Source organism: Gymnoscopelus microlampas (assembly GCF_963454915.1).
Source record: "Gymnoscopelus microlampas genome assembly, chromosome: 20".
Taxonomy (NCBI): Eukaryota; Metazoa; Chordata; class Actinopteri; order Myctophiformes; family Myctophidae; genus Gymnoscopelus; species Gymnoscopelus microlampas.
Window position 1 is genome coordinate 44,524,738 of NC_139957.1, and position 65,017 is coordinate 44,589,754.

The window sequence follows — 65,017 nt, forward strand, 5'->3', positions numbered from 1 at the left end:
GTCTCAGAGCGGAGCGGAGCGGAGCAGAGCGGAGCAGAGCGGAGCAGAGCGTCTCAGAGCGGAGCGGAGCAGAGCGTCTCAGAGCGGAGCGGAGCAGAGCGTCTCAGAGCGGAGCGGAGCAGAGCGTCTCAGAGCAGAGCGGAGCGTCTCAGAGCGGAGCGTCTCAGAGCAGAGCGGAGCATCTCAGAGCGGAGCGGAGCAGAGCGTCTCAGAGCGGAGCGGAGCAGAGCGTCTCAGAGCAGAGCGGAGCATCTCAGAGCGGAGCGGAGCAGAGCGTCTCAGAGCGGAGCGTCTCAGCGGAGCGGAGCAGAGCGTCTCAGAGCAGAGCGGAGCATCTCAGAGCGGAGCGGAGCAGAGCGTCTCAGAGCGGAGCGTCTCAGAGCGGAGCGGAGCAGAGCGTCTCAGAGTGGAGCATCTCAGAGCGGAGCGGAGCAGAGCGTCTCAGAGCGGAGCGTCTCAGAGCGGAGCGTCTCAGAGCAGAGCGTCTCAGAGCGGAGCGGAGCAGAGCGTCTCAGAGCGGAGCATCTCAGAGCGGAGCGGAGCAGAGCGTCTCAGAGCGGAGCGGAGCATCTCAGAGCGGAGCGGAGCAGAGCGTCTCAGAGCGGAGCGGAGCAGAGCGTCTCAGAGCAGAGCGGAGCGTCTCAGAGCGGAGCGTCTCAGAGCGGAGCGTCTCAGAGCGGAGCGGAGCAGAGCGTCTCAGAGCGGAGCGGAGCAGAGCGGAGCAGAGCGGAGCAGAGCGTCTCAGAGCGGAGCGGAGCAGAGCGTCTCAGAGCGGAGCATCTCAGAGCAGAGCGTCTCAGAGCAGAGCGTCTCAGAGCGGAGCGGAGCAGAGCGTCTCAGAGCGGAGCATCTCAGAGCGGAGCGGAGCAGAGCGTCTCAGAGCGGAGCGGAGCATCTCAGAGCGGAGCGGAGCAGAGCGTCTCAGAGCGGAGCGGAGCAGAGCGTCTCAGAGCAGAGCGGAGCGTCTCAGAGCGGAGCGTCTCAGAGCGGAGCGTCTCAGAGCGGAGCGGAGCAGAGCGTCTCAGAGCGGAGCGGAGCAGAGCGGAGCAGAGCGGAGCAGAGCGTCTCAGAGCGGAGCGGAGCAGAGCGTCTCAGAGCGGAGCATCTCAGAGCAGAGCGTCTCAGAGCAGAGCGTCTCAGAGCGGAGCGGAGCAGAGCGGAGCGTCTCAGAGCGGAGCGGAGCAGAGCGGAGCGGAGCAGAGCGTCTCAGAGCAGAGCGTCTCAGAGCGGAGCGGAGCAGAGCGTCTCAGAGCGGAGCATCTCAGAGCGGAGCGGAGCAGAGCGGAGCATCTCAGAGCGGAGCGGAGCGTCTCAGAGCGGAGCGTCTCAGAGCGGAGCGGAGCAGAGCGGAGCAGAGCGTCTCAGAGCGGAGCGGAGCAGAGCGTCTCAGAGCGGAGCATCTCAGAGCAGAGCGTCTCAGAGCAGAGCGTCTCAGAGCGGAGCGGAGCAGAGCGGAGCGTCTCAGAGCGGAGCGGAGCAGAGCGGAGCGGAGCAGAGCGTCTCAGAGCAGAGCGTCTCAGAGCGGAGCGGAGCAGAGCGTCTCAGAGCGGAGCATCTCAGAGCGGAGCGGAGCAGAGCGGAGCATCTCAGAGCGGAGCGGAGCAGAGCGGAGCGGAGCAGAGCGTCTCAGAGCAGAGCGGAGCGTCTCAGAGCGGAGCGTCTCAGAGCGGAGCGGAGCAGAGTGTCTCAGAGCGGAGCGGAGCGTCTCAGAGCGGAGTGGAGCAGAGCGTCTCAGAGCGGAGCAGAGCGTCTCAGAGCGGAGCGGAGCAGAGCGTCTCAGAGCGGAGCGGAGCAGAGCAGAGCGGAGCAGAGCGGAGTGGAGCAGAGCATCTCAGAGCGGAGCGGAGCAGAGCGTCTCAGAGCGGAGCGGAGCAGAGCGTCTCAGAGCGTCTCAGAGCGGAGCGGAGCAGAGCGTCTCAGAGCAGAGCGGAGCATCTCAGAGCGGAGCGGAGCAGAGCGTCTCAGAGCGGAGCGGAGCAGAGCGTCTCAGAGCGGAGCGGAGCAGAGCGTCTCAGAGCGGAGCGGAGCAGAGCGTCTCAGAGCGGAGTGGAGCAGAGCATCTCAGAGCGGAGCGGAGCAGAGCGTCTCAGAGCTTCTCAGAGCGGAGCGGAGCAGAGCGTCTCAGAGCGTCTCAGAGCGGAGCGGAGCAGAGCGTCTCAGAGCAGAGCGGAGCGGAGCGGAGCGTCTCAGAGCAGAGCGGAGCATCTCAGAGCGGAGCGGAGCAGAGCGTTTCAGAGCGGAGCGGAGCAGAGCGTCTCAGAGCGGAGCGGAGCAGAGCGTCTCAGACCAGAGCGGAGCATCTCAGAGCGGAGCGGAGCAGAGCGTCTCAGAGCGGAGCGTCTCAGAGCGGAGCGGAGCAGAGCGTCTCAGAGCAGAGCGGAGCATCTCAGAGCGGAGCGGAGCAGAGCGTCTCAGAGCGGAGCGGAGCAGAGCGTCTCAGAGCGGAGCGGAGCAGAGCGTCTCAGAGCAGAGCGGAGCATCTCAGAGCGGAGCGGAGCAGAGCGTCTCAGAGCAGAGCGTCTCAGAGCGGAGCGGAGCAGAGCGTCTCAGAGTGGAGCATCTCAGAGCGGAGCGGAGCAGAGCGTCTCAGAGCGGAGCGTCTCAGAGCAGAGCGTCTCAGAGCGGAGCATCTCAGAGCGGAGCGGAGCAGAGCGTCTCAGAGCGGAGCGGAGCATCTCAGAGCGGAACGGAGCAGAGCGTCTCAGAGCAGAGCGGAGCGGAGCGTCTCAGAGCGGAGCGTCTCAGAGCGGAGCGGAGCGGAGCAGAGCGGAGCAGAGCGTCTCAGAGCGGAGCGGAGCAGAGCGTCTCAGAGCGGAGCGGAGCAGAGCGTCTCAGAGCGGAGCGGAGCAGAGCGTCTCAGAGCAGAGCGGAGCGTCTCAGAGCGGAGCGTCTCAGAGCAGAGCGGAGCATCTCAGAGCGGAGCGGAGCAGAGCGTCTCAGAGCGGAGCGGAGCAGAGCGTCTCAGAGCGGAGCGGAGCAGAGCGTCTCAGAGCGGAGCGGAGCAGAGCGTCTAAGAGCAGAGCGGAGCATCTCAGAGCGGAGCGGAGCAGAGCGTCTCAGAGCGGAGCGTCTCAGAGCGGAGCGGAGCAGAGCGTCTCAGAGCAGAGCGTCTCAGAGCGGAGCGGAGCAGAGCGTCTCAGAGTGGAGCATCTCAGAGCGTCTCAGAACATCTCAGAGCGGAGCGGATCTCAGAGCGGAGCGGAGCAGAGCGGAGCGGAGCGTCTCAGAGCGGAGCGTCTCAGAGCGGAGCATCTCAGAGCGGAGCGGAGCAGAGCGTCTCAGAGCGGAGCGGAGCAGAGCGTCTCAGAGCAGAGCGGAGCGTCTCAGAGCGGAGCATCTCAGAGCGGAGTGGAGCAGAGCGTCTCAGAGCGGAGCGGAGCGTCTCAGAGCGGAGCGGAGCAGAGCGTCTCAGAGCAGAGCGGAGCATCTCAGAGCGTCTCAGAGCAGAGCGTCTCAGAGCAGAGCGTCTCAGAGCGGAGCGGAGCGTCTCAGAGCGGAGCGGAGCAGAGCGTCTCAGAGCAGAGCGGAGCGGAGCGTCTCAGAGCGGAGCGGAGCATCTCAGAGCAGAGCGGAGCATCTCAGAGCGGAGCGGAGCGGAGCAGAGCGTCTCAGAGCGTCTCAGAGCGGAGCATCTCAGAGCGGAGCGGAGCAGAGCGTCTCAGAGCGGAGCGGAGCAGAGCGTCTCAGAGCGGAGCATCTCAGAGCGGAGCGGAGCAGAGCGTCTCAGAGCAGAGCGTCTCAGAGCAGAGCATCTCAGAGCGGAGTGGAGCAGAGCGTCTCAGATCGGAGCGGAGCAGAGCGTCTCAGAGCGGAGCGGAGCAGAGCGTCTCAGAGAGCGGAGCGTCTCAGAGCGGAGCGGAGCAGAGCGTCTCAGAGCAGAGCGGAGCATCTCAGAGCGGAGCGGAGCAGAGCATCTCAGAGCGGAGCGGAGCAGAGCGTCTCAGAGCAGAGCGGAGCATCTCAGAGCGGAGCGGAGCGTCTCAGAGCGGAGCGTCTCAGAGCGGAGCTGAGCAGCTCTCAGAGCGGAGCAGAGTGTGTCAGCGCGGAGCGTCTCAGAGCGGAGCGTCTCAGAGCGGAGCATCTCAGAGCGGAGCAGAGCGGAGCGGAGCAGAGCGTCTCAGAGCGGAGCGGAGCAGAGCGTCTCAGAGCAGAGCGTCTCAGAGCAGAGCGGAGCGTCTCAGAGCGGAGCGGAGCAGAGCGTCTCAGAGCAGAGCGGAGCATCTCAGAGCGGAGCGGAGCATCTCAGAGCGGAGCGGAGCGTCTCAGAGCGGAGCGTCTCAGAGCGGAGCTGAGCAGAGCGGACCAGAGCGGAGCATCTCAGAGCGGAGCGGAGCAGAGCGGAGCGGAGCAGAGCAGAGCGGAGCGGAGCAGAGCGTCTCAGAGCAGAGCGGAGCGTCTCAGAGCGGAGCGTCTCAGAGCGGAGCGGAGCAGAGCGTCTCAGAGCAGAGCGGAGCATCTCAGAGCGGAGCGGAGCAGAGCGTCTCAGAGCGGAGCGTCTCAGAGCGGAGCGGAGCAGAGCGTCTCAGAGTGGAGCGTCTCAGAGCAGAGCGTCTCAGAGCGGAGCGGAGCAGAGCGTCTCAGAGCGGAGCGGAGCAGAGCATCTCAGAGCGGAGCGGAGCAGAGCGTCTCAGAGCGGAGCGGAGCATCTCAGAGCGGAGCGGAGCAGAGCGTCTCAGAGCAGAGCGGAGCGGAGCGTCTCAGAGCGGAGCGTCTCAGAGCGGAGCGGAGCAGAGCGGAGCAGAGCGTCTCAGAGCGGAGCGGAGCAGAGCGTCTCAGAGCGGAGCGGAGCAGAGCGTCTTAGAGCGGAGCGGAGCAGAGCGTCTCAGAGCAGAGCGGAGCGTCTCAGAGCGGAGCATCTCAGAGCGGAGCGGAGCAGAGCGTCTCAGAGCGGAGCGGAGCAGAGCGTCTCAGAGCGGAGCGGAGCAGAGCGTCTCAGAGCGGAGCATCTCAGAGCAGAGCGTCTCAGAGCAGAGCGTCTCAGAGCGGAGCGGAGCAGAGCGGAGCGGAGCAGAGCGTCTCAGAGCAGAGCGTCTCAGAGCGGAGCGGAGCAGAGCGTCTCAGAGCGGAGCATCTCAGAGCGGAGCGGAGCAGAGCGGAGCGGAGCAGAGCGGAGCGGAGCAGAGCGGAGCGGAGCAGAGCGTCTCAGAGCGTCTCAGAGCGGAGCGTCTCAGAGCGTCTCAGAGCGGAGCGGAGCAGAGCATCTCAGAGCGGAGCGGAGCAGAGCGTCTCAGAGCGGAGCGGAGCATCTCAGAGCGGAGCGGAGCAGAGCGTCTCAGAGCAGAGCGGAGCGGAGCGTCTCAGAGCGGAGCGTCTCAGAGCGGAGCGGAGCAGAGCGGAGCAGAGCGTCTCAGAGCGGAGCGGAGCAGAGCGTCTCAGAGCGGAGCGGAGCAGAGCGTCTCAGAGCGGAGCATCTCAGAGCGTCTCAGAGTGGAGCGGAGCAGAGCGTCTCAGAGCGGAGCATCTCAGAGCGTCTCAGAGTAGAGCGGAGCGTCTCCGTTCTGAGACGCTCTGCTCCGCTCCGCTCTGAGACGCTCTGCTCTGAGACGCTCTGCTCTGAGACGCTCTGCTCAGCTCCGCTCTGCTCAGCTCCGCTCTGAGCGTCTCAGAGCAGAGCGGAGCGTCTCAGAGCGGAGCGGAGCAGAGCGTCTCAGAGCAGAGCGGAGCATCTCAGAGCGGAGCGGAGCAGAGCATCTCAGAGCGGAGCGGAGCAGAGCGTCTCAGAGCAGAGCGGAGCATCTCAGAGCGGAGCGGAGCGTCTCAGAGCGGAGCGTCTCAGAGCGGAGCTGAGCAGAGCGGAGCGTCTCAGAGCGGAGCTGAGCAGAGCGTCTCAGAGCAGAGCGTCTCAGAGCAGAGCGTCTCAGAGCGGAGCGGAGCAGAGCGTCTCAGAGCGGAGCGTCTCAGAGCGTCTCAGAGAAGAGCGGAGAAGAGCGGAGCAGAGCGTCTCAGAGCGGAGCACTCTCAGAGCGGAGCAGAGTGTCTCAGAGCGGAGCGTCTCAGAGCGGAGCGTCTCAGAGCGGAGCATCTCAGAGCGGAGCAGAGCGGAGCGGAGCAGAGCGTCTCAGAGCGGAGCGGAGCAGAGCGTCTCAGAGCAGAGCGGAGCGTCTCAGAGCGGAGCATCTCAGAGCGGAGCTGAGCAGAGCGTCTCAGAGCGGAGCTGAGCAGAGCGTCTCAGAGCAGAGCGTCTCAGAGCAGAGCGTCTCAGAGCAGAGCGTCTCAGAGCAGAGCGGCGCGGAGCGTCTCAGAGCGGAGCGGAGCAGAGCGTCTCAGAGCGGAGCGGAGCGGAGCAGAGCGGAGCAGAGCGTCTCAGAGCGTCTCAGAGGAGCAGAGCGTCTCAGAGCGGAGCATCTCAGAGCGGAGCGGAGCAGAGCGTCTCAGAGCAGAGCGGAGCGTCTCAGAGCGGAGCGGAGCAGAGCGTCTCAGAGCAGAGCGGAGCATCTCAGAGCGGAGCGGAGCATCTCAGAGCGGAGCGGAGCGTCTCAGAGCGGAGCGTCTCAGAGCGGAGCTGAGCAGAGCGGAGCAGAGCGGAGCATCTCAGAGCGGAGCGGAGCGGAGCAGAGCAGAGCGGAGCGGAGCAGAGCGTCTCAGAGCAGAGCGGAGCGTCTCAGAGCGGAGCGGAGCAGAGCGTCTCAGAGCAGAGCGGAGCATCTCAGAGCGGAGCGGAGCAGAGCGTCTCAGAGCGGAGCGTCTCAGAGCGGAGCGGAGCAGAGCGTCTCAGAGTGGAGCGTCTCAGAGCAGAGCGTCTCAGAGCGGAGCGGAGCAGAGCGTCTCAGAGCGGAGCGGAGCAGAGCATCTCAGAGCGGAGCGGAGCAGAGCGTCTCAGAGCGGAGCGGAGCATCTCAGAGCGGAGCGGAGCAGAGCGTCTCAGAGCGGAGCGGAGCAGAGCATCTCAGAGCGGAGCGGAGCAGAGCGTCTCAGAGCGGAGCGGAGCATCTCAGAGCGGAGCGGAGCAGAGCGTCTCAGAGAAGAGCGGAGAAGAGCGGAGCAGAGCGTCTCAGAGCGGAGCACTCTCAGAGCGGAGCAGAGTGTCTCAGAGCGGAGCGTCTCAGAGCGGAGCGTCTCAGAGCGGAGCATCTCAGAGCGGAGCAGAGCGGAGCGGAGCAGAGCGTCTCAGAGCGGAGCGGAGCAGAGCGTCTCAGAGCAGAGCGGAGCGTCTCAGAGCGGAGCATCTCAGAGCGGAGCTGAGCAGAGCGTCTCAGAGCGGAGCTGAGCAGAGCGTCTCAGAGCAGAGCGTCTCAGAGCAGAGCGTCTCAGAGCAGAGCGTCTCAGAGCAGAGCGGCGCGGAGCGTCTCAGAGCGGAGCGGAGCAGAGCGTCTCAGAGCGGAGCGGAGCGGAGCAGAGCGGAGCAGAGCGGAGCAGAGCGTCTCAGAGCGTCTCAGAGGAGCAGAGCGTCTCAGAGCGGAGCATCTCAGAGCGGAGCGGAGCAGAGCGTCTCAGAGCAGAGCGGAGCGTCTCAGAGCGGAGCGGAGCAGAGCGTCTCAGAGCAGAGCGGAGCATCTCAGAGCGGAGCGGAGCATCTCAGAGCGGAGCGGAGCGTCTCAGAGCGGAGCGTCTCAGAGCGGAGCTGAGCAGAGCGGAGCAGAGCGGAGCATCTCAGAGCGGAGCGGAGCGGAGCAGAGCAGAGCGGAGCGGAGCAGAGCGTCTCAGAGCAGAGCGGAGCGTCTCAGAGCGGAGCGGAGCAGAGCGTCTCAGAGCAGAGCGGAGCATCTCAGAGCGGAGCGGAGCAGAGCGTCTCAGAGCGGAGCGTCTCAGAGCGGAGCGGAGCAGAGCGTCTCAGAGTGGAGCGTCTCAGAGCAGAGCGTCTCAGAGCGGAGCGGAGCAGAGCGTCTCAGAGCGGAGCGGAGCAGAGCATCTCAGAGCGGAGCGGAGCAGAGCGTCTCAGAGCGGAGCGGAGCATCTCAGAGCGGAGCGGAGCAGAGCGTCTCAGAGCAGAGCGGAGCGTCTCAGAGCGGAGCGTCTCAGAGCGGAGCGGAGCAGAGCGGAGCAGAGCGTCTCAGAGCGGAGCGGAGCAGAGCGTCTCAGAGCGGAGCGGAGCAGAGCGTCTTAGAGCGGAGCGGAGCAGAGCGTCTCAGAGCAGAGCGGAGCGTCTCAGAGCGGAGCATCTCAGAGCGGAGCGGAGCAGAGCGTCTCAGAGCGGAGCGGAGCAGAGCGTCTCAGAGCGGAGCGGAGCAGAGCGTCTCAGAGCGGAGCATCTCAGAGCAGAGCGTCTCAGAGCAGAGCGTCTCAGAGCGGAGCGGAGCAGAGCGGAGCGGAGCAGAGCGTCTCAGAGCAGAGCGTCTCAGAGCGGAGCGGAGCAGAGCGTCTCAGAGCGGAGCATCTCAGAGCGGAGCAGAGCGGAGCATCTCAGAGCGGAGCGGAGCAGAGCGGAGCGGAGCAGAGCGGAGCGGAGCAGAGCGTCTCAGAGCGTCTCAGAGCGTCTCAGAGCGGAGCATCTCAGAGCGGAGCATCTCAGAGCGGAGCGGAGCAGAGCGTCTCAGAGCGGAGCGGAGCAGAGTGTCTCAGAGCGGAGCGTCTCAGAGCGGAGCGGAGCAGAGCGTCTCAGAGCAGAGCGGAGCGTCTCAGAGCGGAGCGGAGCAGAGCGTCTCAGAGCGTCTCAGAGCGGAGCGGAGCAGAGCGTCTCAGAGCGGAGCGGAGCAGAGCGTCTTAGAGCGGAGCGGAGCAGAGCGTCTCAGAGCAGAGCGGAGCGTCTCAGAGCGGAGCATCTCAGAGCGGAGCGGAGCAGAGCGTCTCAGAGCGGAGCGGAGCAGAGCGTCTCAGAGCGGAGCGGAGCAGAGCGTCTCAGAGCGGAGCATCTCAGAGCAGAGCGTCTCAGAGCAGAGCGTCTCAGAGCGGAGCAGAGCGGAGCGGAGCGTCTCAGAGCGGAGCGTCTCAGAGCGGAGCTGAGCAGAGCGGAGCGTCTCAGAGCGGAGCTGAGCAGAGCGTCTCAGAGCAGAGCGTCTCAGAGCAGAGCGTCTCAGAGCGGAGCGGAGCAGAGCGTCTCAGAGCGGAGCGTCTCAGAGCGTCTCAGAGAAGAGCGGAGAAGAGCGGAGCAGAGCGTCTCAGAGCGGAGCACTCTCAGAGCGGAGCAGAGTGTCTCAGAGCGGAGCGTCTCAGAGCGGAGCGTCTCAGAGCGGAGCATCTCAGAGCGGAGCAGAGCGGAGCGGAGCAGAGCGTCTCAGAGCGGAGCGGAGCAGAGCGTCTCAGAGCAGAGCGGAGCGTCTCAGAGCGGAGCATCTCAGAGCGGAGCATCTCAGAGCGTCTCAGAGCGGAGCTGAGCAGAGCGTCTCAGAGCAGAGCGTCTCAGAGCAGAGCGTCTCAGAGCAGAGCGTCTCAGAGCAGAGCGGCGCGGAGCGTCTCAGAGCGGAGCGGAGCAGAGCGTCTCAGAGCGGAGCGGAGCGGAGCAGAGCGGAGCAGAGCGGAGCAGAGCGTCTCAGAGCGTCTCAGAGGAGCAGAGCGTCTCAGAGCGGAGCATCTCAGAGCGGAGCGGAGCAGAGCGTCTCAGAGCAGAGCGGAGCGTCTCAGAGCGGAGCGGAGCAGAGCGTCTCAGAGCAGAGCGGAGCATCTCAGAGCGGAGCGGAGCATCTCAGAGCGGAGCGGAGCGTCTCAGAGCGGAGCGTCTCAGAGCGGAGCTGAGCAGAGCGGAGCAGAGCGGAGCATCTCAGAGCGGAGCGGAGCAGAGCGGAGCGGAGCAGAGCAGAGCGGAGCGGAGCAGAGCGTCTCAGAGCAGAGCGGAGCGTCTCAGAGCGGAGCGGAGCAGAGCGTCTCAGAGCAGAGCGGAGCATCTCAGAGCGGAGCGGAGCAGAGCGTCTCAGAGCGGAGCGTCTCAGAGCGGAGCGGAGCAGAGCGTCTCAGAGTGGAGCGTCTCAGAGCAGAGCGTCTCAGAGCGGAGCGGAGCAGAGCGTCTCAGAGCGGAGCGGAGCAGAGCATCTCAGAGCGGAGCGGAGCAGAGCGTCTCAGAGCGGAGCAGAGCGGAGCGGAGCAGAGCGGAGCGGAGCAGAGCGTCTCAGAGCATCTCAGAGCGTCTCAGAGCGGAGCATCTCAGAGCGGAGCATCTCAGAGCGGAGCGGAGCAGAGCGTCTCAGAGCGGAGCGGAGCAGAGTGTCTCAGAGCGGAGCGTCTCAGAGGGGAGCGGAGCAGAGCGTCTCAGAGCAGAGCGGAGCGTCTCAGAGCGGAGCGGAGCAGAGCGTCTCAGAGCGGAGCATCTCAGAGCGTCTCAGAGCGGAGCGGAGCAGAGCGTCTCAGAGCGGAGCATCTCAGAGCAGAGCGGAGCGGAGCGTCTCAGAGCGGAGCGTCTCAGAGCGGAGCGGAGCAGAGCGTCTCAGAGCGGAGCGTCTCAGAAGGGAGCGGAGCAGAGCGTCTCAGAGCGGAGCGTCTCAGAGCGGAGCGGAGCAGAGCGTCTCAGAGCGGAGTGGAGCAGAGCGTCTCAGAGCGGAGCGGAGCGTCTCAGAGCGCTTCAGAGCGTCTCAGAGAGGAGCACTCTCAGAGCGGAGCGTCTCAGAGCGGAGCGTCTCAGAGCAGAGCGTCTCAGAGCGGAGCGGAGCAGAGCGTCTCAGAGCAGAGCGTCTCAGAGCAGAGCGTCTCAGAGCGGAGCGGAGCAGAGTGTCTCAGAGCGGAGCGTCTCAGAGCGGAGCGTCTCAGAGCGGAGCATCTCAGAGCGGAGCGGAGCAGAGCGGAGCGTCTCAGAGCGGAGCGTCTCAGAGCGGAGCTGAGCAGAGCGGAGCTGAGCGGAGCGGAGCAGAGCGGAGCGGAGCAGAGCGTCTCAGAGCAGAGCGTCCCAGAGCGGAGCGGAGCAGAGCGTCTCAGAGCGGAGCATCTCAGAGCGGAGCAGAGCGGAGCATCTCAGAGCGGAGCGGAGCAGAGCGGAGCGGAGCAGAGCGGAGCGGAGCAGAGCGTCTCAGAGCGTCTCAGAGCGTCTCAGAGCGGAGCATCTCAGAGCGGAGCGGAGCAGAGCGTCTCAGAGCGGAGCGGAGCAGAGCGTCTCAGAGCGGAGCATCTCAGAGCGGAGCGGAGCAGAGCGTCTCAGAGCAGAGCGGAGCGTCTCAGAGCGGAGCGGAGCAGAGCGTCTCAGAGCGTCTCAGAGCGGAGCGTCTCAGAGCGTCTCAGAGCAGAGCGGAGCGTCTCAGAGCGGAGCGGAGCAGAGCGTCTCAGAGCGTCTCAGAGCAGAGCGGAGCGTCTCAGAGCGGAGCGGAGCAGAGCGTCTCAGAGCGTCTCAGAGCAGAGCGGAGCGGAGCGTCTCAGAGCGGAGCGGAGCATCTCAGAGCAGAGCGGAGCATCTCAGAGCGGAGCGGAGCAGAGCGTCTCAGAGCGTCTCAGAGCGTCTCAGAGCGGAGCATCTCAGAGCGGAGCGGAGCGGAGCAGAGCGGAGCAGAGCGTCTCAGAGCGGAGCGGAGCAGAGCGTCTCAGAGCGGAGCATCTCAGAGCGGAGCAGAGCGGAGCAGAGCGGAGCATCTCAGAGCGGAGCGGAGCGTCTCAGAGCGGAGCGGAGCAGAGCGTCTCAGAGCAGAGCGGAGCATCTCAGAGCGGAGCGGAGCAGAGCGTCTCAGAGCGGAGCGTCTCAGAGCGGAGCGGAGCGGAGCGTCTCAGAGCGGAGCGGAGCAGAGCGTCTCAGAGCAGAGCGTCTCAGAGCGGAGCGGAGCAGAGCGTCTCAGAGTGGAGCATCTCAGAGCGGAGCGGAGCAGAGCGTCTCAGAGCGGAGCGTCTCAGAGCGGAGCGTCTCAGAGCAGAGCGTCTCAGAGCGGAGCGGAGCAGAGCGTCTCAGAGCGGAGTGGAGCAGATCGTCTCAGAGCGGAGCATCTCAGAGCGTCTCAGAGCGGAGCGGAGCAGAGCGTCTCAGAGCGGAGCATCTCAGAGCGTCTCAGAGCAGAGCGTCTCAGAGCGGAGCGTCTCAGAGCGGAGCGGAGCAGAGCGTCTCAGAGCGGAGCGTCTCAGAAGGGAGCGGAGCAGAGCGTCTCAGAGCGGAGCGTCTCAGAGCGGAGCGGAGCAGAGCGTCTCAGAGCGGAGTGGAGCAGAGCGTCTCAGAGCGGAGCGGAGCGTCTCAGAGCGCTTCAGAGCGTCTCAGAGCGGAGCACTCTCAGAGCGGAGCGTCTTAGAGCAGAGCGTCTCAGAGCGGAGCGGAGCAGAGCGTCTCAGAGCAGAGCGTCTCAGAGCAGAGCGTCTCAGAGTGGAGCGGAGCAGAGTGTCTCAGAGCGGAGCGTCTCAGAGCGGAGCGTCTCAGAGCGGAGCATCTCAGAGCGGAGCGGAGCAGAGCGGAGCGTCTCAGAGCGGAGCGTCTCAGAGCGGAGCTGAGCAGAGCGGAGCTGAGCAGAGCGTCTCAGAGCAGAGCGTCTCAGAGCGGAGCGTCTCAGAGCGGAGCGGAGCAGAGCGTCTCAGAGCGGAGCTGAGCAGAGCGGAGCTGAGCAGAGCGTCTCAGAGCAGAGCGTCTCAGAGCAGAGCGTCTCAGAGCGGAGCGGAGCAGAGCGTCTCAGAGCGGAGCGTCTCAGAGCGTCTCAGAGCGGAGCGGAGCAGAGCGTCTCAGAGCAGAGCGGAGCGGAGCGTCTCAGAGCGGAGCGGAGCAGAGCGTCGCAGAGCGGAGCGGAGCAGAGCGGAGCAGAGCGGAGCAGAGCGGAGCAGAGCTTCTCAGAGGAGCAGAGCGTGTCAGAGCGGAGCATCTCAGAGCGGAGCGGAGCAGAGCGTCTCAGAGCAGAGCGGAGCGTCTCAGAGCGGAGCGGAGCAGAGCGTCTCAGAGCAGAGCGGAGCATCTCAGAGCGGAGCGGAGCAGAGCATCTCAGAGCGGAGCGGAGCAGAACGTCTCAGAGCAGAGCGGAGCATCTCAGAGCGGAGCGGAGCGTCTCAGAGCGGAGCGTCTCAGAGCGGAGCTGAGCAGAGCGGAGCGTCTCAGAGCGGAGCTGAGCAGAGTGTCTCAGAGCAGAGCGTCTCAGAGCAGAGCGTCTCAGAGCGGAGCGGAGCAGAGCGTCTCAGAGCGGAGCGTCTCAGAGCGTCTCAGAGCGGAGCGGAGCAGAGCGTCTCAGAGCAGAGCGGAGCGGAGCGTCTCAGAGCGGAGCGGAGCATCTCAGAGCAGAGCGGAGCATCTCAGAGCGGAGCGGAGCGGAGCAGAGCGTCTCAGAGCGTCTCAGAGCGTCTCAGAGCGGAGCATCTCAGAGTGGAGCGGAGCAGAGCGTCTCAGAGCGGAGCGGAGCAGAGCGTCTCAGAGCGGAGCATCTCAGAGCGGAGCGGAGCAGAGCGTCTCAGAGCAGAGCGGAGCGTCTCAGAGCGGAGCGGAGCAGAGCGTCTCAGAGCAGAGCGGAGCATCTCAGAGCGGAGTGGAGCAGAGCATCTCAGAGCGGAGCGGAGCAGAGCGTCTCAGAGCAGAGCGGAGCGGAGCGTCTCAGAGCGGAGCGTCTCAGAGCGGAGCGGAGCAGAGCGTCTCAGAGCGGAGCGTCTCAGAAGGGAGCGGAGCAGAGCGTCTCAGAGCGGAGCGTCTCAGAGCGGAGCGGAGCAGAGCGTCTCAGAGCGGAGTGGAGCAGAGCGTCTCAGAGCGGAGCGGAGCGTCTCAGAGCGCTTCAGAGCGTCTCAGAGCGGAGCACTCTCAGAGCGGAGCGTCTCAGAGCAGAGCGTCTCAGAGCGGAGCGGAGCAGAGCGTCTCAGAGCAGAGCGTCTCAGAGCAGAGCGTCTCAGAGCGGAGCGGAGCAGAGTGTCTCAGAGCGGAGCGTCTCAGAGCGGAGCGTCTCAGAGCGGAGCGGAGCGGAGCGTCTCAGAGCGGAGCGGAGCAGAGCGTCTCAGAGCAGAGCGGAGCGTCTCAGAGCGGAGCATCTCAGAGCGGAGCGGAGCAGAGCGTCTCAGAGCGGAGCCGAGCATCTCAGAGCGTTTCAGAGCGTTTCAGAGCGGAGCGGAGCAGAGCGTCTCAGAGCGGAGCGTCTCAGAGCGGAGCGGAGCAGAGCGTCTCAGAGCGGAGCGTCTCAGAGCGGAGCTGAGCAGAGCGGAGCTGAGCAGAGCGTCTCAGAGCAGAGCGTCTCAGAGCAGAGCGTCTCAGAGCGGAGCGGAGCAGAGCGTCTCAGAGCGGAGCGGAGCAGAGCGTCTCAGAGCAGAGCGGAGCGTCTCAGAGCGGAGCATCTCAGAGCGGAGCTGAGCAGAGCGTCTCAGAGCGGAGCTGAGCAGAGCGTCTCAGAGCAGAGCGTCTCAGAGCAGAGCGTCTCAGAGCAGAGCGTCTCAGAGCAGAGCGGCGCGGAGCGTCTCAGAGCGGAGCGGAGCAGAGCGTCTCAGAGCGGAGCGGAGCGGAGCAGAGCGGAGCAGAGCGTCTCAGAGCGTCTCAGAGGAGCAGAGCGTCTCAGAGCGGAGCATCTCAGAGCGGAGCGGAGCAGAGCGTCTCAGAGCAGAGCGGAGCGTCTCAGAGCGGAGCGTCTCAGAGCGTCTCAGAGCAGAGCGGAGCATCTCAGAGCGGAGCGGAGCATCTCAGAGCGGAGCGGAGCGTCTCAGAGCGGAGCGTCTCAGAGCGGAGCTGAGCAGAGCGGAGCAGAGCGGAGCATCTCAGAGCGGAGCGGAGCAGAGCGGAGCGGAGCAGAGCAGAGCGGAGCGGAGCAGAGCGTCTCAGAGCAGAGCGGAGCGTCTCAGAGCGGAGCGTCTCAGAGCGGAGCGGAGCAGAGCGTCTCAGAGCAGAGCGGAGCATCTCAGAGCGGAGCGGAGCAGAGCGTCTCAGAGCGGAGCGTCTCAGAGCGGAGCGGAGCAGAGCGTCTCAGAGTGGAGCGTCTCAGAGCAGAGCGTCTCAGAGCGGAGCGGAGCAGAGCGTCTCAGAGCGGAGCGGAGCAGAGCATCTCAGAGCGGAGCGGAGCAGAGCGTCTCAGAGCGGAGCGGAGCATCTCAGAGCGGAGCGGAGCAGAGCGTCTCAGAGCAGAGCGGAGCGGAGCGTCTCAGAGCGGAGCGTCTCAGAGCGGAGCAGAGCGGAGCAGAGCGTCTCAGAGCGGAGCGGAGCAGAGCGTCTCAGAGCGGAGCGGAGCAGAGCGTCTTAGAGCGGAGCGGAGCAGAGCGTCTCAGAGCAGAGCGGAGCGTCTCAGAGCGGAGCATCTCAGAGCGGAGCGGAGCAGAGCGTCTCAGAGCGGAGCGGAGCAGAGCGTCTCAGAGCGGAGCGGAGCAGAGCGTCTCAGAGCGGAGCATCTCAGAGCAGAGCGTCTCAGAGCAGAGCGTCTCAGAGCGGAGCGGAGCAGAGCGGAGCGGAGCAGAGCGTCTCAGAGCAGAGCGTCTCAGAGCAGAGCGTCTCAGAGCGGAGCGGAGCAGAGCGTCTCAGAGCGGAGCATCTCAGAGCGGAGCAGAGCGGAGCATCTCAGAGCGGAGCGGAGCAGAGCGTCTCAGAGCGTCTCAGAGCGGAGCATCTCAGAGCGGAGCGGAGCAGAGCGTCTCAGAGCGGAGCGGAGCAGAGTGTCTCAGAGCGGAGCGTCTCAGAGCGGAGCGGAGCAGAGCGTCTCAGAGCAGAGCGGAGCGTCTCAGAGCGGAGCGGAGCAGAGCGTCTCAGAGCGGAGCATCTCAGAGCGTCTCAGAGCGGAGCGGAGCAGACCGTCTCAGAGCGGAGCATCTCAGAGCAGAGCGGAGCGGAGCGTCTCAGAGCGGAGCGTCTCAGAGCGGAGCGGAGCAGAGCGTCTCAGAGCGGAGCGTCTCAGAAGGGAGCGGAGCAGAGCGTCTCAGAGTGGAGCGTCTCAGAGCGGAGCGGAGCAGAGCGTCTCAGAGCGGAGCAGAGCGTCTCAGAGCGGAGCGGAGCGTCTCAGAGCGCTTCAGAGCGTCTCAGAGCGGAGCACTCTCAGAGCGGAGCGTCTCAGAGCGGAGCTTCTCAGAGCAGAGCGTCTCAGAGCGGAGCGGAGCAGAGCGTCTCAGAGCAGAGCGTCTCAGAGCAGAGCGTCTCAGAGCGGAGCGGAGCAGAGTGTCTCAGAGCGGAGCGTCTCAGAGCGGAGCGTCTCAGAGCGGAGCATCTCAGAGCGGAGCGGAGCAGAGCGGAGCGTCTCAGAGCGGAGCGTCTCAGAGCGGAGCTGAGCAGAGCGGAGCTGAGCAGAGCGTCTCAGAGCGGAGCGTCTCAGAGCGGAGCGTCTCAGAGCGGAGCGGAGCAGAGCGTCTCAGAGCGGAGCTGAGCAGAGCGGAGCTGAGCAGAGCGTCTCAGAGCAGAGCGTCTCAGAGCGGAGCGTCTCAGAGCGGAGCGTCTCAGAGCGTCTCAGAGCGGAGCGGAGCAGAGCGTCGCAGAGCGGAGCAGAGCGTCTCAGAGCGTCTCAGAGGAGCAGAGCGTGTCAGAGCGGAGCATCTCAGAGCGGAGCGGAGCAGAGCGTCTCAGAGCAGAGCGGAGCGTCTCAGAGCGGAGCAGAGCGTCTCAGAGCGGAGCGTCTCAGAGCGGAGCGGAGCAGAGCGTCTCAGAGCGGAGCGGAGCAGAGCGGAGCGGAGCAGAGCGTCTCAGAGCAGAGCGTCCCAGAGCGGAGCGGAGCAGAGCGTCTCAGAGCGGAGCATCTCAGAGCGGAGCAGAGCGGAGCATCTCAGAGCGGAGCGGAGCAGAGCGGAGCGGAGCAGAGCGGAGCGGAGCGGAGCAGAGCGTCTCAGAGCGTCTCAGAGCGTCTCAGAGCGGAGCATCTCAGAGCGGAGCGGAGCAGAGCGTCTCAGAGCGGAGCGGAGCAGAGCGTCTCAGAGCGGAGCATCTCAGAGCGGAGCGGAGCAGAGCGTCTCAGAGCAGAGCGGAGCGTCTCAGAGCGGAGCGGAGCAGAGCGTCTCAGAGCGTCTCAGAGCGGAGCGTCTCAGAGCGTCTCAGAGCAGAGCGGAGCGTCTCAGAGCGGAGCGGAGCAGAGCGTCTCAGAGCGTCTCAGAGCAGAGCGGAGCGTCTCAGAGCGGAGCGGAGCAGAGCGTCTCAGAGCGTCTCAGAGCAGAGCGGAGCGGAGCGTCTCAGAGCGGAGCGGAGCATCTCAGAGCAGAGCGGAGCATCTCAGAGCGGAGCGGAGCAGAGCGTCTCAGAGCGTCTCAGAGCGTCTCAGAGCGGAGCATCTCAGAGCGGAGCGGAGCAGAGCGTCTCAGAGCGGAGTGGAGCAGATCGTCTCAGAGCGGAGCATCTCAGAGCGTCTCAGAGCGGAGCGGAGCAGAGCGTCTCAGAGCGGAGCATCTCAGAGCGTCTCAGAGCAGAGCGTCTCAGAGCGGAGCGTCTCAGAGCGGAGCGGAGCAGAGCGTCTCAGAGCGGAGCGTCTCAGAAGGGAGCGGAGCAGAGCGTCTCAGAGCGGAGCGTCTCAGAGCGGAGCGGAGCAGAGCGTCTCAGAGCGGAGTGGAGCAGAGCGTCTCAGAGCGGAGCGGAGCGTCTCAGAGCGCTTCAGAGCGTCTCAGAGCGGAGCACTCTCAGAGCGGAGCGTCTTAGAGCAGAGCGTCTCAGAGCGGAGCGGAGCAGAGCGTCTCAGAGCAGAGCGTCTCAGAGCAGAGCGTCTCAGAGTGGAGCGGAGCAGAGTGTCTCAGAGCGGAGCGTCTCAGAGCGGAGCGTCTCAGAGCGGAGCATCTCAGAGCGGAGCGGAGCAGAGCGGAGCGTCTCAGAGCGGAGCATCTCAGAGCGGAGCTGAGCAGAGCGGAGCTGAGCAGAGCGTCTCAGAGCAGAGCGTCTCAGAGCGGAGCGTCTCAGAGCGGAGCGGAGCAGAGCGTCTCAGAGCGGAGCGGAGCAGAGCGTCTCAGAGCGTCTCAGAGCAGAGCGGAGCGGAGCGTCTCAGAGCGGAGCGGAGCATCTCAGAGCAGAGCGGAGCATCTCAGAGCGGAGCGGAGCAGAGCGTCTCAGAGCGTCTCAGAGCGTCTCAGAGCGGAGCATCTCAGAGCGGAGCGGAGCGGAGCAGAGCGGAGCAGAGCGTCTCAGAGCGGAGCGGAGCAGAGCGTCTCAGAGCGGAGCATCTCAGAGCGGAGCAGAGCGGAGCAGAGCGGAGCATCTCAGAGCGGAGCGGAGCGTCTCAGAGCGGAGCGGAGCAGAGCGTCTCAGAGCAGAGCGGAGCATCTCAGAGCGGAGCGGAGCAGAGCGTCTCAGAGCGGAGCGTCTCAGAGCGGAGCGGAGCGGAGCGTCTCAGAGCGGAGCGGAGCAGAGCGTCTCAGAGCAGAGCGTCTCAGAGCGGAGCGGAGCAGAGCGTCTCAGAGTGGAGCATCTCAGAGCGGAGCGGAGCAGAGCGTCTCAGAGCGGAGCGTCTCAGAGCGGAGCGTCTCAGAGCAGAGCGTCTCAGAGCGGAGCGGAGCAGAGCGTCTCAGAGCGGAGTGGAGCAGATCGTCTCAGAGCGGAGCATCTCAGAGCGTCTCAGAGCGGAGCGGAGCAGAGCGTCTCAGAGCGGAGCATCTCAGAGCGTCTCAGAGCAGAGCGTCTCAGAGCGGAGCGTCTCAGAGCGGAGCGGAGCAGAGCGTCTCAGAGCGGAGCGTCTCAGAAGGGAGCGGAGCAGAGCGTCTCAGAGCGGAGCGTCTCAGAGCGGAGCGGAGCAGAGCGTCTCAGAGCGGAGTGGAGCAGAGCGTCTCAGAGCGGAGCGGAGCGTCTCAGAGCGCTTCAGAGCGTCTCAGAGCGGAGCACTCTCAGAGCGGAGCGTCTTAGAGCAGAGCGTCTCAGAGCGGAGCGGAGCAGAGCGTCTCAGAGCAGAGCGTCTCAGAGCAGAGCGTCTCAGAGTGGAGCGGAGCAGAGTGTCTCAGAGCGGAGCGTCTCAGAGCGGAGCGTCTCAGAGCGGAGCATCTCAGAGCGGAGCGGAGCAGAGCGGAGCGTCTCAGAGCGGAGCGTCTCAGAGCGGAGCTGAGCAGAGCGGAGCTGAGCAGAGCGTCTCAGAGCAGAGCGTCTCAGAGCGGAGCGTCTCAGAGCGGAGCGGAGCAGAGCGTCTCAGAGCGGAGCTGAGCAGAGCGGAGCTGAGCAGAGCGTCTCAGAGCAGAGCGTCTCAGAGCAGAGCGTCTCAGAGCGGAGCGGAGCAGAGCGTCTCAGAGCGGAGCGTCTCAGAGCGTCTCAGAGCGGAGCGGAGCAGAGCGTCTCAGAGCAGAGCGGAGCGGAGCGTCTCAGAGCGGAGCGGAGCAGAGCGTCGCAGAGCGGAGCGGAGCAGAGCGGAGCAGAGCGGAGCAGAGCGGAGCAGAGCTTCTCAGAGGAGCAGAGCGTGTCAGAGCGGAGCATCTCAGAGCGGAGCGGAGCAGAGCGTCTCAGAGCAGAGCGGAGCGTCTCAGAGCGGAGCGGAGCAGAGCGTCTCAGAGCAGAGCGGAGCATCTCAGAGCGGAGCGGAGCAGAGCATCTCAGAGCGGAGCGGAGCAGAACGTCTCAGAGCAGAGCGGAGCATCTCAGAGCGGAGCGGAGCGTCTCAGAGCGGAGCGTCTCAGAGCGGAGCTGAGCAGAGCGGAGCGTCTCAGAGCGGAGCTGAGCAGAGTGTCTCAGAGCAGAGCGTCTCAGAGCAGAGCGTCTCAGAGCGGAGCGGAGCAGAGCGTCTCAGAGCGGAGCGTCTCAGAGCGTCTCAGAGCGGAGCGGAGCAGAGCGTCTCAGAGCAGAGCGGAGCGGAGCGTCTCAGAGCGGAGCGGAGCATCTCAGAGCAGAGCGGAGCATCTCAGAGCGGAGCGGAGCGGAGCAGAGCGTCTCAGAGCGTCTCAGAGCGTCTCAGAGCGGAGCATCTCAGAGTGGAGCGGAGCAGAGCGTCTCAGAGCGGAGCGGAGCAGAGCGTCTCAGAGCGGAGCATCTCAGAGCGGAGCGGAGCAGAGCGTCTCAGAGCAGAGCGGAGCGTCTCAGAGCGGAGCGGAGCAGAGCGTCTCAGAGCAGAGCGGAGCATCTCAGAGCGGAGTGGAGCAGAGCATCTCAGAGCGGAGCGGAGCAGAGCGTCTCAGAGCAGAGCGGAGCGGAGCGTCTCAGAGCGGAGCGTCTCAGAGCGGAGCGGAGCAGAGCGTCTCAGAGCGGAGCGTCTCAGAAGGGAGCGGAGCAGAGCGTCTCAGAGCGGAGCGTCTCAGAGCGGAGCGGAGCAGAGCGTCTCAGAGCGGAGTGGAGCAGAGCGTCTCAGAGCGGAGCGGAGCGTCTCAGAGCGCTTCAGAGCGTCTCAGAGCGGAGCACTCTCAGAGCGGAGCGTCTCAGAGCAGAGCGTCTCAGAGCGGAGCGGAGCAGAGCGTCTCAGAGCAGAGCGTCTCAGAGCAGAGCGTCTCAGAGCGGAGCGGAGCAGAGTGTCTCAGAGCGGAGCGTCTCAGAGCGGAGCGTCTCAGAGCGGAGCGGAGCGGAGCGTCTCAGAGCGGAGCGGAGCAGAGCGTCTCAGAGCAGAGCGGAGCGTCTCAGAGCGGAGCATCTCAGAGCGGAGCGGAGCAGAGCGTCTCAGAGCGGAGCCGAGCATCTCAGAGCGTTTCAGAGCGTTTCAGAGCGGAGCGGAGCAGAGCGTCTCAGAGCGGAGCGTCTCAGAGCGGAGCGGAGCAGAGCGTCTCAGAGCGGAGCGTCTCAGAGCGGAGCTGAGCAGAGCGGAGCTGAGCAGAGCGTCTCAGAGCAGAGCGTCTCAGAGCAGAGCGTCTCAGAGCGGAGCGGAGCAGAGCGTCTCAGAGCGGAGCGGAGCAGAGCGTCTCAGAGCAGAGCGGAGCGTCTCAGAGCGGAGCATCTCAGAGCGGAGCTGAGCAGAGCGTCTCAGAGCGGAGCTGAGCAGAGCGTCTCAGAGCAGAGCGTCTCAGAGCAGAGCGTCTCAGAGCAGAGCGTCTCAGAGCAGAGCGGCGCGGAGCGTCTCAGAGCGGAGCGGAGCAGAGCGTCTCAGAGCGGAGCGGAGCGGAGCAGAGCGGAGCAGAGCGTCTCAGAGCGTCTCAGAGGAGCAGAGCGTCTCAGAGCGGAGCATCTCAGAGCGGAGCGGAGCAGAGCGTCTCAGAGCAGAGCGGAGCGTCTCAGAGCGGAGCGTCTCAGAGCGTCTCAGAGCAGAGCGGAGCATCTCAGAGCGGAGCGGAGCATCTCAGAGCGGAGCGGAGCGTCTCAGAGCGGAGCGTCTCAGAGCGGAGCTGAGCAGAGCGGAGCAGAGCGGAGCATCTCAGAGCGGAGCGGAGCAGAGCGGAGCGGAGCAGAGCAGAGCGGAGCGGAGCAGAGCGTCTCAGAGCAGAGCGGAGCGTCTCAGAGCGGAGCGTCTCAGAGCGGAGCGGAGCAGAGCGTCTCAGAGCAGAGCGGAGCATCTCAGAGCGGAGCGGAGCAGAGCGTCTCAGAGCGGAGCGTCTCAGAGCGGAGCGGAGCAGAGCGTCTCAGAGTGGAGCGTCTCAGAGCAGAGCGTCTCAGAGCGGAGCGGAGCAGAGCGTCTCAGAGCGGAGCGGAGCAGAGCATCTCAGAGCGGAGCGGAGCAGAGCGTCTCAGAGCGGAGCGGAGCATCTCAGAGCGGAGCGGAGCAGAGCGTCTCAGAGCAGAGCGGAGCGGAGCGTCTCAGAGCGGAGCGTCTCAGAGCGGAGCAGAGCGGAGCAGAGCGTCTCAGAGCGGAGCGGAGCAGAGCGTCTCAGAGCGGAGCGGAGCAGAGCGTCTTAGAGCGGAGCGGAGCAGAGCGTCTCAGAGCAGAGCGGAGCGTCTCAGAGCGGAGCATCTCAGAGCGGAGCGGAGCAGAGCGTCTCAGAGCGGAGCGGAGCAGAGCGTCTCAGAGCGGAGCGGAGCAGAGCGTCTCAGAGCGGAGCATCTCAGAGCAGAGCGTCTCAGAGCAGAGCGTCTCAGAGCGGAGCGGAGCAGAGCGGAGCGGAGCAGAGCGTCTCAGAGCAGAGCGTCTCAGAGCAGAGCGTCTCAGAGCGGAGCGGAGCAGAGCGTCTCAGAGCGGAGCATCTCAGAGCGGAGCAGAGCGGAGCATCTCAGAGCGGAGCGGAGCAGAGCGTCTCAGAGCGTCTCAGAGCGGAGCATCTCAGAGCGGAGCGGAGCAGAGCGTCTCAGAGCGGAGCGGAGCAGAGTGTCTCAGAGCGGAGCGTCTCAGAGCGGAGCGGAGCAGAGCGTCTCAGAGCAGAGCGGAGCGTCTCAGAGCGGAGCGGAGCAGAGCGTCTCAGAGCGGAGCATCTCAGAGCGTCTCAGAGCGGAGCGGAGCAGAGCGTCTCAGAGCGGAGCATCTCAGAGCAGAGCGGAGCGGAGCGTCTCAGAGCGGAGCGTCTCAGAGCGGAGCGGAGCAGAGCGTCTCAGAGCGGAGCGTCTCAGAAGGGAGCGGAGCAGAGCGTCTCAGAGTGGAGCGTCTCAGAGCGGAGCGGAGCAGAGCGTCTCAGAGCGGAGCAGAGCGTCTCAGAGCGGAGCGGAGCGTCTCAGAGCGCTTCAGAGCGTCTCAGAGCGGAGCACTCTCAGAGCGGAGCGTCTCAGAGCGGAGCTTCTCAGAGCAGAGCGTCTCAGAGCGGAGCGGAGCAGAGCGTCTCAGAGCAGAGCGTCTCAGAGCAGAGCGTCTCAGAGCGGAGCGGAGCAGAGTGTCTCAGAGCGGAGCGTCTCAGAGCGGAGCGTCTCAGAGCGGAGCATCTCAGAGCGGAGCGGAGCAGAGCGGAGCGTCTCAGAGCGGAGCGTCTCAGAGCGGAGCTGAGCAGAGCGGAGCTGAGCAGAGCGTCTCAGAGCGGAGCGTCTCAGAGCGGAGCGTCTCAGAGCGGAGCGGAGCAGAGCGTCTCAGAGCGGAGCTGAGCAGAGCGGAGCTGAGCAGAGCGTCTCAGAGCAGAGCGTCTCAGAGCGGAGCGTCTCAGAGCGGAGCGTCTCAGAGCGTCTCAGAGCGGAGCGGAGCAGAGCGTCGCAGAGCGGAGCAGAGCGTCTCAGAGCGTCTCAGAGGAGCAGAGCGTGTCAGAGCGGAGCATCTCAGAGCGGAGCGGAGCAGAGCGTCTCAGAGCAGAGCGGAGCGTCTCAGAGCGGAGCAGAGCGTCTCAGAGCGGAGCGTCTCAGAGCGGAGCGGAGCAGAGCGTCTCAGAGCGGAGCGGAGCAGAGCGGAGCGGAGCAGAGCGTCTCAGAGCAGAGCGTCCCAGAGCGGAGCGGAGCAGAGCGTCTCAGAGCGGAGCATCTCAGAGCGGAGCAGAGCGGAGCATCTCAGAGCGGAGCGGAGCAGAGCGGAGCGGAGCAGAGCGGAGCGGAGCGGAGCAGAGCGTCTCAGAGCGTCTCAGAGCGTCTCAGAGCGGAGCATCTCAGAGCGGAGCGGAGCAGAGCGTCTCAGAGCGGAGCGGAGCAGAGCGTCTCAGAGCGGAGCATCTCAGAGCGGAGCGGAGCAGAGCGTCTCAGAGCAGAGCGGAGCGTCTCAGAGCGGAGCGGAGCAGAGCGTCTCAGAGCGTCTCAGAGCGGAGCGTCTCAGAGCGTCTCAGAGCAGAGCGGAGCGTCTCAGAGCGGAGCGGAGCAGAGCGTCTCAGAGCGTCTCAGAGCAGAGCGGAGCGTCTCAGAGCGGAGCGGAGCAGAGCGTCTCAGAGCGTCTCAGAGCAGAGCGGAGCGGAGCGTCTCAGAGCGGAGCGGAGCATCTCAGAGCAGAGCGGAGCATCTCAGAGCGGAGCGGAGCAGAGCGTCTCAGAGCGTCTCAGAGCGTCTCAGAGCGGAGCATCTCAGAGCGGAGCGGAGCAGAGCGTCTCAGAGCGGAGTGGAGCAGATCGTCTCAGAGCGGAGCATCTCAGAGCGTCTCAGAGCGGAGCGGAGCAGAGCGTCTCAGAGCGGAGCATCTCAGAGCGTCTCAGAGCAGAGCGTCTCAGAGCGGAGCGTCTCAGAGCGGAGCGGAGCAGAGCGTCTCAGAGCGGAGCGTCTCAGAAGGGAGCGGAGCAGAGCGTCTCAGAGCGGAGCGTCTCAGAGCGGAGCGGAGCAGAGCGTCTCAGAGCGGAGTGGAGCAGAGCGTCTCAGAGCGGAGCGGAGCGTCTCAGAGCGCTTCAGAGCGTCTCAGAGCGGAGCACTCTCAGAGCGGAGCGTCTTAGAGCAGAGCGTCTCAGAGCGGAGCGGAGCAGAGCGTCTCAGAGCAGAGCGTCTCAGAGCAGAGCGTCTCAGAGTGGAGCGGAGCAGAGTGTCTCAGAGCGGAGCGTCTCAGAGCGGAGCGTCTCAGAGCGGAGCATCTCAGAGCGGAGCGGAGCAGAGCGGAGCGTCTCAGAGCGGAGCATCTCAGAGCGGAGCTGAGCAGAGCGGAGCTGAGCAGAGCGTCTCAGAGCAGAGCGTCTCAGAGCGGAGCGTCTCAGAGCGGAGCGGAGCAGAGCGTCTCAGAGCGGAGCTGAGCAGAGCGGAGCTGAGCAGAGCGTCTCAGAGCAGAGCGTCTCAGAGCAGAGCGTCTCAGAGCGGAGCGGAGCAGAGCGTCTCAGAGCGGAGCGTCTCAGAGCGTCTCAGAGCGGAGCGGAGCAGAGCGTCTCAGAGCAGAGCGGAGCGGAGCGTCTCAGAGCGGAGCGGAGCAGAGCGTCGCAGAGCGGAGCGGAGCAGAGCGGAGCAGAGCGGAGCAGAGCTTCTCAGAGGAGCAGAGCGTGTCAGAGCGGAGCATCTCAGAGCGGAGCGGAGCAGAGCGTCTCAGAGCAGAGCGGAGCGTCTCAGAGCGGAGCGGAGCAGAGCGTCTCAGAGCAGAGCGGAGCATCTCAGAGCGGAGCGGAGCAGAGCATCTCAGAGCGGAGCGGAGCAGAACGTCTCAGAGCAGAGCGGAGCATCTCAGAGCGGAGCGGAGCGTCTCAGAGCGGAGCGTCTCAGAGCGGAGCTGAGCAGAGCGGAGCGTCTCAGAGCGGAGCTGAGCAGAGTGTCTCAGAGCAGAGCGTCTCAGAGCAGAGCGTCTCAGAGCGGAGCGGAGCAGAGCGTCTCAGAGCGGAGCGTCTCAGAGCGTCTCAGAGCGGAGCGGAGCAGAGCGTCTCAGAGCAGAGCGGAGCGGAGCGTCTCAGAGCGGAGCGGAGCATCTCAGAGCAGAGCGGAGCATCTCAGAGCGGAGCGGAGCGGAGCAGAGCGTCTCAGAGCGTCTCAGAGCGGAGCATCTCAGAGCGGAGCGGAGCAGAGCGTCTCAGAGCGGAGCGGAGCAGAGCGTCTCAGAGCGGAGCATCTCAGAGCGGAGCGGAGCAGAGCGTCTCAGAGCAGAGCGGAGCGTCTCAGAGCGGAGCGGAGCAGAGCGTCTCAGAGCGGAGCGTCTCAGAGCGTCTCAGAGCGGAGCGGAGCAGAGCGTCTCAGAGCAGAGCGGAGCGGAGCGTCTCAGAGCGGAGCGGAGCATCTCAGAGCAGAGCGGAGCATCTCAGAGCGGAGCGGAGCGGAGCAGAGCGTCTCAGAGCGTCTCAGAGCGGAGCATCTCAGAGCGGAGCGGAGCAGAGCGTCTCAGAGCGGAGCGGAGCAGAGCGTCTCAGAGCGGAGCATCTCAGAGCGGAGCGGAGCAGAGCGTCTCAGAGCAGAGCGGAGCGTCTCAGAGCGGAGCGGAGCAGAGCGTCTCAGAGCAGAGCGGAGCATCTCAGAGCGGAGTGGAGCAGAGCATCTCATAGCGGAGCGGAGCAGAGCGTCTCAGAGCAGAGCGGAGCGGAGCGTCTCAGAGCGGAGCGTCTCAGAGCGGAGCGGAGCAGAGCGTCTCAGAGCGGAGCGTCTCAGAAGGGAGCGGAGCAGAGCGTCTCAGAGCGGAGCGTCTCAGAGCGGAGCGGAGCAGAGCGTCTCAGAGCGGAGTGGAGCAGAGCGTCTCAGAGCGGAGCGGAGCGTCTCAGAGCGCTTCAGAGCGTCTCAGAGCGGAGCACTCTCAGAGCGGAGCGTCTCAGAGCAGAGCGTCTCAGAGCGGAGCGGAGCAGAGCGTCTCAGAGCAGAGCGTCTCAGAGCAGAGCGTCGCGGAGCGGAGCAGAGTGTCTCAGAGCGGAGCGTCTCAGAGCGGAGCGTCTCAGAGCGGAGCGGAGCGGAGCGGAGCGGAGCGTCTCAGAGCGGAGCGGAGCAGAGCGTCTCAGAGCAGAGCGGAGCGTCTCAGAGCGGAGCATCTCAGAGCGGAGCGGAGCAGAGCGTCTCAGAGCGGAGCGGAGCATCTCAGAGCGTTTCAGAGCGTTTCAGAGCGGAGCGGAGCAGAGCGTCTCAGAGCGGAGCGTCTCAGAGCGGAGCGGAGCAGAGCGTCTCAGAGCGGAGCGTCTCAGAGCGGAGCTGAGCAGAGCGGAGCTGAGCAGAGCGTCTCAGAGCAGAGCGTCTCAGAGCAGAGCGTCTCAGAGCGGAGCGGAGCAGAGCGTCTCAGAGCGGAGCGTCTCAGAGCGTCTCAGAGCGGAGCGGAGCAGAGCGTCTCAGAGCAGAGCGGAGCGGAGCGTCTCAGAGCGGAGCGGAGCAGAGCGTCTCAGAGCGGAGCGGAGCGGAGCAGAGCGGAGCGGAGCAGAGCGGAGCAGAGCGTCTCAGAGCGTCTCAGAGGAGCAGAGCGTCTCTGAGCGGAGCAGAGCGTCTCAGAGCAGAGCGGAGCGTCTCAGAGCGGAGCGGAGCAGAGCGTCTCAGAGCAGAGCGGAGCATCTCAGAGCGGAGCGGAGCAGAGCATCTCAGAGCGGAGCGGAGCAGAGCGTCTCAGAGCAGAGCGGAGCATCTCAGAGCGGAGCGGAGCGTCTCAGAGCGGAGCGTCTCAGAGCGGAGCTGAGCAGAGCGGAGCGTCTCAGAGCGGAGCTGAGCAGAGCGTCTCAGAGCAGAGCGTCTCAGAGCAGAGCGTCTCAGAGCGGAGCGGAGCAGAGCGTCTCAGAGCGGAGCGTCTCAGAGCGTCTCAGAGCGGAGCGGAGCAGAGCGTCTCAGAGCGGAGCGGAGCATCTCAGAGCAGAGCGGAGCATCTCAGAGCGGAGCGGAGCGTCTCAGAGCGTCTCAGAGCGTCTCAGAGCGTCTCAGAGCGGAGCATCTCAGAGCGGAGCGGAGCAGAGCGTCTCAGAGCGGAGCAGAGCGTCTCAGAGCGGAGCATCTCAGAGCGGAGCGGAGCAGAGCGTCTCAGAGCAGAGCGGAGCGTCTCAGAGCGGAGCGGAGCAGAGCGTCTCAGAGCAGAGCGGAGCATCTCAGAGCGGAGCAGAGCGGAGCAGAGCGGAGCGGAGCGGAGCGGAGCAGAGCGTCTCAGAGCGGAGCGGAGCAGAGCGGAGCAGAGCGTCTCAGAGCAGAGCGGAGCGTCTCAGAGCGGAGCGTCTCAGAGCGGAGCGGAGCAGAGCATCTCAGAGCAGAGCGGAGCGTCTCAGAGCGGAGCGGAGCAGAGTGTCTCAGAGCGGAGCGGAGCATCTCAGAGCGGAGCGGAGCAGACGCTCTGCTCCGCTCCGCTCTGAGACGCTCCTGCGTCTCAGAGCAGAGCGTCTCAGAGCGGAGCGTCTCAGAGCGGAGCGTCTCAGAGCGGAGCGTCTCAGAGCAGAGCGTCTCAGAGCGGAGCAGAGCGTCTCAGAGCGGAGCGTCTCAGAGCGGAGCAGAGCAGAGCGGAGCGGAGTAGAGCGTCTCAGAGCGGAGCGTCTCAGAGCGGAGCATCTCAGAGCGTCTCAGAGCGTCTCAGAGCGTCTCAGAGCGTCTCAGAGCGGAGCGGAGCAGAGCGTCTCAGAGCGGAGTGGAGCAGAGCGTCTCAGAGCGGATCATCTCAGAGCGTCTCAGAGCGGAGCGGAGCAGAGCGTCTCAGAGCGGAGTGGAGCAGAGCGTCTCAGAGCGGAGCATCTCAGAGCGTCTCAGAGCGGAGCGGAGCAGAGCGTCTCAGAGCGGAGCATCTCAGAGCGTCTCAGAGCAGAGCGGAGCGTCTCAGAGCGGAGCGGAGCAGAGCGTCTCAGAGCGGAGCGTCTCAGAAGGGAGCGGAGCAGAGCGGAGCAGAGCGTCTCAGAGCGTCTCAGAGCAGAGCAGAGCGTCTCAGAGCGGAGCGGACCAGAGCGTCTCAGAGCAGAGCGGAGCGTCTCAGAGCGGAGCGGAGCAGAGCGTCTCAGAGCAGAGCGGAGCATCTCAGATCGGAGCGGAGCAGAGCGTCTCAGAGCGGAGTGGAGCGTCTCAGAGCAGAGCAGAGCGTCTCAGAGCGGAGCGGAGCAGAGCGTCTCAGAGCGGAGCGGAGCAGAGTGTCTCAGAGCAGAGCGGAGCATCTCAGAGCGGAGCGGAGCAGAGCGTCTCAGAGCAGAGCGGAGTGGAGCGTCTCCGAGCAGAGCGTCTCAGAGCAGAGCGTCTCAGAGCGGAGCGGAGCAGAGCGTCTCAGAGCGGAGCGTCTCAGAGCGGAGCGTCTCAGAGCGGAGTGGAGCAGAGTGTCTCAGAGCGGAGCATCTCAGAGCGGAGTGGAGCAGAGTGTCTCAGAGCAGAGCGGAGCATCTCAGAGCGGAGCGGAGCAGAGCGTCTCAGAGCAGAGCGGAGCATCTCAGAGCGGAGCGGAGCAGAGCGGAGCGGAGCGGAGCGGAGCGTCTCCGAGCAGAGCGTCTCAGAGCGGAGCGTCTCAGAGCGGAGCGGAGCAGAGCATCTCAGAGCGGAGCGGAGCAGAGCATCTCAGAGCGGAGCGGAGCAGAGCGTCTCAGAGCAGAGCGGAGCATCTCAGAGCGGAGCGGAGCGTCTCAGAGCGGAGCGTCTCAGAGCGGAGCTGAGCAGAGCGGAGCGTCTCAGAGCGGAGCTGAGCAGAGCGTCTCAGAGCAGAGCGTCTCAGAGCAGAGCGTCTCAGAGCGGAGCGGAGCAGAGCGTCTCAGAGCGGAGCGTCTCAGAGCGTCTCAGAGCGGAGCGGAGCAGAGCGTCTCAGAGCGGAGCGGAGCATCTCAGAGCAGAGCGGAGCATCTCAGAGCGGAGCGGAGCGTCTCAGAGCGTCTCAGAGCGTCTCAGAGCGTCTCAGAGCGGAGCATCTCAGAGCGGAGCGGAGCAGAGCGTCTCAGAGCGGAGCGGAGCAGAGCGTCTCAGAGCGGAGCATCTCAGAGCGGAGCGGAGCAGAGCGTCTCAGAGCAGAGCGGAGCGTCTCAGAGCGGAGCGGAGCAGAGCGTCTCAGAGCGTCTCAGAGCAGAGCGTCTCAGAGCGGAGCAGAGCGTCTCAGAGCGGAGCGTCTCAGAGCGGAGCAGAGCAGAGCGGAGCGGAGTAGAGCGTCTCAGAGCGGAGCGTCTCAGAGCGGAGCATCTCAGAGCGTCTCAGAGCGTCTCAGAGCGTCTCAGAGCGTCTCAGAGCGGAGCGGAGCAGAGCGTCTCAGAGCGGAGTGGAGCAGAGCGTCTCAGAGCGGATCATCTCAGAGCGTCTCAGAGCGGAGCGGAGCAGAGCGTCTCAGAGCGGAGTGGAGCAGAGCGTCTCAGAGCGGAGCATCTCAGAGCGTCTCAGAGCGGAGCGGAGCAGAGCGTCTCAGAGCGGAGCATCTCAGAGCGTCTCAGAGCAGAGCGGAGCGTCTCAGAGCGGAGCGGAGCAGAGCGTCTCAGAGCGGAGCGTCTCAGAAGGGAGCGGAGCAGAGCGGAGCAGAGCGTCTCAGAGCGTCTCAGAGCAGAGCAGAGCGTCTCAGAGCGGAGCGGACCAGAGCGTCTCAGAGCAGAGCGGAGCGTCTCAGAGCGGAGCGGAGCAGAGCGTCTCAGAGCAGAGCGGAGCATCTCAGATCGGAGCGGAGCAGAGCGTCTCAGAGCGGAGTGGAGCGTCTCAGAGCAGAGCAGAGCGTCTCAGAGCGGAGCGGAGCAGAGCGTCTCAGAGCGGAGCGGAGCAGAGTGTCTCAGAGCAGAGCGGAGCATCTCAGAGCGGAGCGGAGCAGAGCGTCTCAGAGCAGAGCGGAGTGGAGCGTCTCCGAGCAGAGCGTCTCAGAGCAGAGCGTCTCAGAGCGGAGCGGAGCAGAGCGTCTCAGAGCGGAGCGTCTCAGAGCGGAGCGTCTCAGAGCGGAGTGGAGCAGAGTGTCTCAGAGCGGAGCATCTCAGAGCGGAGTGGAGCAGAGTGTCTCAGAGCAGAGCGGAGCATCTCAGAGCGGAGCGGAGCAGAGCGTCTCAGAGCAGAGCGGAGCATCTCAGAGCGGAGCGGAGCAGAGCGGAGCGGAGCGGAGCGGAGCGTCTCCGAGCAGAGCGTCTCAGAGCGGAGCGTCTCAGAGCGGAGCGGAGCAGAGCGTCTCAGAGCGGAGCGTCTCCACTCAGAGCGGAGCGTCTCAGAGCGGAGTGGAGCAGAGCGTCTCAGAGCGGAGCATCTCAGAGCTTAGCGGAGCAGAGTCTCAGAGCAGAGCGTCTCAGAGCAGAGCGGAGCGGAGCGTCTCAGAGCAGAGCGTCTCAGAGCAGAGTTTCGCAGAGCGTCTCAGAGCGTCTCAGAGCGGAGCGGAGCGTCTCAGAGCAGAGCGTCTCAGAGCAGAGCGTCTCAGAGCGGAGCGTCTCAGAGCGGAGCGGAGCGGAGCAGAGCGGAGCGGAGCAGAGCGGAGCGGAGCAGAGCGGAGCGGAGCAGAGCGTCTCAGAGCGGAGCGGAGCAGAGCATCTCAGAGCGGAGCGGAGCAGAGCGTCTCAGAGCAGAGCGGAGCATCTCAGAGCGGAGCGGAGCAGAGCGTCTCAGAGCAGAGCGGAGCATCTCAGAGCGGAGCGGAGCAGAGCGTCTCAGAGCGGAGCAGAGCGTCTCAGAGCGTCTCAGAGCGTCTCAGAGCGTCTCAGAGCGTCTCAGAGCGGAGCAGAGCGTCTCAGAGCGGAGCGTCTCAGAGCGGAGCGGAGCAGAGCGTCTCAGAGCAGAGCGGAGCATCTCAGAGCGGAGCGGAGCAGAGCGTCTCAGAGCAGAGCGGAGCAGAGCGGAGCAGAGCGTCTCAGAGCAGAGCGGAGCAGAGCGTCTCAGAGCGGAGCGGAGCAGAGCGTCTCAGAGCGGAGCGGAGCAGAGCATCTCAGAGCGGAGCGGAGCAGAGCGTCTCAGAGCGGAGCGGAGCAGAGCGTCTCAGAGCGGAGCGGAGCAGACGCTCTGCTCCGCTCCGCTCTGAGACGCTCTGCTCCGCTCCGCTCTGAGATCAGAGCGGAGCGTCTCAGAGCGGAGCGGAGCGTCTCAGAGCGGAGCGGAGCAGAGCATCTCAGAGCAGAGCGGAGCGTCTCAGAGCGGAGCGGAGCAGAGCGTCTCAGAGCGGAGCGGAGCAGACGCTCTGCTCCGCTCCGCTCTGAGACGCTCCTGCGTCTCAGAGCAGAGCGTCTCAGAGCGGAGCGTCTCAGAGCGGAGCGTCTCAGAGCAGAGCGTCTCAGAGCAGAGCGTCTCAGAGCGGAGCAGAGCGTCTCAGAGCGGAGCGTCTCAGAGCGGAGCAGAGCAGAGCGGAGCGGAGTAGAGCGTCTCAGAGCGGAGCGTCTCAGAGCGGAGCGTCTCAGAGCGTCTCAGAGCGTCTCAGAGCGTCTCAGAGCGTCTCAGAGCGGAGCGTCTCAGAGCGTCTCAGAGCGGAGCGGAGCAGAGCGTCTCAGAGCGGAGTGGAGCAGAGCGTCTCAGAGCGGATCATCTCAGAGCGTCTCAGAGCGGAGCGGAGCAGAGCGTCTCAGAGCGGAGTGGAGCAGAGCGTCTCAGAGCGGAGCATCTCAGAGCGTCTCAGAGCGGAGCGGAGCAGAGCGTCTCAGAGCGGAGCATCTCAGAGCGTCTCAGAGCAGAGCAGAGCGTCTCAGAGCGGAGCGGAGCAGAGCGTCTCAGAGCGGAGCGTCTCAGAAGGGAGCGGAGCAGAGCGTCTCAGAGCGGAGCGGAGCGTCTCAGAGCAGAGCAGAGCGTCTCAGAGCGGAGCGGACCAGAGCGTCTCAGAGCAGAGCGGAGCGTCTCAGAGCGGAGCGGAGCAGAGCGTCTCAGAGCAGAGCGGAGCATCTCAGATCGGAGCGGAGCAGAGCGTCTCAGAGCGGAGTGGAGCGTCTCAGAGCAGAGCAGAGCGTCTCAGAGCGGAGCGGAGCAGAGCGTCTCAGAGCAGAGCGGAGCATCTCAGAGCGGAGCGGAGCAGAGCGTCTCAGAGCGGAGCGGAGCAGAGTGTCTCAGAGCAGAGCGGAGCATCTCAGAGCGGAGCATCTCAGAGCGGAGCGGAGCAGAGCGTCTCAGAGCAGAGCGGAGCATCTCAGAGCGGAGCGGAGCAGAGCGTCTCAGAGCAGAGCGGAGCGGAGCGGAGCGTCTCCGAGCAGAGCGTCTCAGAGCGGAGCGGAGCAGAGCGTCTCAGAGCAGAGCGGAGCATCTCAGAGCGGAGCGGAGCAGAGCGTCTCAGAGCGGAGCGGAGCAGAGTGTCTCAGAGCAGAGCGGAGCATCTCAGAGCGGAGCGGAGCAGAGCGTCTCAGAGCAGAGCGGAGTGGAGCGTCTCCGAGCAGAGCGTCTCAGAGCAGAGCGTCTCAGAGCGGAGCGGAGCAGAGCGTCTCGGAGCGGAGCGTCTCAGAGCGTCTCAGAGCGTCTCAGAGCGTCTCAGAGCGGAGCAGAGCGTCTCAGAGCGGAGCGTCTCAGAGCGGAGCGGAGCAGAGCGTCTCAGAGCAGAGCGGAGCATCTCAGAGCGGAGCGGAGCAGAGCGTCTCAGAGCAGAGCGGAGCAGAGCGGAGCAGAGCGTCTCAGAGCAGAGCGGAGCAGAGCGTCTCAGAGCGGAGCGGAGCAGAGCGTCTCAGAGCGGAGCGGAGCAGAGCATCTCAGAGCGGAGCGGAGCAGAGCGTCTCAGAGCGGAGCGGAGCAGAGCGTCTCAGAGCGGAGCGGAGCAGACGCTCTGCTCCGCTCCGCTCTGAGACGCTCTGCTCCGCTCCGCTCTGAGATCAGAGCGGAGCGTCTCAGAGCGGAGCGGAGCGTCTCAGAGCGGAGCGGAGCAGAGCATCTCAGAGCAGAGCGGAGCGTCTCAGAGCGGAGCGGAGCAGAGCGTCTCAGAGCGGAGCGGAGCAGACGCTCTGCTCCGCTCCGCTCTGAGACGCTCCTGCGTCTCAGAGCAGAGCGTCTCAGAGCGGAGCGTCTCAGAGCGGAGCGTCTCAGAGCAGAGCGTCTCAGAGCAGAGCGTCTCAGAGCGGAGCAGAGCGTCTCAGAGCGGAGCGTCTCAGAGCGGAGCAGAGCAGAGCGGAGCGGAGTAGAGCGTCTCAGAGCGGAGCGTCTCAGAGCGGAGCGTCTCAGAGCGTCTCAGAGCGTCTCAGAGCGTCTCAGAGCGTCTCATAGCGGAGCGTCTCAGAGCGTCTCAGAGCGGAGCGGAGCAGAGCGTCTCAGAGCGGAGTGGAGCAGAGCGTCTCAGAGCGGATCATCTCAGAGCGTCTCAGAGCGGAGCGGAGCAGAGCGTCTCAGAGCGGAGTGGAGCAGAGCGTCTCAGAGCGGAGCATCTCAGAGCGTCTCAGAGCGGAGCGGAGCAGAGCGTCTCAGAGCGGAGCATCTCAGAGCGTCTCAGAGCAGAGCAGAGCGTCTCAGAGCGGAGCGGAGCAGAGCGTCTCAGAGCGGAGCGTCTCAGAAGGGAGCGGAGCAGAGCGTCTCAGAGCGGAGCGGAGCGTCTCAGAGCAGAGCAGAGCGTCTCAGAGCGGAGCGGACCAGAGCGTCTCAGAGCAGAGCGGAGCGTCTCAGAGCGGAGCGGAGCAGAGCGTCTCAGAGCAGAGCGGAGCATCTCAGATCGGAGCGGAGCAGAGCGTCTCAGAGCGGAGTGGAGCGTCTCAGAGCAGAGCAGAGCGTCTCAGAGCGGAGCGGAGCAGAGCGTCTCAGAGCAGAGCGGAGCATCTCAGAGCGGAGCGGAGCAGAGCGTCTCAGAGCGGAGCGGAGCAGAGTGTCTCAGAGCAGAGCGGAGCATCTCAGAGCGGAGCATCTCAGAGCGGAGCGGAGCAGAGCGTCTCAGAGCAGAGCGGAGCATCTCAGAGCGGAGCGGAGCAGAGCGTCTCAGAGCAGAGCGGAGCGGAGCGGAGCGTCTCCGAGCAGAGCGTCTCAGAGCGGAGCGGAGCAGAGCGTCTCAGAGCAGAGCGGAGCATCTCAGAGCGGAGCGGAGCAGAGCGTCTCAGAGCGGAGCGGAGCAGAGTGTCTCAGAGCAGAGCGGAGCATCTCAGAGCGGAGCGGAGCAGAGCGTCTCAGAGCAGAGCGGAGTGGAGCGTCTCCGAGCAGAGCGTCTCAGAGCAGAGCGTCTCAGAGCGGAGCGGAGCAGAGCGTCTCGGAGCGGAGCGTCTCAGAGCGGAGCGTCTCAGAGCGGAGTGGAGCAGAGTGTCTCAGAGCGGAGCATCTCAGAGCGGAGCGGAGCAGAGCGTCTCAGAGCAGAGCGGAGCATCTCAGAGCGGAGCGGAGCAGAGCGTCTCAGAGCAGAGCGGAGCATCTCAGAGCGGAGCGGAGCAGAGCGTCTCAGAGCAGAGCGGAGCGGAGCGGAGCGGAGCGTCTCCGAGCAGAGCGTCTCAGAGCGGAGCGTCTCAGAGCGGAGCGGAGCAGAGCGTCTCAGAGCGGAGCGTCTCCACTCAGAGCGGAGCGTCTCAGAGCGGAGTGGAGCAGAGCGTCTCAGAGCGGAGCATCTCAGAGCTTAGCGGAGCAGAGCGTCTCAGAGCAGAGCGGAGCATCTCAGAGCGGAGCGGAGCAGAGCGTCTCAGAGCGGAGCGTCTCAGAGCGGAGCGGAGCAGAGCATCTCAGAGCAGAGCATCTCAGAGCGTCTCAGAGCGGAGCGGAACAGAGCGTCTCAGAGCAGAGCAGAGCGTCTCAGAGCGGAGCGGAGCAGAGCGTCTCAGAGCAGAGCGGAGCATCTCAGAGCGGAGCGGAGCAGAGCGTCTCAGAGCGGAGCGGAGCAGAGCGTCTCAGAGCGGAGCGTCTCAGAGCGGAGCGGAGCAGAGCGTCTCAGAGCAGAGCGTCTCAGAGCGGAGCGGAGCAGAGCGTCTCAGAGCAGAGCGTCTCAGAGCGGAGCGTCTCAGAGCAGAGCGGAGCATCTCAGAGCGGAGCGTCTCAGAGCGGAGCTGATCAGAGCGTCTCAGAGTAGAGCGTCTCAGAGCGGAGCATCTCAGAGCGGAGCGGAGCAGAGCGTCTCAGAGCGGAGCGGAGCAGAGCGTCTCAGAGCAGAGCATCTCAGAGCGGAGCGGAGCAGAGCGTCTCAGAGCGGAGCGGAGCATCTCAGAGCGGAGCAGAGCAGAGCGTCTCAGAGCGGAGCGGAGCGGAGCGGAGCGGAGCAGAGCGGAGCGGAGCAGAGCGTCTCAGAGCGGAGCATCTCAGAGCGGAGCGGAGCAGAGCGTCTCAGAGCGGAGCGGAGCAGAGCATCTCAGAGCGGAGCGGAGCAGAGCGTCTCAGAGCAGAGCGGAGCATCTCAGAGCGGAGCGGAGCAGAGCGTCTCAGAGCAGAGCGGAGCATCTCAGAGCGGAGCGGAGCAGAGCGTCTCAGAGCGGAGCAGAGCGTCTCAGAGCGGAGCAGAGCGTCTCAGAGCGGAGCGTCTCAGAGCGGAGCGGAGCAGAGCGTCTCAGAGCGGAGCGGAGCAGAGCAGAGCGTCTCAGAGCGGAGCGGAGCAGAGCGTCTCAGAGCAGAGCGTCTCAGAGCGGAGCGTCTCAGAGCAGAGCGGAGCATCTCAGAGCGGAGCGTCTCAGAGCGGAGCTGAGCAGAGCGTCTCAGAGTAGAGCGTCTCAGAGCGGAGCATCTCAGAGCGGAGCGGAGCAGAGCGTCTCAGAGCGGAGCGGAGCAGAGCATCTCAGAGCGGAGCGGAGCAGAGCGTCTCAGAGCAGAGCGGAGCATCTCAGAGCGGAGCGGAGCAGAGCGTCTCAGAGCAGAGCGGAGCATCTCAGAGCGGAGCGGAGCAGAGCGTCTCAGAGCGGAGCAGAGCGTCTCAGAGCGGAGCAGAGCGTCTCAGAGCGGAGCAGAGCGTCTCAGAGCGGAGCGTCTCAGAGCGGAGCGGAGCAGAGCGTCTCAGAGCAGAACGGAGCATCTCAGAGCGGAGCGGAGCAGAGCGTCTCAGAGCAGAGCGGAGCAGAGCGTCTCAGAGCAGAGCGGAGCAGAGCGTCTCAGAGCGGAGCGGAGCAGAGCGTCTCAGAGCAGAGCGGAGCGGAGCTTCTCAGAGCAGAGCGTCTCAGAGCAGAGTTTCTCAGAGCGGAGCAGAGCGTCTCAGAGCGGAGCGGAGCGTCTCAGAGCAGAGCGTCTCAGAGCAGAGCGTCTCAGAGCGGAGCGTCTCAGAGCGGAGCGGAGCAGAGCGGAGCGGAGCAGAGCGTCTCAGAGCGGAGCATCTCAGAGCGGAGCGGAGCAGAGCGTCTCAGAGCGGAGCGGAGCAGAGCATCTCAGAGCGGAGCGGAGCAGAGCGTCTCAGAGCAGAGCGGAGCATCTCAGAGCGGAGCGGAGCAGAGCGTCTCAGAGCAGAGCGGAGCATCTCAGAGCGAAGCGGAGCAGAGCGTCTCAGAGCGTCTCAGAGCGTCTCAGAGCGGAGCAGAGCGTCTCAGAGCGGAGCAGAGCGTCTCAGAGCGGAGCGTCTCAGAGCGGAGCGGAGCAGAGCGTCTCAGAGCAGAGCGGAGCATCTCAGAGCGGAGCGGAGCAGAGCGTCTCAGAGCAGAGCGGAGCAGAGCGTCTCAGAGCGGAGCGGAGCAGAGCGTCTTAGAGCGGAGCGTCTCAGAGCGGAGCGTCTCAGAGCGTCTCAGAGCAGAGCGTCTCAGAGCGGAGCGGAGCAGAGCGTCTCAGAGCGGAGCATCTCAGAGCGGAGCGGAGCAGAGCGGAGCATCTCAGAGCGGAGCGGAGCAGAGCGTCTCAGAGCAGAGCGGAGCAGAGCGTCTCAGAGCGGAGCATCTCAGAGCGGAGCGGAGCAGAGCGTCTCAGAGCAGAGCGGAGCAGGGCGGAGCAGAGCGTCTCAGAGCGTCTCAGAGCGTCTCAGAGCGGAGCGGAGCAGAGCGTCTCAGAGCAGAGCGGAGCATCTCAGAGCGGAGCGGAGCAGAGCGTCTCAGAGCGGAGCGGAGAAGAGCGTCTCAGAGCAGAGCGGAGCGTGTCAGAGCGGAGCGGAGCAGAGCGTCTCAGAGCGGAACATCTCAGAGCGGAGCGGAGCAGAGCGTCTCAGAGCGGAGCGGAGCATCTCAGAGCGGAGCGGAGCAGAGCGTCTCAGAGCGGAGCAGAGCATCTCAGAGCGGAGCGGAGCAGAGCGTCTCAGAGCAGAGCGGAGCATCTCAGAGCGGAGCGGAGCAGAGCGTCTCAGAGCAAAGCGGAGCGGAGCGTCTCAGAGCAGAGCAGAGCAGAGCAGAGCGTCTCAGAGCGGAGCGGACCAGAGCGTCTCAGAGCAGAGCGGAGCGTCTCAGAGCGGAGCGGAGCAGAGCGTCTCAGAGCGGAGCATCTCAGAGCGGAGCGTGTCAGAGCGGAGCGGACCAGAGCATCTCAGAGCGGAGCGGAGCGTCTCAGAGCGGAGCGGAGCAGAGCGTCTCAGAGCGGAGCATCTCAGAGCGGAGCGGAGCAGAGCGTCTCAGAGCGTCTCAGAGCGGAGCATCTCAGAGCGTCTCAGAGCGGAGCGGAGCAGAGCGTCTCAGAGCGGAGCGTCTCAGAGCAGAGCGTCTCAGAGCAGAGCGTCTCAGAGCGGAGCAGAGCGTCTCAGAGCGGAGCGTCTCAGAGCGGAGCATCTCAGAGCGTCTCAGAGCGGAGCGGAGCAGAGCGTGTCAGAGCGGAGTGGAGCAGAGCGTCTCAGAGCGGAGCATCTCAGAGCGTCTCAGAGCGGAGCGGAGCAGAGCGTCTCAGAGCGGAGCGTCTCAGAGCGGAGCATCTCAGAGCGTCTCAGAGCAGAGCGGAGCGGAGCGTCTCAGAGCGGAGCGTCTCAGAAGGGAGCGGAGCAGAGCGTCTCAGAGCAGAGCAGAGCATCTCAGAGCGGAGCGGAGCAGAGCGTCTCAGAGCAGAGCGGAGCATCTCAGAGCGGAGCGGAGCAGAGCGGAGCAGAGCAGAGCGGAGCAGAGCGGAGCAGAGCGTCTCAGAGCAGAGCGGAGCAGAGCGTCTCAGAGCAGAGCGGAGCAGAGCGGAGCAGAGCGGAGCAGAGCGGAGCAGAGCGTCTCAGAGCGGAGCGGAGCAGAGCGTCTCAGAGCAGAGCGGAGCGGAGCGTCTCAGAGCAGAGCGTCTCAGAGCAGAGTTTCTCAGAGCGGAGCAGAGCGTCTCAGAGCGGAGCGGAGCGTCTCAGAGCAGAGCGTCTCAGAGCAGAGCGTCTCAGAGCGGAGCATCTCAGAGCGGAGCAGAGCGTCTCAGAGCGGAGCATCTCAGAGCGGAGCGTCTCAGAGCGTCTCAGAGCGGAGCGGAGCATCTCAGAGCGGAGCGGAGCAGAGCGTCTCAGAGCAGAGCATCTCAGAGCGGAGCGGAGCAGAGCGTCTCAGAGCGGAGCGGAGCATCTCAGAGCGGAGCAGAGCAGAGCGTCTCAGAGCGGAGCGGAGCGGAGCAGAGCGGAGCTGAGCAGAGCGTCTCAGAGCAGAGCGTCTCAGAGCAGAGCGTCTCAGAGCGGTGCGGAGCAGAGCGTCTCAGAGCGGAGCGTCTCAGAGCGTCTCAGAGCGGAGCGGAGCAGAGCGTCTCAGAGCGGAGCGGAGCAGAGCGGAGCGGAGCAGAGCGGAGCAGAGCGTCTCAGAGCGTCTCAGAGTAGCAGAGCGTCTCAGAGCGGAGCATCTCAGAGCGGAGCGGAGCAGAGCGTCTCAGAGCAGAGCGGAGCGTCTCAGAGCGGAGCGGAGCAGAGCGTCTCAGAGCGGAGCGGAGCGGAGCAGAGCGGAGCGGAGCAGAGCATCTCAGAGCGGAGCGGAGCAGAGCGTCTCAGAGCAGAGCGGAGCATCTCAGAGCGGAGCGGAGCGTCTCAGAGCGGAGCGTCTCAGAGCGGAGCTGAGCAGAGCGGAGCGTCTCAGAGCGGAGCTGAGCTGAGCGGAGCGTCTCAGAGCGGAGCGGAGCAGAGCGTCTCAGAGCGGAGCATCTCAGAGCGGAGCGGAGCAGAGCGTCTCAGAACAGAGCGGAGCGTCTCAGAGCGGAGCGGAGCAGAGCGTCTCAGAGCAGAGCGGATCATCTCAGAGCGGAGCGGAGCAGAGCATCTCAGAGCGGAGCGGAGCAGAGCGTCTCAGAGCAGAGCGGAGCATCTCAGAGCGGAGCGGAGCGTCTCAGAGCGGAGCGGAGCAGAGCGTCTCAGAGCAGAGCGTTTCAGAGCGGAGCGGAGCGGAGCAGAGCGTCTCAGAGCGGAGCGGAGCAGAGCGTCTCAGAGCGGAGCGTCTCAGAGCGGAACGGAGCAGAGCGTCTCAGAGACGCTCTGCTCCGCTCCGCTCTGCGGAGCAGAGCGTCTCAGAGCAGAGCGGAGCATCTCAGAGCGGAGCGGAGCAGAGCGTCTCAGAGCGGAGCGGAGCAGAGCGTCTCAGAGCGGAGCAGAGCGTCTCAGAGCGGAGCGTCTCAGAGCAGAGCGTCTCAGAGCAGAGCGGAGCATCTCAGAGCGGAGCGGAGCAGAGCGGAGCAGAGCGTCTCAGAGCGGAGCGGAGCATCTCAGAGCGGAGCGGAGCATCTCAGAGCGGAGCGTCTCAGAGCGGAGCAGAGCGTCTCAGAGCGGAGCAGAGCGTCTCAGAGCGGAGCGTCTCAGAGCAGAGCGTCTCAGAGCAGAGCGTCTCAGAGCGGAGCGGAGCAGACGCTCTGCTCCGCTCTGCTCTGAGACGCTCTGCTCCGCTCCGCTCTCAGAGCGGAGCGGAGCGTCTCAGAGCGGAGCGGAGCAGAGCGTCTCAGAGCGGAGCGGAGCATCTCAGAGCAGAGCGGAGCATCTCAGAGCGGAGCGGAGCGGAGCAGAGCGTCTCAGAGCGTCTCAGAGCGTCTCAGAGCGGAGCATCTCAGAGCGGAGCGGAGCAGAGCGTCTCAGAGCGGAGCGGAGCAGAGCGTCTCAGAGCGGAGCATCTCAGAGCGGAGCGGAGCAGAGCGTCTCAGAGCAGAGCGGAGCGTCTCAGAGCGGAGCGGAGCAGAGCGTCTCAGAGCAGAGCGGAGCATCTCAGAGCGGAGCGGAGCAGAGCATCTCAGAGCGGAGCGGAGCAGAGCGTCTCAGAGCAGAGCGGAGCATCTCAGAGCGGAGCGGAGCAGAGCGTCTCAGAGCGGAGCGTCTCAGAGCGGAGCATCTCAGAGCGGAGCGGAGCAGAGCGTCTCAGAGCGGAGCGGAGCAGAGCGTCTCAGAGCGGAGCGGAGCAGAGCGTCTCAGAGCAGAGCGGAGCGGAGCAGAGCGTCTCAGAGCAGAGCGGAGCAGAGCGTCTCAGAGCGGAGCGTCTCAGAGCAGAGCGTCTCAGAGCAGAGCGTCTCAGAGCGGAGCATCTCAGAGCGGAGCGGAGCAGAGCGTCTCAGATCGGAGCGTCTCAGAGCGTCTCAGAGCGGAGCGGAGCAGAGCGTCTCAGAGCGGAGCGTCTCAGAGCAGAGCGTCTCAGAGCAGAGCGTCTCAGAGCGTCTCAGAGCGTCTCAGAGCGGAGCGTCTCAGAGCGGAGCATCTCAGAGCGTCTCAGAGCGGAGCGGAGCAGAGCGTCTCAGAGCGGAGTGGAGCAGAGCGTCTCAGAGCGGAGCATCTCAGAGCGTCTCAGAGCGGAGCGGAGCAGAGCGTCTCAGAGCGGAGCATCTCAGAGCGTCTCAGAGCAGAGCGTCTCAGAGCGGAGCGGAGCAGAGCGGAGCGGAGCAGAGCGTCTCAGAGCGGAGCGTCTCAGAAGGGAGCGGAGCAGAGCGTCTCAGTGCGGAGCGTCTCAGAGCGGAGCGTCTCAGAGCAGAGCGTCTCAGAGCAGAGCGTCTCAGAGCGGAGCGGAGCAGAGCGTCTCAGAGCGGAGCATCTCAGAGCGGAGCGGAGCATCTCAGAGCGGAGCGGAGCGGAGCGGAGCAGAGCGTCTCAGAGCAGAGCGGAGCGTCTCAGAGCGGAGCGGAGCAGAGCGTCTCAGAGCGGAGCGTCTCAGAGCAGAGCGGAGCATCTCAGAGCGGAGCGGAGCAGAGCATCTCAGAGCGGAGCGGAGCAGAGCGTCTCAGAGCAGAGCGGAGCAGGGCGGAGCAGAGCGGAGCAGAGCGTCTCAGAGCGTCTCAGAGCGGAGCGGAGCAGAGCGTCTCAGAGCAGAGCGGAGCATCTCAGAGCGGAGCGGAGCAGAGCGTCTCAGAGCGGAGCGGAGAAGAGCGTCTCAGAGCAGAGCGGAGCGTGTCAGAGCGGAGCGGAGCAGTGCGTCTCAGAGCGGAACATCTCAGAGCGGAGCGGAGCAGAGCGTCTCAGAGCGGAGCGGAGCAGAGCGTCTCAGAGCAAAGCGGAGCGGAGCGTCTCAGAGCGTCTCAGAGCAGAGCAGAGCGTCTCAGAGCGGAGCGGACCAGAGCGTCTCAGAGCAGAGCGGAGCATCTCAGAGCGGAGCGGAGCAGAGCGTCTCAGAGCGGAGCGGAGCAGAGCGTCTCAGAGCGGAGCATCTCAGAGCGGAGCGTGTCAGAGCGGAGCGGAGCGTCTCAGAGCGTCTCAGAGCGGAGCGGAGCAGAGCGTCTCAGAGCGGAGCATCTCAGAGCAGAGCGGAGCATCTCAGAGCGGAGCGGAGCAGAGCGTCTCAGAGCAGAGCGGAGCGTCTCAGAGCGGAGCGGAGCAGAGCGTCTCAGAGCGGAGCGTCTCAGAGCGGAGCAGAGCGTCTCAGAGCGGAGCTGAGCAGAGCGTCTCAGAGCAGAGCGTCTCAGAGCAGAGCGTCTCAGAGCGGAGCGGAGCAGAGCGTCTCAGAACGGAGCGTCTCAGAGCGGAGCGGAGCAGAGCGTCTCAGAGCAGAGCGGAGCGGAGCGTCTCAGAGCGGAGCGGAGCAGAGCGTCTCAGAGCGGAGCGGAGCAGAGCGGAGCGGAGCAGAGCGGAGCAGAGCGTCTCAGAGCGTCTCAGAGCGGAGCATCTCAGAGCGGAGCGGAGCAGAGCGTCTCAGAGCGGAGCGGAGCAGAGCGTCTCAGAGCGGAGCATCTCAGAGCGGAGCGGAGCAGAGCGTCTCAGAGCAGAGCGGAGCGTCTCAGAGCGGAGCGGAGCAGAGCGTCTCAGAGCAGAGCGGAGCATCTCAGAGCGGAGCGGAGCAGAGCATCTCAGAGCGGAGCGGAGCAGAGCGTCTCAGAGCAGAGCGGAGCATCTCAGAGCGGAGCGGAGCGTCTCAGAGCGGAGCGGAGCAGAGCGTCTCAGAGCGGAGCGTCTCAGAGCGGAGCATCTCAGAGCGGAGCGGATTAGAGCGTCTCAGAGCGGAGCGGAGCAGAGCGTCTCAGAGCAGAGCGGAGCGGAGCAGAGCGTCTCAGAGCAGAGCGGAGCAGAGCGTCTCAGAGCGGAGCGTCTCAGAGCAGAGCGTCTCAGAGCAGAGCGTCTCAGAGCGGAGCATCTCAGAGCGGAGCGGAGCAGAGCGTCTCAGATCGGAGCGTCTCAGAGCGTCTCAGAGCGGAGCGGAGCAGAGCGTCTCAGAGCGGAGCATCTCAGAGCAGAGCGGAGCAGAGCGGAGCATCTCAGAGCGGAGCGGAGCAGAGCGTCTCAGAGCAGAGCGGAGCGTCTCAGAGCGGAGCGGAGCAGAGCGTCTCAGAGCGGAGCGTCTCAGAGCGGAGCAGAGCGGAGCATCTCAGAGCGGAGCGGAGCAGAGCATCTCAGAGCGGAGCGGAGCAGAGCGTCTCAGAGCAGAGCGGAGCATCTCAGAGCGGAGCGGAGCGTCTCAGAGCGGAGCGGAGCGTCTCAGAGCGGAGCGGAGCAGAGCGTCTCAGAGCGGAGCGTCTCAGAGCGGAGCATCTCAGAGCGGAGCGGAGCAGAGCGTCTCAGAGCGGAGCGGAGCAGAGCGTCTCAGAGCAGAGCGGAGCGGAGCAGAGCGTCTCAGAGCAGAGCGGAGCAGAGCGTCTCAGAGCGGAGCGTCTCAGAGCAGAGCGTCTCAGAGCAGAGCGTCTCAGAGCGGAGCATCTCAGAGCGGAGCGGAGCAGAGCGTCTCAGATCGGAGCGTCTCAGAGCGTCTCAGAGCGGAGCGGAGCAGAGCGTCTCAGAGCGGAGCGTCTCAGAGCAGAGCGTCTCAGAGCAGAGCGTCTCAGAGCGGAGCAGAGCGTCTCAGAGCGGAGCGTCTCAGAGCGGAGCATCTCAGAGCGTCTCAGAGCGGAGCGGAGCAGAGCGTCTCAGAGCGGAGCATCTCAGAGCGTCTCAGAGCAGAGCGGAGCGGAGCGTCTCAGAGCGGAGCGGAGCAGAGCGTCTCAGAGCGGAGCGTCTCAGAAGGGAGCGGAGCAGAGCGTCTCAGAGCGGAGCGTCTCAGAGCGGAGCGTCTCAGAGCGTCTCAGAGCAGAGCGTCTCAGAGCGGAGCGGAGCAGAGCGTCTCAGAGCGGAGCATCTCAGAGCGGAGCGGAGCAGAGCGGAGCATCTCAGAGCGGAGCGGAGCAGAGCGTCTCAGAGCAGAGCGGAGCAGAGCGTCTCAGAGCGGAGCATCTCAGAGCGGAGCGGAGCAGAGCGTCTCAGAGCAGAGCGGAGCAGGGCGGAGCAGAGCGTCTCAGAGCGTCTCAGAGCGTCTCAGAGCGGAGCGGAGCAGAGCGTCTCAGAGCAGAGCGGAGCATCTCAGAGCGGAGCGGAGCAGAGCGTCTCAGAGCGGAGCGGAGAAGAGCGTCTCAGAGCAGAGCGGAGCGTGTCAGAGCGGAGCGGAGCAGAGCGTCTCAGAGCGGAACATCTCAGAGCGGAGCGGAGCAGAGCGTCTCAGAGCGGAGCGGAGCATCTCAGAGCGGAGCGGAGCAGAGCGTCTCAGAGCGGAGCAGAGCATCTCAGAGCGGAGCGGAGCAGAGCGTCTCAGAGCAGAGCGGAGCATCTCAGAGCGGAGCGGAGCAGAGCGTCTCAGAGCAAAGCGGAGCGGAGCGTCTCAGAGCAGAGCAGAGCAGAGCAGAGCGTCTCAGAGCGGAGCAGAGCGTCTCAGAGCGGAGCGTCTCAGAGCGGAGCGGAGCAGAGCGTCTCAGAGCGGAGCGGAGCAGAGCAGAGCGTCTCAGAGCGGAGCGGAGCAGAGCGTCTCAGAGCAGAGCGTCTCAGAGCGGAGCGTCTCAGAGCAGAGCGGAGCATCTCAGAGCGGAGCGTCTCAGAGCGGAGCTGAGCAGAGCGTCTCAGAGTAGAGCGTCTCAGAGCGGAGCATCTCAGAGCGGAGCGGAGCAGAGCGTCTCAGAGCGGAGCGGAGCAGAGCATCTCAGAGCGGAGCGGAGCAGAGCGTCTCAGAGCAGAGCGGAGCATCTCAGAGCGGAGCGGAGCAGAGCGTCTCAGAGCAGAGCGGAGCATCTCAGAGCGGAGCGGAGCAGAGCGTCTCAGAGCGGAGCAGAGCGTCTCAGAGCGGAGCAGAGCGTCTCAGAGCGGAGCAGAGCGTCTCAGAGCGGAGCGTCTCAGAGCGGAGCGGAGCAGAGCGTCTCAGAGCAGAACGGAGCATCTCAGAGCGGAGCGGAGCAGAGCGTCTCAGAGCAGAGCGGAGCAGAGCGTCTCAGAGCAGAGCGGAGCAGAGCGTCTCAGAGCGGAGCGGAGCAGAGCGTCTCAGAGCAGAGCGGAGCGGAGCTTCTCAGAGCAGAGCGTCTCAGAGCAGAGTTTCTCAGAGCGGAGCAGAGCGTCTCAGAGCGGAGCGGAGCGTCTCAGAGCAGAGCGTCTCAGAGCAGAGCGTCTCAGAGCGGAGCGTCTCAGAGCGGAGCGGAGCAGAGCGGAGCGGAGCAGAGCGTCTCAGAGCGGAGCATCTCAGAGCGGAGCGGAGCAGAGCGTCTCAGAGCGGAGCGGAGCAGAGCATCTCAGAGCGGAGCGGAGCAGAGCGTCTCAGAGCAGAGCGGAGCATCTCAGAGCGGAGCGGAGCAGAGCGTCTCAGAGCAGAGCGGAGCATCTCAGAGCGAAGCGGAGCAGAGCGTCTCAGAGCGTCTCAGAGCGTCTCAGAGCGGAGCAGAGCGTCTCAGAGCGGAGCAGAGCGTCTCAGAGCGGAGCGTCTCAGAGCGGAGCGGAGCAGAGCGTCTCAGAGCAGAGCGGAGCATCTCAGAGCGGAGCGGAGCAGAGCGTCTCAGAGCAGAGCGGAGCAGAGCGTCTCAGAGCGGAGCGGAGCAGAGCGTCTTAGAGCGGAGCGTCTCAGAGCGGAGCGTCTCAGAGCGTCTCAGAGCAGAGCGTCTCAGAGCGGAGCGGAGCAGAGCGTCTCAGAGCGGAGCATCTCAGAGCGGAGCGGAGCAGAGCGGAGCATCTCAGAGCGGAGCGGAGCAGAGCGTCTCAGAGCAGAGCGGAGCAGAGCGTCTCAGAGCGGAGCATCTCAGAGCGGAGCGGAGCAGAGCGTCTCAGAGCAGAGCGGAGCAGGGCGGAGCAGAGCGTCTCAGAGCGTCTCAGAGCGTCTCAGAGCGGAGCGGAGCAGAGCGTCTCAGAGCAGAGCGGAGCATCTCAGAGCGGAGCGGAGCAGAGCGTCTCAGAGCGGAGCGGAGAAGAGCGTCTCAGAGCAGAGCGGAGCGTGTCAGAGCGGAGCGGAGCAGAGCGTCTCAGAGCGGAACATCTCAGAGCGGAGCGGAGCAGAGCGTCTCAGAGCGGAGCGGAGCATCTCAGAGCGGAGCGGAGCAGAGCGTCTCAGAGCGGAGCAGAGCATCTCAGAGCGGAGCGGAGCAGAGCGTCTCAGAGCAGAGCGGAGCATCTCAGAGCGGAGCGGAGCAGAGCGTCTCAGAGCAAAGCGGAGCGGAGCGTCTCAGAGCAGAGCAGAGCAGAGCAGAGCGTCTCAGAGCGGAGCGGACCAGAGCGTCTCAGAGCAGAGCGGAGCGTCTCAGAGCGGAGCGGAGCAGAGCGTCTCAGAGCGGAGCATCTCAGAGCGGAGCGTGTCAGAGCGGAGCGGACCAGAGCATCTCAGAGCGGAGCGGAGCGTCTCAGAGCGGAGCGGAGCAGAGCGTCTCAGAGCGGAGCATCTCAGAGCGGAGCGGAGCAGAGCGTCTCAGAGCGTCTCAGAGCGGAGCATCTCAGAGCGTCTCAGAGCGGAGCGGAGCAGAGCGTCTCAGAGCGGAGCGTCTCAGAGCAGAGCGTCTCAGAGCAGAGCGTCTCAGAGCGGAGCAGAGCGTCTCAGAGCGGAGCGTCTCAGAGCGGAGCATCTCAGAGCGTCTCAGAGCGGAGCGGAGCAGAGCGTGTCAGAGCGGAGTGGAGCAGAGCGTCTCAGAGCGGAGCATCTCAGAGCGTCTCAGAGCGGAGCGGAGCAGAGCGTCTCAGAGCGGAGCGTCTCAGAGCGGAGCATCTCAGAGCGTCTCAGAGCAGAGCGGAGCGGAGCGTCTCAGAGCGGAGCGTCTCAGAAGGGAGCGGAGCAGAGCGTCTCAGAGCGGAGCGGAGCAGAGCGTCTCAGAGCAGAGCAGAGCATCTCAGAGCGGAGCGGAGCAGAGCGTCTCAGAGCAGAGCGGAGCATCTCAGAGCGGAGCGGAGCAGAGCGGAGCAGAGCAGAGCGGAGCAGAGCGGAGCAGAGCGTCTCAGAGCAGAGCGGAGCAGAGCGTCTCAGAGCAGAGCGGAGCAGAGCGGAGCAGAGCGGAGCAGAGCGGAGCAGAGCGTCTCAGAGCGGAGCGGAGCAGAGCGTCTCAGAGCAGAGCGGAGCGGAGCGTCTCAGAGCAGAGCGTCTCAGAGCAGAGTTTCTCAGAGCGGAGCAGAGCGTCTCAGAGCGGAGCGGAGCGTCTCAGAGCAGAGCGTCTCAGAGCAGAGCGTCTCAGAGCGGAGCATCTCAGAGCGGAGCAGAGCGTCTCAGAGCGGAGCATCTCAGAGCGGAGCGTCTCAGAGCGTCTCAGAGCGGAGCGGAGCATCTCAGAGCGGAGCGGAGCAGAGCGTCTCAGAGCAGAGCATCTCAGAGCGGAGCGGAGCAGAGCGTCTCAGAGCGGAGCGGAGCATCTCAGAGCGGAGCAGAGCAGAGCGTCTCAGAGCGGAGCGGAGCGGAGCAGAGCGGAGCTGAGCAGAGCGTCTCAGAGCAGAGCGTCTCAGAGCAGAGCGTCTCAGAGCGGTGCGGAGCAGAGCGTCTCAGAGCGGAGCGTCTCAGAGCGTCTCAGAGCGGAGCGGAGCAGAGCGTCTCAGAGCGGAGCGGAGCGGAGCAGAGCGGAGCGGAGCAGAGCGGAGCAGAGCGTCTCAGAGCGTCTCAGAGTAGCAGAGCGTCTCAGAGCGGAGCATCTCAGAGCGGAGCGGAGCAGAGCGTCTCAGAGCAGAGCGGAGCGTCTCAGAGCGGAGCGGAGCAGAGCGTCTCAGAGCGGAGCGGAGCGGAGCAGAGCGGAGCGGAGCAGAGCATCTCAGAGCGGAGCGGAGCAGAGCGTCTCAGAGCAGAGCGGAGCATCTCAGAGCGGAGCGGAGCGTCTCAGAGCGGAGCGTCTCAGAGCGGAGCTGAGCAGAGCGGAGCGTCTCAGAGCGGAGCTGAGCTGAGCGGAGCGTCTCAGAGCGGAGCGGAGCAGAGCGTCTCAGAGCGGAGCATCTCAGAGCGGAGCGGAGCAGAGCGTCTCAGAACAGAGCGGAGCGTCTCAGAGCGGAGCGGAGCAGAGCGTCTCAGAGCAGAGCGGATCATCTCAGAGCGGAGCGGAGCAGAGCATCTCAGAGCGGAGCGGAGCAGAGCGTCTCAGAGCAGAGCGGAGCATCTCAGAGCGGAGCGGAGCGTCTCAGAGCGGAGCGGAGCAGAGCGTCTCAGAGCAGAGCGTTTCAGAGCGGAGCGGAGCGGAGCAGAGCGTCTCAGAGCGGAGCGGAGCAGAGCGTCTCAGAGCGGAGCGTCTCAGAGCGGAACGGAGCAGAGCGTCTCAGAGACGCTCTGCTCCGCTCCGCTCTGCGGAGCAGAGCGTCTCAGAGCAGAGCGGAGCGGAGCAGAGCGTCTCAGAGCGGAGCGGAGCAGAGCGTCTCAGAGCGGAGCAGAGCGTCTCAGAGCGGAGCGTCTCAGAGCAGAGCGTCTCAGAGCAGAGCGGAGCATCTCAGAGCGGAGCGGAGCAGAGCGGAGCAGAGCGTCTCAGAGCGGAGCGGAGCATCTCAGAGCGGAGCGGAGCATCTCAGAGCGGAGCGTCTCAGAGCGGAGCAGAGCGTCTCAGAGCGGAGCAGAGCGTCTCAGAGCGGAGCGTCTCAGAGCAGAGCGTCTCAGAGCAGAGCGTCTCAGAGCGGAGCGGAGCAGACGCTCTGCTCCGCTCTGCTCTGAGACGCTCTGCTCCGCTCCGCTCTCAGAGCGGAGCGGAGCGTCTCAGAGCGGAGCGGAGCAGAGCGTCTCAGAGCGGAGCGGAGCATCTCAGAGCAGAGCGGAGCATCTCAGAGCGGAGCGGAGCGGAGCAGAGCGTCTCAGAGCGTCTCAGAGCGTCTCAGAGCGGAGCATCTCAGAGCGGAGCGGAGCAGAGCGTCTCAGAGCGGAGCGGAGCAGAGTGTCTCAGAGCGGAGCATCTCAGAGCGGAGCGGAGCAGAGCGTCTCAGAGCAGAGCGGAGCGTCTCAGAGCGGAGCGGAGCAGAGCGTCTCAGAGCAGAGCGGAGCATCTCAGAGCGGAGCGGAGCAGAGCATCTCAGAGCGGAGCGGAGCAGAGCGTCTCAGAGCAGAGCGGAGCATCTCAGAGCGGAGCGGAGCAGAGCGTCTCAGAGCGGAGCGTCTCAGAGCGGAGCATCTCAGAGCGGAGCGGAGCAGAGCGTCTCAGAGCGGAGCGGAGCAGAGCGTCTCAGAGCGGAGCGGAGCAGAGCGTCTCAGAGCAGAGCGGAGCGGAGCAGAGCGTCTCAGAGCAGAGCGGAGCAGAGCGTCTCAGAGCGGAGCGTCTCAGAGCAGAGCGTCTCAGAGCAGAGCGTCTCAGAGCGGAGCATCTCAGAGCGGAGCGGAGCAGAGCGTCTCAGATCGGAGCGTCTCAGAGCGTCTCAGAGCGGAGCGGAGCAGAGCGTCTCAGAGCGGAGCGTCTCAGAGCAGAGCGTCTCAGAGCAGAGCGTCTCAGAGCGTCTCAGAGCGTCTCAGAGCGGAGCGTCTCAGAGCGGAGCATCTCAGAGCGTCTCAGAGCGGAGCGGAGCAGAGCGTCTCAGAGCGGAGTGGAGCAGAGCGTCTCAGAGCGGAGCATCTCAGAGCGTCTCAGAGCGGAGCGGAGCAGAGCGTCTCAGAGCGGAGCATCTCAGAGCGTCTCAGAGCAGAGCGTCTCAGAGCGGAGCGGAGCAGAGCGGAGCGGAGCAGAGCGTCTCAGAGCGGAGCGTCTCAGAAGGGAGCGGAGCAGAGCGTCTCAGTGCGGAGCGTCTCAGAGCGGAGCGTCTCAGAGCAGAGCGTCTCAGAGCAGAGCGTCTCAGAGCGGAGCGGAGCAGAGCGTCTCAGAGCGGAGCATCTCAGAGCGGAGCGGAGCATCTCAGAGCGGAGCGGAGCGGAGCGGAGCAGAGCGTCTCAGAGCAGAGCGGAGCGTCTCAGAGCGGAGCGGAGCAGAGCGTCTCAGAGCGGAGCGTCTCAGAGCAGAGCGGAGCATCTCAGAGCGGAGCGGAGCAGAGCATCTCAGAGCGGAGCGGAGCAGAGCGTCTCAGAGCAGAGCGGAGCAGGGCGGAGCAGAGCGGAGCAGAGCGTCTCAGAGCGTCTCAGAGCGGAGCGGAGCAGAGCGTCTCAGAGCAGAGCGGAGCATCTCAGAGCGGAGCGGAGCAGAGCGTCTCAGAGCGGAGCGGAGAAGAGCGTCTCAGAGCAGAGCGGAGCGTGTCAGAGCGGAGCGGAGCAGTGCGTCTCAGAGCGGAACATCTCAGAGCGGAGCGGAGCAGAGCGTCTCAGAGCGGAGCGGAGCAGAGCGTCTCAGAGCAAAGCGGAGCGGAGCGTCTCAGAGCGTCTCAGAGCAGAGCAGAGCGTCTCAGAGCGGAGCGGACCAGAGCGTCTCAGAGCAGAGCGGAGCATCTCAGAGCGGAGCGGAGCAGAGCGTCTCAGAGCGGAGCGGAGCAGAGCGTCTCAGAGCGGAGCATCTCAGAGCGGAGCGTGTCAGAGCGGAGCGGAGCGTCTCAGAGCGTCTCAGAGCGGAGCGGAGCAGAGCGTCTCAGAGCGGAGCATCTCAGAGCAGAGCGGAGCATCTCAGAGCGGAGCGGAGCAGAGCGTCTCAGAGCAGAGCGGAGCGTCTCAGAGCGGAGCGGAGCAGAGCGTCTCAGAGCGGAGCGTCTCAGAGCGGAGCAGAGCGTCTCAGAGCGGAGCTGAGCAGAGCGTCTCAGAGCAGAGCGTCTCAGAGCAGAGCGTCTCAGAGCGGAGCGGAGCAGAGCGTCTCAGAACGGAGCGTCTCAGAGCGGAGCGGAGCAGAGCGTCTCAGAGCAGAGCGGAGCGGAGCGTCTCAGAGCGGAGCGGAGCAGAGCGTCTCAGAGCGGAGCGGAGCAGAGCGGAGCGGAGCAGAGCGGAGCAGAGCGTCTCAGAGCGTCTCAGAGCGGAGCATCTCAGAGCGGAGCGGAGCAGAGCGTCTCAGAGCGGAGCGGAGCAGAGCGTCTCAGAGCGGAGCATCTCAGAGCGGAGCGGAGCAGAGCGTCTCAGAGCAGAGCGGAGCGTCTCAGAGCGGAGCGGAGCAGAGCGTCTCAGAGCAGAGCGGAGCATCTCAGAGCGGAGCGGAGCAGAGCATCTCAGAGCGGAGCGGAGCAGAGCGTCTCAGAGCAGAGCGGAGCATCTCAGAGCGGAGCGGAGCGTCTCAGAGCGGAGCGGAGCAGAGCGTCTCAGAGCGGAGCGTCTCAGAGCGGAGCATCTCAGAGCGGAGCGGATTAGAGCGTCTCAGAGCGGAGCGGAGCAGAGCGTCTCAGAGCAGAGCGGAGCGGAGCAGAGCGTCTCAGAGCAGAGCGGAGCAGAGCGTCTCAGAGCGGAGCGTCTCAGAGCAGAGCGTCTCAGAGCAGAGCGTCTCAGAGCGGAGCATCTCAGAGCGGAGCGGAGCAGAGCGTCTCAGATCGGAGCGTCTCAGAGCGTCTCAGAGCGGAGCGGAGCAGAGCGTCTCAGAGCGGAGCATCTCAGAGCAGAGCGGAGCAGAGCGGAGCATCTCAGAGCGGAGCGGAGCAGAGCGTCTCAGAGCAGAGCGGAGCGTCTCAGAGCGGAGCGGAGCAGAGCGTCTCAGAGCGGAGCGTCTCAGAGCGGAGCAGAGCGGAGCATCTCAGAGCGGAGCGGAGCAGAGCATCTCAGAGCGGAGCGGAGCAGAGCGTCTCAGAGCAGAGCGGAGCATCTCAGAGCGGAGCGGAGCGTCTCAGAGCGGAGCGGAGCGTCTCAGAGCGGAGCGGAGCAGAGCGTCTCAGAGCGGAGCGTCTCAGAGCGGAGCATCTCAGAGCGGAGCGGAGCAGAGCGTCTCAGAGCGGAGCGGAGCAGAGCGTCTCAGAGCAGAGCGGAGCGGAGCAGAGCGTCTCAGAGCAGAGCGGAGCAGAGCGTCTCAGAGCGGAGCGTCTCAGAGCAGAGCGTCTCAGAGCAGAGCGTCTCAGAGCGGAGCATCTCAGAGCGGAGCGGAGCAGAGCGTCTCAGATCGGAGCGTCTCAGAGCGTCTCAGAGCGGAGCGGAGCAGAGCGTCTCAGAGCGGAGCGTCTCAGAGCAGAGCGTCTCAGAGCAGAGCGTCTCAGAGCGGAGCAGAGCGTCTCAGAGCGGAGCGTCTCAGAGCGGAGCATCTCAGAGCGTCTCAGAGCGGAGCGGAGCAGAGCGTCTCAGAGCGGAGCATCTCAGAGCGTCTCAGAGCAGAGCGGAGCGGAGCGTCTCAGAGCGGAGCGGAGCAGAGCGTCTCAGAGCGGAGCGTCTCAGAAGGGAGCGGAGCAGAGCGTCTCAGAGCGGAGCGTCTCAGAGCGGAGCGTCTCAGAGCGTCTCAGAGCAGAGCGTCTCAGAGCGGAGCGGAGCAGAGCGTCTCAGAGCGGAGCATCTCAGAGCGGAGCGGAGCAGAGCGGAGCATCTCAGAGCGGAGCGGAGCAGAGCGTCTCAGAGCAGAGCGGAGCAGAGCGTCTCAGAGCGGAGCATCTCAGAGCGGAGCGGAGCAGAGCGTCTCAGAGCAGAGCGGAGCAGGGCGGAGCAGAGCGTCTCAGAGCGTCTCAGAGCGTCTCAGAGCGGAGCGGAGCAGAGCGTCTCAGAGCAGAGCGGAGCATCTCAGAGCGGAGCGGAGCAGAGCGTCTCAGAGCGGAGCGGAGAAGAGCGTCTCAGAGCAGAGCGGAGCGTGTCAGAGCGGAGCGGAGCAGAGCGTCTCAGAGCGGAACATCTCAGAGCGGAGCGGAGCAGAGCGTCTCAGAGCGGAGCGGAGCATCTCAGAGCGGAGCGGAGCAGAGCGTCTCAGAGCGGAGCAGAGCATCTCAGAGCGGAGCGGAGCAGAGCGTCTCAGAGCAGAGCGGAGCATCTCAGAGCGGAGCGGAGCAGAGCGTCTCAGAGCAAAGCGGAGCGGAGCGTCTCAGAGCAGAGCAGAGCAGAGCAGAGCGTCTCAGAGCGGAGCGGACCAGAGCGTCTCAGAGCAGAGCGGAGCGTCTCAGAGCGGAGCGGAGCAGAGCGTCTCAGAGCGGAGCATCTCAGAGCGGAGCGTGTCAGAGCGGAGCGGACCAGAGCATCTCAGAGCGGAGCGGAGCGTCTCAGAGCGGAGCGGAGCAGAGCGTCTCAGAGCGGAGCATCTCAGAGCGGAGCGTGTCAGAGCGGAGCGGAGCAGAGCGTCTCAGAGCGTCTCAGAGCGGAGCATCTCAGAGCGTCTCAGAGCGGAGCGGAGCAGAGCGTCTCAGAGCGGAGCGTCTCAGAGCAGAGCGTCTCAGAGCAGAGCGTCTCAGAGCGGAGCAGAGCGTCTCAGAGCGGAGCGTCTCAGAGCGGAGCATCTCAGAGCGTCTCAGAGCGGAGCGGAGCAGAGCGTCTCAGAGCGGAGTGGAGCAGAGCGTCTCAGAGCGGAGCATCTCAGAGCGTCTCAGAGCGGAGCGGAGCAGAGCGTCTCAGAGCGGAGCGTCTCAGAGCGGAGCATCTCAGAGCGTCTCAGAGCAGAGCGGAGCGGAGCGTCTCAGAGCGGAGCGTCTCAGAAGGGAGCGGAGCAGAGCGTCTCAGAGCGGAGCGGAGCAGAGCGTCTCAGAGCAGAGCAGAGCGTCTCAGAGCGGAGCGGACCAGAGCGTCTCAGAGCAGAGCGGAGCGTCTCAGAGCGGAGCGGAGCAGAGCGTCTCAGAGCAGAGCGGAGCATCTCAGATCGGAGCGGAGCAGAGCGTCTCAGAGCAGAGCAGAGCGTCTCAGAGCGGAGCGGACCAGAGCGTCTCAGAGCAGAGCGGAGCATCTCAGAGCGGAGCGGAGCGTCTCAGAGCGGAGCGGAGCAGAGCGTCTCAGAGCAGAGCGGAGCATCTCAGATCGGAGCGGAGCAGAGCGTCTCAGAGCAGAGCAGAGCGTCTCAGAGCGGAGCAGAACGTCTCAGAGCGGAGCGGAGCGTCTCAGAGCGGAGCGTCTCAGAGCGGAGCGTCTCAGAGCGGAGTGGAGCAGAGCGTCTCAGAGCGGAGCATCTCAGAGCGGAGCGGATTAGAGCGTCTCAGAGCGGAGCGTCTCAGAGCGGAGCGGAGCAGAGCATCTCAGAGCAGAGCGCAGCATCTCAGAGCGGAGCGGAGCAGAGCGGAGCAGAGCGTCTCGGAGCAGAGCGGAGCATCTCAGAGCGGAGCGGAGCAGAGCGTCTCAGAGCAGAGCGGAGCATCTCAGAGCGGAGCGGAGCAGAGCGTCTCAGAGCGGAGCGGAGCACAGCGTCTCAGAGCGGAGCGTCTCAGAGCGGAGCGGAGCAGAGCGTCTCAGAGCAGAGCGTCTCAGAGCGGAGCGTCTCAGAGCGGAGCGGAGCGTCTCAGAGCAGAGCGGAGCATCTCAGAGCGGAGCGTCTCAGAGCGGAGCGGAGCAGAGCGTCTCAGAGTAGAGCGTCTCAGAGCGGAGCATCTCAGAGCGGAGCGGAGCAGAGCGTCTCAGAGCGGAGCGGAGCATCTCAGAGCGGAGCGGAGCAGAGCGTCTCAGAGCAGAGCATCTCAGAGCGGAGCGGAGCAGAGCATCTCAGAGCGTCTCAGAGCGGAGCGGAGCAGAGCGTCTCAGAGCGGAGCATCTCAGAGCGTCTCAGAGCAGAGCGGAGCGGAGCGTCTCAGAGCGGAGCGTCTCAGAGCGGAGCTTCTCAGAGCGGAGCGGAGCAGAGCGTCTCAGAGCGGAGCGTCTCAGAAGGGAGCGGAGCAGAGCGTCTCAGAGCGGAGCGGAGCAGAGCGTCTCAGAGCAGAGCAGAGCGTCTCAGAGCGGAGCGGACCAGAGCGTCTCAGAGCAGAGCGGAGCGTCTCAGAGCGGAGCGTCTCAGAGCGGAGCGGAGCATCTCAGAGCGGAGCGTCTCAGAGCGGAGCGGAGCAGAGCGTCTCAGAGCGGAGCAGAGCGTCTCAGAGCGGAGCGTCTCAGAGCAGAGCGTCTCAGAGCAGAGCGTCTCAGAGCGGAGCGGAGCAGAGCGTCTCAGAGCGGAACATCTCAGAGCGGAGCGTCTCAGAGCGGAGCGGAGCAGAGCGTCTCAGAGCAGAGCGTCTCAGAGCGGGGCGGAGCTGAGCGTCTCAGAGCAGAGCGTCTCAGAGCGGAGCGGAGCAGAGCGTCTCAGAGCGGAGCGGAGCTGAGCGTCTCAGAGCGGAGCGTCTCAGAGCGGAGCGGAGCAGAGCGTCTCAGAGCGGAGCAGAGCGTCTCAGAGCGGAGCGGACCAGAGCGTCTCAGAGCAGAGCGGAGCGTCTCAGAGCGGAGCGGAGCAGAGCGTCTCAGAGCAGAGCGGAGCATCTCAGATCGGAGCGGAGCAGAGCGTCTCAGAGCAGAGCAGAGCGTCTCAGAGCGGAGCGGACCAGAGCGTATCAGAGCAGAGCGGAGCATCTCAGAGCGGAGCGGAGCGGAGCGTCTCAGAGCGGAGCGGAGCAGAGCGTCTCAGAGCAGAGCGGAGCATCTCAGATCGGAGCGGAGCAGAGCGTCTCAGAGCAGAGCAGAGCGTCTCAGAGCGGAGCAGAACGTCTCAGAGCGGAGCGGAGCGTCTCAGAGCGGAGCGTCTCAGAGCGGAGCGTCTCAGAGCGGAGTGGAGCAGAGCGTCTCAGAGCGGAGCATCTCAGAGCGGAGCGGAGCAGAGCGTCTCAGAGCGGAGCGTCTCAGAGCAGAGCGGAGCATCTCAGAGCGGAGCGGAGCAGAGCATCTCAGAGCGGAGCGGAGCAGAGCGTCTCAGAGCAGAGCGGAGCATCTCAGAGCGGAGCGGAGCAGAGCGTCTCAGAGCGGAGCGGAGAAGAGCGTCTCAGAGCAGAGCGGAGCGTGTCAGAGCGGAGCGGAGCAGTGCGTCTCAGAGCGGAACATCTCAGAGCGGAGCGGAGCAGAGCGTCTCAGAGCGGAGCGGAGCAGAGCGTCTCAGAGCAAAGCGGAGCGGAGCGTCTCAGAGCGTCTCAGAGCAGAGCAGAGCGTCTCAGAGCGGAGCGGACCAGAGCGTCTCAGAGCAGAGCGGAGCATCTCAGAGCGGAGCGGAGCAGAGCGTCTCAGAGCGGAGCGGAGCAGAGCGTCTCAGAGCAGAGCGGAGCATCTCAGAGCGGAGCGGAGCAGAGCGTCTCAGAGCAGAGCGGAGCGTCTCAGAGCGGAGCGGAGCAGAGCGTCTCAGAGCGGAGCGTCTCAGAGCGGAGCAGAGCGTCTCAGAGCGGAGCTGAGCAGAGCGTCTCAGAGCAGAGCGTCTCAGAGCAGAGCGTCTCAGAGCGGAGCGGAGCAGAGCGTCTCAGAACGGAGCGTCTCAGAGCGGAGCGGAGCAGAGCGTCTCAGAGCAGAGCGGAGCGGAGCGTCTCAGAGCGGAGCGGAGCAGAGCGTCTCAGAGCGGAGCGGAGCAGAGCGGAGCGGAGCAGAGCGGAGCAGAGCGGAGCAGAGCGTCTCAGAGCGTCTCAGAGCGTCTCAGAGCGGAGCATCTCAGAGCGGAGCGGAGCAGAGCGTCTCAGAGCGGAGCGGAGCAGAGCGTCTCAGAGCGGAGCATCTCAGAGCGGAGCGGAGCAGAGCGTCTCAGAGCAGAGCGGAGCGTCTCAGAGCGGAGCGGAGCAGAGCGGAGCGGAGCAGAGCGTCTCAGAGCAGAGCGGAGCATCTCAGAGCGGAGCGGAGCAGAGCATCTCAGAGCGGAGCGGAGCAGAGCGTCTCAGAGCAGAGCGGAGCATCTCAGAGCGGAGCGGAGCGTCTCAGAGCGGAGCGGAGCAGAGCGTCTCAGAGCGGAGCGTCTCAGAGCGGAGCATCTCAGAGCGGAGCGGATTAGAGCGTCTCAGAGCGGAGCGGAGCAGAGCGTCTCAGAGCAGAGCGGAGCGGAGCAGAGCGTCTCAGAGCAGAGCGGAGCAGAGCGTCTCAGAGCGGAGCGTCTCAGAGCAGAGCGTCTCAGAGCAGAGCGTCTCAGAGCGGAGCATCTCAGAGCGGAGCGGAGCAGAGCGTCTCAGATCGGAGCGTCTCAGAGCGTCTCAGAGCGGAGCGGAGCAGAGCGTCTCAGAGCGGAGCATCTCAGAGCAGAGCGGAGCAGAGCGGAGCATCTCAGAGCGGAGCGGAGCAGAGCGTCTCAGAGCAGAGCGGAGCGTCTCAGAGCGGAGCGGAGCAGAGCGTCTCAGAGCGGAGCGTCTCAGAGCGGAGCAGAGCGGAGCATCTCAGAGCGGAGCGGAGCAGAGCATCTCAGAGCGGAGCGGAGCAGAGCGTCTCAGAGCAGAGCGGAGCATCTCAGAGCGGAGCGGAGCGTCTCAGAGCGGAGCGGAGCGTCTCAGAGCGGAGCGGAGCAGAGCGTCTCAGAGCGGAGCGTCTCAGAGCGGAGCATCTCAGAGCGGAGCGGAGCAGAGCGTCTCAGAGCGGAGCGGAGCAGAGCGTCTCAGAGCAGAGCGGAGCGGAGCAGAGCGTCTCAGAGCAGAGCGGAGCAGAGCGTCTCAGAGCGGAGCGTCTCAGAGCAGAGCGTCTCAGAGCGGAGCATCTCAGAGCGGAGCGGAGCAGAGCGTCTCAGATCGGAGCGTCTCAGAGCGTCTCAGAGCGGAGCGGAGCAGAGCGTCTCAGAGCGGAGCGTCTCAGAGCAGAGCGTCTCAGAGCAGAGCGTCTCAGAGCGGAGCAGAGCGTCTCAGAGCGGAGCGTCTCAGAGCGGAGCATCTCAGAGCGTCTCAGAGCGGAGCGGAGCAGAGCGTCTCAGAGCGGAGCATCTCAGAGCGTCTCAGAGCAGAGCGGAGCGGAGCGTCTCAGAGCGGAGCGTCTCAGAGCGGAGCGGAGCAGAGCGTCTCAGAGCGGAGCGTCTCAGAAGGGAGCGGAGCAGAGCGTCTCAGAGCGGAGCGTCTCAGAGCGGAGCGTCTCAGAGCGTCTCAGAGCAGAGCGTCTCAGAGCGGAGCGGAGCAGAGCGTCTCAGAGCGGAGCATCTCAGAGCGGAGCGGAGCAGAGCGGAGCAGAGCGGAGCATCTCAGAGCGGAGCGGAGCAGAGCGTCTCAGAGCAGAGCGGAGCAGAGCGTCTCAGAGCGGAGCATCTCAGAGCGGAGCGGAGCAGAGCGTCTCAGAGCAGAGCGGAGCAGGGCGGAGCAGAGCGTCTCAGAGCGTCTCAGAGCGTCTCAGAGCGGAGCGGAGCAGAGCGTCTCAGAGCAGAGCGGAGCATCTCAGAGCGGAGCGGAGCAGAGCGTCTCAGAGCGGAGCGGAGAAGAGCGTCTCAGAGCAGAGCGGAGCGTGTCAGAGCGGAGCGGAGCAGAGCGTCTCAGAGCGGAACATCTCAGAGCGGAGCGGAGCAGAGCGTCTCAGAGCGGAGCGGAGCATCTCAGAGCGGAGCGGAGCAGAGCGTCTCAGAGCGGAGCAGAGCATCTCAGAGCGGAGCGGAGCAGAGCGTCTCAGAGCAGAGCGGAGCATCTCAGAGCGGAGCGGAGCAGAGCGTCTCAGAGCAAAGCGGAGCGGAGCGTCTCAGAGCAGAGCAGAGCAGAGCAGAGCGTCTCAGAGCGGAGCGGACCAGAGCGTCTCAGAGCAGAGCGGAGCGTCTCAGAGCGGAGCGGAGCAGAGCGTCTCAGAGCGGAGCATCTCAGAGCGGAGCGTGTCAGAGCGGAGCGGACCAGAGCATCTCAGAGCGGAGCGGAGCGTCTCAGAGCGGAGCGGAGCAGAGCGTCTCAGAGCGGAGCATCTCAGAGCGGAGCGTGTCAGAGCGGAGCGGAGCAGAGCGTCTCAGAGCGTCTCAGAGCGGAGCATCTCAGAGCGTCTCAGAGCGGAGCGGAGCAGAGCGTCTCAGAGCGGAGCGTCTCAGAGCAGAGCGTCTCAGAGCAGAGCGTCTCAGAGCGGAGCAGAGCGTCTCAGAGCGGAGCGTCTCAGAGCGGAGCATCTCAGAGCGTCTCAGAGCGGAGCGGAGCAGAGCGTCTCAGAGCAGAGCGTCTCAGAGCAGAGCGTCTCAGAGCGGAGCAGAGCGTCTCAGAGCGGAGCGTCTCAGAGCGGAGCATCTCAGAGCGTCTCAGAGCGGAGCGGAGCAGAGCGTCTCAGAGCGGAGTGGAGCAGAGCGTCTCAGAGCGGAGCATCTCAGAGCGTCTCAGAGCGGAGCGGAGCAGAGCGTCTCAGAGCGGAGCGTCTCAGAGCGGAGCATCTCAGAGCGTCTCAGAGCAGAGCGGAGCGGAGCGTCTCAGAGCGGAGCGTCTCAGAAGGGAGCGGAGCAGAGCGTCTCAGAGCGGAGCGGAGCAGAGCGTCTCAGAGCAGAGCAGAGCGTCTCAGAGCGGAGCGGACCAGAGCGTCTCAGAGCAGAGCGGAGCGTCTCAGAGCGGAGCGGAGCAGAGCGTCTCAGAGCAGAGCGGAGCATCTCAGATCGGAGCGGAGCAGAGCGTCTCAGAGCAGAGCAGAGCGTCTCAGAGCGGAGCGGACCAGAGCGTCTCAGAGCAGAGCGGAGCATCTCAGAGCGGAGCGGAGCGTCTCAGAGCGGAGCGGAGCAGAGCGTCTCAGAGCAGAGCGGAGCATCTCAGATCGGAGCGGAGCAGAGCGTCTCAGAGCAGAGCAGAGCGTCTCAGAGCGGAGCAGAACGTCTCAGAGCGGAGCGGAGCGTCTCAGAACGGAGCGTCTCAGAGCGGAGCGTCTCAGAGCGGAGTGGAGCAGAGCGTCTCAGAGCGGAGCATCTCAGAGCGGAGCGGAGCAGAGCGTCTCAGAGCGGAGCATCTCAGAGCGTCTCAGAGCAGAGCGGAGCGGAGCGTCTCAGAGCGGAGCGTCTCAGAGCGGAGCGGAGCAGAGCGTCTAAGAGCGGAGCGTCTCAGAAGGGAGCGGAGCAGAGCGTCTCAGAGCGGAGCGTCTCAGAGCGGAGCGTCTCAGAGCGTCTCAGAGCAGAGCGTCTCAGAGCGGAGCGGAGCAGAGCGTCTCAGAGCGGAGCATCTCAGAGCGGAGCGGAGCAGAGCGGAGCAGAGCGGAGCATCTCAGAGCGGAGCGGAGCAGAGCGTCTCAGAGCAGAGCGGAGCAGAGCGTCTCAGAGCGGAGCATCTCAGAGCGGAGCGGAGCAGAGCGTCTCAGAGCAGAGCGGAGCAGGGCGGAGCAGAGCGTCTCAGAGCGTCTCAGAGCGTCTCAGAGCGGAGCGGAGCAGAGCGTCTCAGAGCAGAGCGGAGCATCTCAGAGCGGAGCGGAGCAGAGCGTCTCAGAGCGGAGCGGAGAAGAGCGTCTCAGAGCAGAGCGGAGCGTGTCAGAGCGGAGCGGAGCAGAGCGTCTCAGAGCGGAACATCTCAGAGCGGAGCGGAGCAGAGCGTCTCAGAGCGGAGCGGAGCATCTCAGAGCGGAGCGGAGCAGAGCGTCTCAGAGCGGAGCAGAGCATCTCAGAGCGGAGCGGAGCAGAGCGTCTCAGAGCAGAGCGGAGCATCTCAGAGCGGAGCGGAGCAGAGCGTCTCAGAGCAAAGCGGAGCGGAGCGTCTCAGAGCAGAGCAGAGCAGAGCAGAGCGTCTCAGAGCGGAGCGGACCAGAGCGTCTCAGAGCAGAGCGGAGCGTCTCAGAGCGGAGCGGAGCAGAGCGTCTCAGAGCGGAGCATCTCAGAGCGGAGCGTGTCAGAGCGGAGCGGACCAGAGCATCTCAGAGCGGAGCGGAGCGTCTCAGAGCGGAGCGGAGCAGAGCGTCTCAGAGCGGAGCATCTCAGAGCGGAGCGTGTCAGAGCGGAGCGGAGCAGAGCGTCTCAGAGCGTCTCAGAGCGGAGCATCTCAGAGCGTCTCAGAGCGGAGCGGAGCAGAGCGTCTCAGAGCGGAGCGTCTCAGAGCAGAGCGTCTCAGAGCAGAGCGTCTCAGAGCGGAGCAGAGCGTCTCAGAGCGGAGCGTCTCAGAGCGGAGCATCTCAGAGCGTCTCAGAGCGGAGCGGAGCAGAGCGTCTCAGAGCAGAGCGTCTCAGAGCAGAGCGTCTCAGAGCGGAGCAGAGCGTCTCAGAGCGGAGCGTCTCAGAGCGGAGCATCTCAGAGCGTCTCAGAGCGGAGCGGAGCAGAGCGTCTCAGAGCGGAGTGGAGCAGAGCGTCTCAGAGCGGAGCATCTCAGAGCGTCTCAGAGCGGAGCGGAGCAGAGCGTCTCAGAGCGGAGCGTCTCAGAGCGGAGCATCTCAGAGCGTCTCAGAGCAGAGCGGAGCGGAGCGTCTCAGAGCGGAGCGTCTCAGAAGGGAGCGGAGCAGAGCGTCTCAGAGCGGAGCGGAGCAGAGCGTCTCAGAGCAGAGCAGAGCGTCTCAGAGCGGAGCGGACCAGAGCGTCTCAGAGCAGAGCGGAGCGTCTCAGAGCGGAGCGGAGCAGAGCGTCTCAGAGCAGAGCGGAGCATCTCAGATCGGAGCGGAGCAGAGCGTCTCAGAGCAGAGCAGAGCGTCTCAGAGCGGAGCGGACCAGAGCGTCTCAGAGCAGAGCGGAGCATCTCAGAGCGGAGCGGAGCGTCTCAGAGCGGAGCGGAGCAGAGCGTCTCAGAGCAGAGCGGAGCATCTCAGATCGGAGCGGAGCAGAGCGTCTCAGAGCAGAGCAGAGCGTCTCAGAGCGGAGCAGAACGTCTCAGAGCGGAGCGGAGCGTCTCAGAGCGGAGCGTCTCAGAGCGGAGCGTCTCAGAGCGGAGTGGAGCAGAGCGTCTCAGAGCGGAGCATCTCAGAGCGGAGCGGATTAGAGCGTCTCAGAGCGGAGCGTCTCAGAGCGGAGCGGAGCAGAGCATCTCAGAGCAGAGCGCAGCATCTCAGAGCGGAGCGGAGCAGAGCGGAGCAGAGCGTCTCGGAGCAGAGCGGAGCATCTCAGAGCGGAGCGGAGCAGAGCGGAGCAGAGCGTCTCAGAGCAGAGCGGAGCATCTCAGAGCGGAGCGGAGCAGAGCGTCTCAGAGCGGAGCGGAGCACAGCGTCTCAGAGCGGAGCGTCTCAGAGCGGAGCGGAGCAGAGCGTCTCAGAGCAGAGCGTCTCAGAGCGGAGCGTCTCAGAGCGGAGCGGAGCGTCTCAGAGCAGAGCGGAGCATCTCAGAGCGGAGCGTCTCAGAGCGGAGCGGAGCAGAGCGTCTCAGAGTAGAGCGTCTCAGAGCGGAGCATCTCAGAGCGGAGCGGAGCAGAGCGTCTCAGAGCGGAGCGGAGCATCTCAGAGCGGAGCGGAGCAGAGCGTCTCAGAGCAGAGCATCTCAGAGCGGAGCGGAGCAGAGCATCTCAGAGCGTCTCAGAGCGGAGCGGAGCAGAGCGGAGCGGAGCAGAGCGTCTCAGAGCGGAGCATCTCAGAGCGTCTCAGAGCAGAGCGGAGCGGAGCGTCTCAGAGCGGAGCGTCTCAGAGCGGAGCTTCTCAGAGCGGAGCGGAGCAGAGCGTCTCAGAGCGGAGCGTCTCAGAAGGGAGCGGAGCAGAGCGTCTCAGAGCGGAGCGGAGCAGAGCGTCTCAGAGCAGAGCAGAGCGTCTCAGAGCGGAGCGGACCAGAGCGTCTCAGAGCAGAGCGGAGCGTCTCAGAGCGGAGCGTCTCAGAGCGGAGCGGAGCATCTCAGAGCGGAGCGTCTCAGAGCGGAGCGGAGCAGAGCGTCTCAGAGCGGAGCAGAGCGTCTCAGAGCGGAGCGTCTCAGAGCAGAGCGTCTCAGAGCAGAGCGTCTCAGAGCGGAGCGGAGCAGAGCGTCTCAGAGCGGAACATCTCAGAGCGGAGCGTCTCAGAGCGGAGCGGAGCAGAGCGTCTCAGAGCAGAGCGTCTCAGAGCGGGGCGGAGCTGAGCGTCTCAGAGCAGAGCGTCTCAGAGCGGAGCGGAGCAGAGCGTCTCAGAGCGGAGCGGAGCAGAGCGTCTCAGAGCGGAGCGGAGCAGACGCTCTGCTCCGCTCCGCTCTGCTCCGCTCTGCTCTGAGATCAGAGCGGAGCGTCTCAGAGCGGAGCGGAGCAGAGCGTCTCAGAGCGGAGCAGAGCGTCTCAGAGCGGAGCGGACCAGAGCGTCTCAGAGCAGAGCGGAGCGTCTCAGAGCGGAGCGGAGCAGAGCGTCTCAGAGCAGAGCGGAGCATCTCAGATCGGAGCGGAGCAGAGCGTCTCAGAGCAGAGCAGAGCGTCTCAGAGCGGAGCGGACCAGAGCGTCTCAGAGCAGAGCGGAGCATCTCAGAGCGGAGCGGAGCGGAGCGTCTCAGAGCGGAGCGGAGCAGAGCGTCTCGGAGCAGAGCGGAGCATCTCAGATCGGAGCGGAGCAGAGCGTCTCAGAGCAGAGCAGAGCGTCTCAGAGCGGAGCAGAACGTCTCAGAGCGGAGCGGAGCGTCTCAGAGCGGAGCGTCTCAGAGCGGAGCGTCTCAGAGCGGAGTGGAGCAGAGCGTCTCAGAGCGGAGCATCTCAGAGCGGAGCGGAGCAGAGCGTCTCAGAGCGGAGCGTCTCAGAGCGGAGCGGAGCAGAGCATCTCAGAGCAGAGCGCAGCATCTCAGAGCGGAGCGGAGCGGAGCGGAGCAGAGCGGAGCAGAGCGTCTCGGAGCAGAGCGGAGCATCTCAGAGCGGAGCGGAGCAGAGCGGAGCAGAGCGTCTCAGAGCAGAGCGGAGCATCTCAGAGCGGAGCGGAGCAGAGCGTCTCAGAGCGGAGCGGAGCACAGCGTCTCAGAGCGGAGCGTCTCAGAGCGGAGCGGAGCAGAGCGTCTCAGAGCAGAGCGTCTCAGAGCGGAGCGTCTCAGAGCGGAGCGGAGCGTCTCAGAGCAGAGCGGAGCATCTCAGAGCGGAGCGTCTCAGAGCGGAGCGGAGCAGAGCGTCTCAGAGTAGAGCGTCTCAGAGCGGAGCATCTCAGAGCGGAGCGGAGCAGAGCGTCTCAGAGCGGAGCGGAGCATCTCAGAGCGGAGCGGAGCAGAGCGTCTCAGAGCAGAGCATCTCAGAGCGGAGCGGAGCAGAGCATCTCAGAGCGTCTCAGAGCGGAGCGGAGCAGAGCGTCTCAGAGCGGAGCATCTCAGAGCGTCTCAGAGCAGAGCGGAGCGGAGCGTCTCAGAGCGGAGCGTCTCAGAGCGGAGCTTCTCAGAGCGGAGCGGAGCAGAGCGTCTCAGAGCGGAGCGTCTAAGAAGGGAGCGGAGCAGAGCGTCTCAGAGCGGAGCGGAGCAGAGCGTCTCAGAGCAGAGCAGAGCGTCTCAGAGCGGAGCGGACCAGAGCGTCTCAGAGCAGAGCGGAGCGTCTCAGAGCGGAGCGTCTCAGAGCGGAGCGTCTCAGAGCGGAGCGGAGCATCTCAGAGCGGAGCGTCTCAGAGCGGAGCGGAGCAGAGCGTCTCAGAGCGGAGCAGAGCGTCTCAGAGCGGAGCGTCTCAGAGCAGAGCGTCTCAGAGCGGAGCGGAGCAGAGCGTCTCAGAGCGGAACATCTCAGAGCGGAGCGTCTCAGAGCGGAGCGGAGCAGAGCGTCTCAGAGCAGAGCGTCTCAGAGCGGGGCGGAGCTGAGCGTCTCAGAGCAGAGCGTCTCAGAGCGGAGCGGAGCAGAGCGTCTCAGAGAGGAGCGGAGCAGAGCGTCTCAGAGCGGAGCGGAGCAGAGCGTCTCAGAGCGGAGCGGAGCAGACGCTCTGCTCCGCTCCGCTCTGCTCCGCTCTGCTCCGCTCCGCTCTGAGATCAGAGCGGAGCGTCTCAGAGCGGAGCGGAGCAGAGCGTCTCAGAGCGGAGCAGAGCGTCTCAGAGCGGAGCGTCTCAGAGCAGAGCGTCTCAGAGCAGAGCGTCTCAGAGCGGAGCGGAGCAGAGCGTCTCAGAGCGGAACATCTCAGAGCAGAGCGTCTCAGAGCGGAGCGGAGCAGAGCGTCTCAGAGCAGAGCGTCTCAGAGCGGGGCGGAGCTGAGCGTCTCAGAGCAGAGCGTCTCAGAGCGGAGCGGAGCAGAGCGTCTCAGAGCGGAGCGGAGCAGAGCGTCTCAGAGCGGAGCGGAGCAGACGCTCTGCTCCGCTCCGCTCTGAGACGCTCTGCTCCGCTCCGCTCTGAGATCAGAGCGGAGCGTCTCAGAGCGGAGCGGAGCGTCTCAGAGCGGAGCGGAGCAGAGCATCTCAGAGCAGAGCGGAGCGTCTCAGAGCGGAGCGGAGCAGAGTGTCTCAGAGCGGAGCGGAGCATCTCAGAGCGGAGCGGAGCAGACGCTCTGCTCCGCTCCGCTCTGAGACGCTCCTGCGTCTCAGAGCAGAGCGTCTCAGAGCGGAGCGTCTCAGAGCGGAGCGTCTCAGAGCAGAGCGTCTCAGAGCAGAGCGTCTCAGAGCGGAGCAGAGCGTCTCAGAGCGGAGCGTCTCAGAGCGGAGCAGAGCAGAGCGGAGCGGAGTAGAGCGTCTCAGAGCGGAGCGTCTCAGAGCGGAGCGTCTCAGAGCGTCTCAGAGCGTCTCAGAGCGGAGCGTCTCAGAGCGTCTCAGAGCGGAGCGGAGCAGAGCGTCTCAGAGCGGAGTGGAGCAGAACGTCTCAGAGCGGATCATCTCAGAGCGTCTCAGAGCGGAGCGGAGCAGAGCGTCTCAGAGCGGAGTGGAGCAGAGCGTCTCAGAGCGGAGCATCTCAGAGCGTCTCAGAGCGGAGCGGAGCAGAGCGTCTCAGAGCGGAGCATCTCAGAGCGTCTCAGAGCAGAGCGGAGCGTCTCAGAGCGGAGCGGAGCAGAGCGTCTCAGAGCGGAGCGTCTCAGAAGGGAGCGGAGCAGAGCGGAGCAGAGCGTCTCAGAGCGGAGCGGAGCGTCTCAGAGCAGAGCAGAGCGTCTCAGAGCGGAGCGGACCAGAGCGTCTCAGAGCAGAGCGGAGCGTCTCAGAGCGGAGCGGAGCAGAGCGTCTCAGAGCAGAGCGGAGCATCTCAGATCGGAGCGGAGCAGAGCGTCTCAGAGCGGAGTGGAGCGTCTCAGAGCAGAGCAGAGCGTCTCGGAGCGGAGCAGAGCGTCTCAGAGCAGAGCGGAGCATCTCAGAGCGGAGCGGAGCAGAGCGTCTCAGAGCGGAGCGGAGCAGAGTGTCTCAGAGCAGAGCGGAGCATCTCAGAGCGGAGCGGAGCAGAGCGTCTCAGAGCAGAGCGGAGTGGAGCGTCTCCGAGCAGAGCGTCTCAGAGCAGAGCGTCTCAGAGCGGAGCGGAGCAGAGTGTCTCAGAGCGGAGCGTCTCAGAGCGGAGCGTCTCAGAGCGGAGTGGAGCAGAGTGTCTCAGAGCGGAGCAACTCAGAGCGGAGCGGAGCAGAGCGTCTCAGAGCAGAGCGGAGCATCTCAGAGCGGAGCGGAGCAGAGCGTCTCAGAGCAGAGCGGAGCATCTCAGAGCGGAGCGGAGCAGAGCGTCTCAGAGCAGAGCGGAGCGGAGCAGAGCGGAGCGGAGCGGAGCGTCTCCGAGCAGAGCGTCTCAGAGCGGAGCGTCTCAGAGCGGAGCGGAGCAGAGCGTCTCAGAGCGGAGCGTCTCAGAG